This window comes from Pituophis catenifer, unplaced genomic scaffold (assembly GCF_029215685.1).
Source record: "Pituophis catenifer annectens isolate HBS135680 unplaced genomic scaffold, rPitCat1.0.hap2 SCAF_7, whole genome shotgun sequence".
NCBI classification, from domain to species: domain Eukaryota; kingdom Metazoa; phylum Chordata; class Lepidosauria; order Squamata; family Colubridae; genus Pituophis; species Pituophis catenifer.
In genome coordinates this window covers 9,662,587-9,729,219 of record NW_027256887.1, presented here as the reverse complement: position 1 = coordinate 9,729,219, position 66,633 = coordinate 9,662,587, and the positions used below count along the sequence as shown (strand labels likewise).

The 66,633-nt window shown below is 43.5% G+C and overlaps 3 protein-coding genes across 4 annotated transcripts; 1 reads left to right on the top strand and 2 right to left on the bottom strand.

Annotated features, from left to right (window-relative positions):
• Window positions 1-7,546: 7,546 nt before the first annotated feature.
• On the top strand, window positions 7,547-18,424 carry CREBL2 (cAMP responsive element binding protein like 2). The gene is made up of 4 exons (XM_070947430.1): window positions 7,547-7,649; window positions 9,240-9,437; window positions 12,841-12,988; window positions 16,226-18,424. The coding sequence occupies exons 1-4, from the start codon at window positions 7,635-7,637 to the stop codon at window positions 16,228-16,230; spliced, it is 366 nt and encodes a 121-aa protein (XP_070803531.1). The 5' UTR covers window positions 7,547-7,634; the 3' UTR covers window positions 16,231-18,424.
• Window positions 18,425-20,953: 2,529 nt separating this feature from the next.
• GPR19 (G protein-coupled receptor 19) lies at window positions 20,954-30,022 on the bottom strand. The gene is made up of 2 exons (XM_070947589.1): window positions 29,982-30,022; window positions 20,954-22,223 (listed from the first exon to the last, which is right to left on the bottom strand). Exons 1-2 carry the CDS (start codon window positions 30,020-30,022, stop codon window positions 20,954-20,956), a joined length of 1,311 nt encoding a protein of 436 aa, XP_070803690.1.
• A 21,052-nt stretch (window positions 30,023-51,074) lies between these two features.
• Window positions 51,075-65,805, bottom strand: LOC139319505 (cyclin-dependent kinase inhibitor 1-like). Of its 2 annotated transcripts, XM_070947392.1 has the most exons (3): window positions 65,572-65,805; window positions 53,087-53,508; window positions 51,075-51,193 (listed from the first exon to the last, which is right to left on the bottom strand). In XM_070947392.1, exons 2-3 carry the CDS (start codon window positions 53,457-53,459, stop codon window positions 51,126-51,128), a joined length of 441 nt encoding a protein of 146 aa, XP_070803493.1. In that variant the 5' UTR covers window positions 53,460-53,508; window positions 65,572-65,805; the 3' UTR covers window positions 51,075-51,125. The 2 variants fall into 2 exon arrangements, with proteins under 2 accessions (XP_070803493.1, XP_070803494.1); XM_070947393.1 differs by lacking the exon at window positions 65,572-65,805 and having other exon boundaries at window positions 53,087-53,602.
• Window positions 65,806-66,633: the final 828 nt, after the last annotated feature.

Sequence of the window (66,633 nt, the reverse complement as noted above, 5' to 3'; positions counted from 1 at the left end):
CACTCTCTCACAGTCTCTCTCTCACAGTCTCTCTCTCACTCACACACACACACTCTCTCACTCTCTCACACACACAAACACACACTCTCCCACACAAACACACACACTCTCTCTCACACACACATTCTCAAACTCTCACTCTCTCTCTCACACACACTCTCTCTCACACACTCACACACTCACACCCCTAATGGGAGAAGATTTGGAGATGGTGCTCCTTTCCTGGACCTTCTGAACGACTCTGTAAACTGCTTAGAGAGGGCTGTAAAAGCACTGTGAAGAAGCAGTATATAAATCTAAGTGCTATCGCTATTGCTACATGCAGCAGAGGAATCGTCTGTCTCACCAGAGTTAAAATAAAACCAGGCCATGGGCTTCCATTAGTTTCTCCATGAAATTTCCCTTTGTTTAAGGTGGTAAATCATCTAAGGCCAACCTAAACCTTCATCCGTTTGACTTAGACTGCATTGACACACGATTGCTTAATCAAGGCTTGTTGAGCTAATCCACAATCTAAACAAGGCAAACTGTATTTTGCTTTTGTGGTATGGAACAGAAGCATTTTTGTCCCCAGAAATTGTGGGTGCTCCATCACTGAAGGGTTTTTAAGAAGATATTGGACAGCCAGTTGTCGGGAATAGCATAGGGCAGGAGTCAGCAACCTGCAGCTCTGGAGCCGCCTGTGGCTCTTTCATCCCTCGGCTGTGGCTCCCTGTTGCTGGTCGGCTCCACAATTGATAGGGCTCTTGGTTAGGACAGGTCGAGGGAAAAGGATGCCGCGATAGGAGGAGACTCTATGGTGGGGAGCGAACCAGACTTCCAATCAGCATAGGAAAAAGGGTGCCGCACTAGGAGGAGACTATGATGTGGGAACCGGACTTCCGGTTGGCTCCAGAATTGAACGGGGGCTTCCGGTTAGGACCTTTGTGGCTCTTTGAGTGTTTAAGGTTGCCGACCCCTGGCATAGGGTCTCATGCTTGAGCAGGACTAGAAGACCTCTAAGGTCTCCAAACTCTGTTATTCTGTAATTTTCCCTTAATCAGCCCACAAATCCACTTGTTGATAGAAAACAAAGAAATCCAGTTCTCTAATTACTAGTAATAGACCTTTACAATCACTGTCTTTGCATTTTACAGCTTGCTTACGAAGCTCATCAAAGGATCAAAGTATTTTAACAATGGGTAGCTCAACTACATCACAGCACCCTTTGTAATGCATAACAAAGATGTACATTTTGCGTTGGTTGCCCACCTGGGGGAAAAAAAAACTGCAACACAGGAGGCCACAGAGACAAGAATATGACATCACAACCATCAACGTTCAACTTTCCATTAGTAAAGAGTTCTGGAACAGCAGTCAATTCACCAGCCATACAATATATATACTACTTAATTGATTTCTACTCCTCTCCCTTTCTATTCCTGTGCCTCCACTTTTACTGGCTAGAAGAAAATAGTTCCAGCCAAAATATTTGCAGAGGAAATTATTATAAAACCTTTTCTTTGAGCTGTCGTTCAACAGCAATTATCGCCAAACTGCAACGATCTTCTTGTGCAATGCATTTTATTTTCTGCATTTGGATGGGTTTCTAAAAATCATCACCTGACTAGGTGGCAGAGATGGGATGGAGATGCTACCCCGAAGGTCTTCCTAATTAGGCTGTTGGTTTGAGCTCCGAGCTTGGCATTTTGGTTGCAAACATTTCGTCACCATTCGAGGAGACATCGTCAGTGCACTTTGAATTGTGCTCGTCGGTGAGAGCACTGGCCTTTAAATACCTTTTTATGGGGTGCCGATTTTGTGGCTTAAACTGGGGAACAGAGAGCATGGCAGAAGCAGTAGGATTTGTAAGGCATTTTAGGCCACCTGCAAAGTCTGAGACACCCCCTAGAGAAGTTTTTCTCAGCCTTGGCAACTTGAAGATGTATAGATTTCAATTGAAAGAAGAGCCACTCTGTGTTGGCACAACAGACAGACAACCATTATCTGCCACACTGTTCCATCTGAAAGGTCAAAAGCCGGTGATGTAGTCCACCAGTTTCAATGGTTAATGTTTATATCCCAGATATTGTAACAACAAGATCTTTGGTTAATGAGTAGCTTTGCTCCAGGAAGAGAGATGTGCCAGAAAAACCTTTATCTCTTCTCTGGATGCGTTACACAGAAGCGGAAACACAATTTTGTTGGTCTTTAACAGCTTGTGTTGGACATCTAAACTTGGATTTAGGATTTAGCATCTCTGCTTTCAAGAGATGGAAAATCCTGGGAGAATGAAAGGTAGTTCAGTGTGGAATTGTTGCTCAATTCCTCTGAATACTCATGTTTGGTTTTGACCTTATTTGCAAATATACCCAGGCCATCAGTGGTTGATTCTTGGCTTTTTTTAAATATAGGCTATAGCTAACACTGTTAATATATGGGTAGTTTTTTTCAAATATTCTGACTACTGCCCATGCAAAGAAACTTGCAATATTTTCTTAGGTAAAGGTAAAGGTTCCCCAGCACATGTGTGCTAGTCGTTCCCGGCTCTAGGGGGCAGTGCTCATCTCAGTTTCAAAGCTGAAGAGCCAGCGCTGTCCGAAGACGCCTCCGTGGTGATGCGACCAGCATGCCTAAACAGCGAAGGCACACGGAACGCTGTTACCTTCCCACCAATGGTGGTCCCTATTTTTCTACTTGCATTTTTTACGTGCTTTCGAACTGCTAGGTTGGCAGAAATTGGGAGAAGTATTGGGAGCTCACTCCGTTATGCGGCACTAGGGATTTGAACCGCTGAACTACCAACCTTCTGATTGACAAACTCAGCATCTTAGCCATTGAGCCACCACATCCCTTATAATATTTTCTTACTGGTATTTAAATACTTGATCTTAACCATGTTTCAGTTTGTTATGGGTGATCAGAATCCATTGCTCTACAATGTAGAGTCTACATGGTATACAGTCAGGTTTTGCTGATGGTGCTAAGCAGGGCTGAAATCCAGCAGGTTCTGGAGAACACGTAGCGGAAAATTTGAGTAGTTTGGAACAGGGGTGAAATCCAGCAGGTTCTAACAAGTTCTGGAGAACCGGTAGCGGAAATTTTGAGTAGTTCGGAGAGCCGGCAAATACCACCTCTGGCTGGCCCCAGAGTGGGGTGGGGATGGAGATTTTGCAGTATCATTCCCTCAGGAGTGGGGTGGGAATGGAGATTTTGCAATATCCTTCCCCTGCCACGCCCACCAAGCCATGCCCACAGAACCGGTAGGGAAAAATTTTGGATTTCAACCCTGGTTTGGAGAAGCGGCAAATACCACCTCTGGCTGGCCCCAGAGTGGGGTGGGAATGGAGATTTTGCAATATCCTTCCCCCTGGAGTGGGGAGGGAATGGGGATTTTTCAATATCCTTCCCCTGCCACGCCCACCAAGCCACACCCACAGAACCTGTAGTAAAAAAATTTGAATTTCACCACTGGTGCTAAGCCAGACAACAGAATTCAAGCAAGGAGACATCAGTTATTCAGGACTCAATTATTCTTTCCAAATCCTGGAGAAACAGAGAAGATTCCGTGATAGTGGACTTCCAATACTTGAGGGAAGAGAAGAGAGGGGTCTGTTTATTCTCCAAAACACCTGAGGCCGGACAAGAAATAAAGGGTGGGACAATCATTTGAGATCCAACCTAAAAATAAGGCGAAATTTCCTGACAGTGAGAACAATTCATCAGTGGAACAGCTTGCCTTCAGAAGTTGTGGGTGCTTCTCCATCACTGGAGGTTTTTAAAAAGAGCTTGGACAGACATTTGTTTAGAATAGTAGAGGGTCTCCTGCTTGGCCAGATAGTTGGAGGCAAAAGACCTCCCCAAAATCTGTTCCAACTCTTTTATTCTATGTTATTCTTGTGAATTGTCCCCTACAGTACCTGTGCTAACATATCCGACCACTCCCTCCCTTTCTTTTTTTAAAAAAAAAGGACAAAAAAAATAATAATAACAAAAAGTGTAGAATGATTGGCAGGTTGGTCTCCATCCACGACGTTCTCCAAAAAGTAAGCCAGGTTGGAACAGGTTCATAGTGGTACGGGAGACCACAAGGAGATCCCAAGGCCAAAGGCTAAATCCTTTTTAAACTAATGCTTAGAAAGTTGCATAGATGTGGCCAGAGTCAAGCCCAGGTCAGGGTTAATTATTCTTTCACTGTATGCAGAAAACTGCATAGCCTGTAAGAAATTTCAAGAGTAATAAAACTCTGCTGGACTGTTTGCGGATCTCAAGGAAAACTAAAAACAGGGCATAAGTTGCGAAGCACTTGTGCTTTTTTTTTTTTTTTTAAATCTCATTTTCTGACTTTCAGACACACACACACACACACACACACACACACACACAGATCCCAAGTCCTGAGTCTGAAAGGACCATTCATAAATCACAAAAGTGTTTACTGGTTGTTGTAGGTATGCATATCCAGGCATACTTCTCTGCGTAGGCCAAAGCAGAGGGAATTTTCTCTAGAACACAGGAAAGCAGAGACAATCCAACAGCTTTGACTTACAGCCTGCCTGCCTGCAGAACGAACAATGCCCTAGCAGAAATCCAGCACATAAAGGACAGTCATCTTCTCGTGTCTGATTTAAGCTCAAAGCATTTAATGAATTTCTCATGACGCGCCCACTTTTTCTTCTTCTCCGCACCTCTGTGATTGCCATAATTGTTGGGCAATCATTCCGTGTGGTTTTTGCGGTCTATTGCCGCTACAGGACTATGAAAGCTATAAATTAGTTCAGGGCTCAGTTTTACTTTTCAATTCTGGCCATAGCACTGAGGTTTTTTTATCCATTGTACAGCCAGATCCTTCATGCTTCCTTAGAGCCAGCATTCAGCTCCTAGCTTCTTCAAGAGCCATAGTGGCGCAGTGGTTAGAATGCAGCACTGCGCTCACTGCTCACTCCAGGAGTTCAATTCTGAGTGGCTCTGCCTTCCGTCCTTCCGAGGTCGGTAAAATGAGGACCCAGATTGTTGGGGGGCTCTGTAAACTGCTTAGAAAGGGCTGTAAAAGCACTGTGAAGCGGTATTTAAGTCTAAGTGCTAGTGCTATTGTCCTGAAGTTATCTTTGGAAAGAGTTCAGGTTTCTCCCAGGTGAAAATATTTGATGCATCGAGATAAAGTCATAACTTCCCTCCCTCTCCCGACAGGCTGTGGCTGTGTGTCCTTGCATTAAAGCAGTGATGTCCTAGCTGCGGTTTTTAAAAGTGATTTAAGATCATAGCCATCAATTGGGTGCTTTCTCTCTCTCTCTCTCCCCCCATCCTCTCTCTCTCTCAAATAAGGTTTAAAACACAATTTGTCCCCAGTAACATACAAAAAAAGAGATTGACAATGTTGGCTGTACCAACATGTTATTGAACATGGTTTCTATGTACCACTCAGAAGACCTTAAGCTTTTATTATATATATATATTTAAAATTAACAATGAACTAATTATTATGAAATAATAATGTCCACCAAAACTGCCTGCCTTTTTGTTAAGGTGAGCAGGGGTTTAAAGTTTAAAGTCATGTTAAGATGAGAGAAACTACAGTGGTTACTGTTGGGAAGAATCATTGTTATAAAATTTAAAGGACTGCCTAGAATTCATGTTGTTTTCATTTCAAACAACATCTATTTTAACAACCACTGCAGCGTTTAAGGGGTCTCCAAACATGGCCACTTTAAGACTTCTGGACTTCAGCTCCCAGAATTCCCCAGCCAACATGGCTGCCTGGGGAATTCTGGGAGTTGAAGTCCACTAGTCTTAAAATGGCCAAGTTTGGAGACCGGGGGAATGGCAGAAAGATATATCTAGGTGTTTGCATGGCAAGGGGAAAAGCCAAGGGGAAAAGCCAAGGGTTAAATATAAAGTCCTCCAAGATGCGACGGAATGAGGAAGATTGGGACTTTGGCCATACCTGACATCAATGCAGAATCTTCAGGAAAAAGCCCTGGTTAACACTCTTAAATTAATATGACTCTGGAGATCTATGGAAATTCTTAATCATCCAGGTGATGGTTGTGCCAAAGGTGCTTTTTCAGGAGGCAACTGGACTTCCTTGGTTTTTTTTGGAAGATGTTTCACTTCTCATCTAAGAAGCTTCTTCAGCTCTGACTGGATGGTGGGGAATAGAAGGATTTGTATTCCTTGCAGACAGCTGGTCATTTGCATTCTTTTAGAGAATCTTTGAGGCCACTTGGAGGTTTATCGATAGGAACCATTTGTACCACTCAGATGACCCTGGGGACACAGATAAACCCCGAAGTGGCCTCAACGACTCTCGACAACAGGGCTGTCAAACTTGCGGCCCGCGGGCCAGATGTGTCACGCACTGGCCACGCCCGCGCCCGGTTTAGCAAAGGGGAAAAAAGTCACGATATGCCAGTTGACGCCGCCATGACGACGCGAGTTTGACACCCCCTGCTCGAAAAGAATGCAAATGACCAGCTGTCTGCAAGGAATATAAATCCTTCCATTCCCCACCATCCAGTCAGAGCAGGGGTGAAATCCAGCAGGTTCTGGAGAACCGGTAGCAGAAATTTTGAGCACTTTGGAGAACCAGCAAATACCACCTCTGGCTGGCCCCACAGTGGGGTGGGAATGGAGATTTTGCAATATCCTTCCCCCAGGCGTGGGGAGGGAATGGAGATTTTGCAGTATCTTTCCCTTGCCACGCCCAATAAAGTCACACCATGCCCATCAAGCCACGCCCACAGAACCGGTAGTAAAAAAAAAATTGGATTTCACCACTGAGTCAGAGCTGAAGAAGTTTCTTGGATGAGAAGTGAAACATCTTCAAATAAAAAACAAGGAAGTCCAGTTGCCTCTGGGAAAAGCACCTTTGGGTCGACTCTGAGAGGGTTTGGCTCTAGAATTGGCTCCAAAACATCCAGGTGGCACTTCTCTGATCCAAGCCCTGTTCCTTCTAAATCTCTCCTGCAACACACATAATAACAGATTAACAAAGTTGGGAGGGACCTTATAGGTCATCCAGTCCAACCCCTTGCTCAAGCACGAAACCCTACACCAATAAGAATTGGAGCCCCAAGCTGGACCTTTTTTTTTTGGGACATTCCTCAAGGATTTGAAGACTCGGACTCCATGCTGCAATAGGTTGACACTCTCCGAGCTGCAACCATCCCGACCTCCACTAGAGGGCGGCACGAAGAACATCTTTTGGCTGCCCTCTAGTGGCCGTCTGATGGTTGCAGCTCTATAGTGATGTAACAGTAACAGAGTTGGAAGGGGCCTTAGAGGTCTTGCATCATTCTATCCCAACCTAGATCTATGGCCTTATATTCGTGAGTCTATGGTTCTTGCGTCGCTCCTTTCGTCGGGAAGCTCTCCGGGGGCCCCCAACTTCTACGTCATTCACGCGTCTGCTTGCTGATGCTTTCTGGGAGCTGTAGTCCGTTTGCGGAAGCGGCCTTCTCTTTCTGGCCGAAGAGGGGAGGGGGAGGAACTACACTTCCCGAGATGCTCCGGGGATACCCCCGCCGTGTCCTGGAGACGGGAAGCAGCCGGCGGCCTGCCATGGAGGGAGCGCCTGGCTCTCCTCGGAGCCCGGATCCAGATTAGCGGGCGGCAGCGGCGACGACGACGGCGGAGGAGACCCTCCCAGCGGCCTAATGGACGAAAGCAAAGTGAGTAGGTTGGGAGGGGCTCCCGGGGGGGCGGGGCTTTCAGAGGTTGGCCGCCTTCTTCCGGGGTGCTTTGGACCTGGGATTTCTTCGTGGTCTCCCATCCAAAAATCCAAATCGTCCCCAAGCGCCTCCCGGGCCTCAGTTTTGACCCGCCTTGGGCCTTCATACAGAGATTTATGATCTAAATTTTCCAAAATAAATAAAGTCAAGAAAAAGGGCCGGTTCTCTGCCTCCTCTTGGTCAGCCCTGGGATTTCTTGGTGGTGCCTTGTCCAAGGATGAAATGGGCCGCTGGTCCCGCCTTGGGAACTGCTATAATGGGCTCTTCTCCCAACCACCCCTGGGAATTTTTTTTCCCCCATGAAAGGAGTGGTTTTGTGTGCTAAGAAGATGCATTTTGGCCCTTTTCCTGTGACTTTTCCCCCCCTTGGATTACAATTTTTCCCCCCTGGGAAAAAAAATTAATTAATTCCCTACTTTTAAAATGGATAAATATTTCCTCCAGGCGAGTCAGAAGATAACTGTGCAGCTTCCTTGGCCCCAAGTAAAGGCCCTTTTGGCCCTTCCTTTCTCCCAAGATGTATCTTTGATTTCCTGGTGGTCCCCCATCCAGGGATTATAGCAGGGGTGAAATCCAGCAAGTTCTGGAGAACCAGTAGTGGGAATTTTGAGTAGTTCGGAGAACCGGCAAATAACACCTCTGGTTGGCCCCAGGAGTGGGGTGGGAATGGAGATTTTGCAATATCCTTCCCCCAGGAGTGGGGTGGGAATGGGGATTTTGCAGTATCCTTCCTCCAGGAGTGGGGAGGGAATGGGGATTTTGCAGTATCCTTCCCCCAGGAGTGGGGAGGGAATGGGGATTTTGCAGTATCCTTCCTCCAGGAGTGGGGAGGGAATGGGGATTTTGCAGTATCCTTCCCCTGGAGTGGGGAGGGAATGGGGATTTTGCAGTATCCTTCCCCCAGGAGTGGGGAGGGAATGGGGATTTTGCAGTATCCTTCCCCCAGGAGTGGGGAGGGTATGGGGATTTTGCAGCATCCTTCCCTTGGAGTGGGGAGGGAATGGGAATTTTGTAGCATCCTTTCCGTGGAGTGGGGAGGGAATGGAGATTTTGCAGTATCCTTCCCCTGCCATGCCCAAGCCACGCCCACCAAGCCATACCATGCCCACCAAGCCACGCCCACAGAACCGGTAGTAAAAGAAAATTGAATTCTATTGTGCTGCTTGCCATCATACTTGTGAGGATCAATCATTTTATTCAAGATTATCAAGATGCCACATGTAATGCTCTTGTGCTCAAACTCAGCAACTTCCTCAGTCAGCTAGCTAGGGAATTCTGGGAATTCAAATTGACATAGCTTCAAAAGTTGCTAAGATTAAGAAATACCGGCCTAGATTAAACTGGAATAAAAGGTTCGTGGTTTCAGGCAAGGCTGGCTTATTTCTAGGATTCTCAAATCTGTCTCCCTCACAGTTGGTTTCTAATGCTCAGGGTTTGTTTGTTTTTCATAGCGGTCGTTCCAGAGAAACACATCTGCGTATATCCTTCACAATAGATTTTCTTACCTTCTTCTTCTTTTTTTTACCCCAGGTAGCTGGTGGCAAAGTGAAGAAACCAGGTAAACGGGGCCGTAAACCAGCTAAAATAGATTTGAAAGCCAAACTCGAGAGGAGCCGGCAGAGCGCGAGGGAATGCAGAGCGAGGAAGAAACTGAGGTACCAATATTTGGAAGAGCTGGTTTCAAGCCGGGAAAGAGCCATCTGTGCTCTTAGAGAAGAACTGGAAATGGTAATCGTCTCTTCCCTTTTTCCTTTTCCCTCTTTTCTGTTTTCCCTTTTGCTTTTCCCATTCCCCAAAGTTTTTTTTTTTTTAAAAAAGTTCCTGAGTTTTCTGACTGAGGTGCAATTGATCGCTAGTGAGTTTGATTCCTAGCTGATGTTGGGGTAGTTGAAATTTCCCATTATTCCCGCCGTGTCTTCCTGCATAGCTTGGCTCCCTGGTTATCCACAATCCACCCCCATTTGATTGCGCCACAGTGGTGCAGTGGTTAGAGGGCAGTACTGCAGGCTTCTTCTGCTGACTGCCGGCTGCCTACAATTCGGCAATTTGAATCTCACCAGGCTCAAGGTTGACTCAGCTTCCATCCTTCCGAGGTGGGTAAAACGAGGACGCAGATTGTTGGGGGCAATAGGCTGTCTCTGTAAACCACATAGAGAGGCCTATAAAGCACTGTGAAGCGGTATATAAGTCTAAGTGCTATTGCTATTTCCCTAAACCAGGAGTCAGCAACCCACAGCTCTGGAGCCGCATGTGGCTCTTTTGTCTCTCTGCTGCAGCTCCCTGTTGTTGGTCAGCTCCACAATTGATAGGGCTTTTGGTTAGGACAGGTAGAGGAAAAAGGACGCCACGCTAGGAGGAGATTCTATGGTGGGGGAACTGGACTTCCGGTCGGCTCCAGAATTGAACGGGAGGCTTCCAGTTAGGATCTTTTTGGCTCTTTGAGTTGCCGACCTCTGCCCTAAACTAAGATCTTGCCAGGTGTCACATTAGCAAACTTTCAATGCATGTAATCCTAGGTAACAATCCGATGGGCCCCCTAGCATTGTGGGCTCAAGGTTCATGCAGATGGAGTCTTAATAAGGATTAGCCCTTCCTCGTTGTACCGTGGGCCTGGAGCTCAACAGCTCAACTCACAGTACATCAGGTGTGCCCAGTGGCAAAGAGTTCCAACAACCGTTATTGGTGGGACATCTTGAAAGTGGGAAGCTGCCGAGAACCATTTTTGTCACCGAGGCTTTCATGACGGAAGAAGCCTGCTCAAGGAAGAACACGTGAGAAATAGGGCAGACATTTTCATTTGTCGTCCTCATCTATTTTTACTCCGTGAGTGGCTTTGAGAACTGTTTCTCAAAAAGCTGTGTGGAATTTCTTGAAAATGAAAGACAAATCGACAAAGGCGACTTGCCAATTGTGCCGGCTTTGACCTTTAAAGGTCCTGAATGATGGCAGCTCATGCTCGGTGTCAGAAAAAGCAGAATTTAAGATATTGGGCAAAAATGTGTATGTGGCTGGAGAAGAGGACGCAACAGCATATCGATTTAAAACCTGAGCTATTCCTGTTGGGGATCTTACTGGGAACTTATAGTAAAGAAACTGTATATCTGATTATCCATGTAATAACAGCAGCTAGAATCGTATTTGCACAAAATTGGAAAGGCGAAGACATCCCTATAGATGAAAATGTGGTTAAGAAAATACTAGAATGTGCATAGATTAACACTTGCAATTCAAGGAATCAGATTATTATAACATATGGGAGTTATTTTATCAATGGTTAGAGAATAAATATGAAAGCAATATATTGTAAAGTTAGATAAGTTAAGAAGAAAAATGCTAGGTTTATGTTATTTTATTAGTATTATTATTATTTAGTGTTAATATAAAAATGAATGTAAGAAATGAATATGGTGGTAAGTTTAATTGTTAAGACACGAAGAGCTTTATACCAAGATGACACACTGTTTAATGAGAGATGTAATGTTTGTATCAAAAGAAAATAAAAAAAATATATACCAAAAAAAGAAAAAGCAGAATGTAAGGTTATGTAGGCGCTATGCAGATTTGCATACATTTTTACATATGTACCTTTTCAACATTTCACGTCTGTTTCCTTGTCCTTCCTATTTGCTTGAAAGAAGAGCACATAACTTTGCAGGATACGGGCAGTCCTCCACTTTCAATAAATCATTTAGTGACCACTCAAAGTTACAACTGAAAAAAAGCGACTTACGACCATTTTTAGCATCCCTATGATCACGTGGTCAAAATTCAGATGCTTGGCAGCTGGTTCATACTTATGACCGTTGTGGTGTCCCAAGGTCATGGGATCCCATTTTGCAGCTTTTGACAAAGTCAAAAGTCAATCGGGAAGGCAGATTCACTTAACAACTATATTGTATTAGTATTAGTATTACTAATTTATCAACTGCAGTGATGTCTATGTAGATTCTCAGTCATCCAGGTCATAGTTGTCCCAAAGGTGCTTTTTTAAAAGGCAACTGGATTTTCTTGTTTTTCTTCGAAGACCTTTCACTTCTCTTACCAAGAAGCTTCTTCAGCTCTGAGTGGATGGTAGGGAATGGAAGGATTTATACTCCTTGCAGACAGTTGGTCATTTGCATCCTTTTAGAGAGTCTTTGAGGCCTCCTGGCGGTGTATGGTATATCTGTCTTGTCAAGGTCACCTGAGTTTGCATCACTCAGGTGCAAATGACCAGCTGTCTGCAAGGAGTATAAATCAGGGGTGAAATGCTCCCGGTCCGGACCAGATCGCCCAATCGGGTAGCGATGGAAGCAGAAAACAGGTAGCAAAAATCCCTGCCCCCCCCCCCCAATTGCCCAGCTGAGCCGCACAATCATCAGAGGCTTTTTTTTTTTATTTTTAAAAGCATTTTTTCTACAACCTCTTCGGCCGAAGAGGTTATAGAAAAAATGCTTTTAAAAGTAAAAACAAAGCCTCTGCTGATCAGACAAGTCAGCTGGGATCGTCAGAGGCTTAAAAAAAAAAAAAGAAAAAGCCTCTGCAGCCGAAGAAGTTGTAGAAAAATGGTTTTAAAAGTAAAAAAAAAAAAAAAAAAAAAAAGTTGGCCACACCAACTCAGTCATATTACCCCCACCACCACCAAGCCACGCCGACAGAACCGGTAGTAACAAAATTTACATTTCACCACTGGTATAAATCCTTCCATCCCCCACCATCCAGTTAGAGCTGAAGAAGCTTCTTGGATGAGAAGCGAAACGTCTTCAAAGAAAAACCAGAAAGTCCCAATTGCCTCTTGAAAAAGCACCTTAGGGACAACTGCAGCGATTCACTCTACAACCGCGGCAGGAAAGTTCCTAAAATGGGGCAAAACTCACTTAACAAATGTCTCACTTCACAACAGACATTTTGGGCTCAGTTGTGGTTGTAAGTCGAGGACTACCTATATTGAATCCTTGCTGGAGTCTTGCTCTTACGGCTCAGGGAAGTTGTGCGAAATGCCGAAACCCGGATTTATTTAGGCAGATTTATAATTTATTCCAAAGCTTATATAACACAGGAGCAATAAGTGTCGGGAACCTCCCAAGTTCTAAAAACTTGGAATACGATTTAACGTCTCTTTTTTTTTTTGCGTTGCGTCTTTCTCTTTCAGTACAAGCAGTGGTGCATGGCAATGGACCAAGGAAAAATCCCCTCTGAAATTAAAGCTCTCCTGAGCGGAGAAGAGCAAAGCAAGCCTCAGCAGAACGTCGGCAAGATGGCCAGAGCCGTAAAGAGCGACGCCAACAGCCACAGTTCCAGTAAGCTCCAGTTTACGCCATTCTTCACTTCGTTATGGCCGTGGGCAGAGGCAGGCAGGGTGCCAAAAAAATAAAAAAAATAAACCTGTCATAATCTGGTTCCCAGGAGATAGGTTTTTTTTTTGTTTTGTTTTTTTTAAATTTGATTTATATGCCGCCCTTCTCCGGAGACTCAGGGCGGCTTACAATGCGCTAAGCAATAGCCTTCATACTTTTTGTATATTTATACAAAGTCAGCTTATTGCCCCCACAAACTGGGTCCTCATTTCACCTACCTTAGAAAGGATGGAAAGCTGAGTCAACCTTGAGCCTTGGAGAGATTTGAACCTGCAGTAATTGCAGACAGCTGGTCTTAATAACCAGCTTAATAACAGGGTGCCTTAGACCACTGTACTATCAAGGCTCCGTGGCTGCCATCTGTTCTGACCTAGGCTTCCCCAGCAGCAGGAAGCTGAGTCCTCGTCCCGATAAACCCCTTTTATTTAATTTACAGTGAATTCCTCTCCAGCTAAGTCTTTCCTCTCCCGCAGTCTTTCAAGATAGTTCACAATCCCCGACCTTTATCAGGCTTGGAGAGCGGCCAGGCCGATATCTTTCAGATGCCGCAATACTTGGCAAGAATGCAGGAATGAACTAATCGTCTCCTGCAAACTCCATTCCCCTTTTGTTCCCCTGGGAGGGGCCATTCATCGTCCACCTGTGGCCTTACTCCCAAGTCGACCCTTGTTCTTTAGCTGTTCCCTTCGTCTGGCAACTCTGCGCATGTGCACACTGGGAGAATGCTGGACTGAACTAATTGTCTCCTGCAATCTCCACTCCCCTTTTGCTCCCCAGGGAGGGGCCATTCATCGTCCACCTGCGGCCTTACTCCCAAGTCGACCCTTGTTCTTTAGCTGTTCCCTTCGTCTGGCAACTCTGTGCATGCGCACACTGGGAGAATGCAGGAATGAACTAATTGTCTCCTGCAAACTCCACTCCCCTTTCGCTCCTCTTTTATTCCCTCTGGGAGGGGCCATTCATTGTCCACCTTATTCCAGGGATGAAATCTACTTACCTTCCTTACCGGTTCGGAAGCCCGCGCGCATCATGTGCGCATGCAGACCTGAGCATGCGCAAAACCCACGCATGCGCAGAAGGTAAAAAACGAATGACACACGGGTGGGTGGGTGGAGCTTCACTCCGCCATCACTACCGGATCGCTGAACCAACGGCCAAGATCACTACTGGTACCGGGAGATCCAGTCCGATCCGGGAGCATTTCACCCCTGCCTTACTCCCAAGTCGACCCTTGTTCTTTAGCTTTTCCCTTCGTCTGGCAACTCTGCGCATGCGCACACTGGGAACAGGCTCCAGCTATTCATCTGCCTCACTGATGTCCGACTCCAAAGGCAGCTGATAACTGGCATACGGTCCTGGCCCCCTCTCTGCCTCCGACGCAGAGCCCTCATCAGAGCCTCCCCCAGACTCCAGGACTGGCCCATGTTCCTCCCCAACCTCCTCACTGTTCGAATCTGCTGCCAGATCCACTTGCCGCTGGCAGGCCACACCTCCATCCATCTGTGGTCAAAGGAGAAAGGCTGTTTAGATCAGGGGTCTGGCTGAGGTTGAATTTCTTCCCAGACCTCCTTGGCAGTCTTGAGTACGAGTAGTTCTTGCTACTGGTAGGAACCCATCCCCCGCAAATAGATACTTATGACCCAGTTCTGGAAATCGGCACTCTCCACCCTCCCCAGAAACATGATCATATTTTGAGTGCTTGGCTGGCTGGCTCACTTTTCAGCTGGTTGCAGATTTCCACAGTCATGTTGTGGCCACGATCTACGACAGTTTTTGCCGGTTTCCAGCCTTTTCGATCGATTTCCAGGAAAGAAAGAAAAATAACCCCACCCATAAGAATTGGCGCTCTACGACCATCATGTTTGCTTTACGGTGGCTGCAAAAAAGGCGGGATGCCTCGGCTTATGACTCTCGTGGCTTACAAATGAAAATACTGGGAGTGGAGCTTCACTCCAGACACCCCTGTTGCTGCTTCCTTCTAGTGTAGCATTCAGCTGGATCTGGATCTGAGCAAAAGTCAACATGCCATCATGTTTGTGCTGTGCTCCTTCTCTTGCCTTTAACTTCCACCCCATGTGAGGATCCTCAGGCAAGGATTGCGTCCAGTACAAGGGTGAAATGCTACCAGTTTGGGCAAACTGGTAGTAATAAAAGCTACCTGTTCAGGTGAACCGGTAGTAAAAAAAAGTTACCGGGTTGTCCAAACCGGTATTTCCGATGATCAGCTGTGTCGCGCGATTTAAATTCGCTAGAAAGCAGGAAATCCTGATTTCTAGCAAATCTAAATCGCGCGGCACAGCTGTTTCCCCCCTCACTGTTCTACTTACCTTCAAACGGCTCCTTTTCCCGCAAGAAGCATGCGTTTGGCACGCACTGCGCGTGCAGCATGCATTTTGTGCGCACTGCATAGACGCATGCACAGCAGGGGTGAAATGCTCCCGGTTCAGACCGGATCGCCCAATCCGGTAGAGATGGCGGTGGGGGGTTCGGAGAACCGGTAGCAAACATCCCTGCCCCCCCTCCCATGCCCAGCTGAGCCGTGGAATCATCAGAGGCTTTTTTTTTTAACTTCTAAAAGCATTTTTTCTACAACCTCTTTGGCCAAAAAAATGCTTTTAAAAGTTTTTAAATAAAAGCCTCTGATGATCGCGCGGCTCAGCTGGGATCATCAGAGGCTTCTAAAAGCATTTTTTTCTGCAACCTCTTTGGCCGTAGAGGTTGTAGAAAAAAAAAATGCCTTTAAAAGCCTCTGGCGATCCCAGCCGAGATGCCTGAGCGTCAGAGGCTTCTAAAAGCATTATTTTCTGCAACCTCTTAAGGTTGTAGAAAAAATGCTTTTAAAAGTAAAAAAAAAAAAAAAGTTGGCCACGCCCACCCACTCACATTACCCTCCGCCCCACCAAGCCACGCCCACAGAACCGGTAGTAACAAATTTTACATTTCCCCACTGACGCACAGCGTGCGTTTGGCATGCAGTGCGCATGCGTGCACACAGCATGCGTTTGGTGCGCAGCGCGCATGCGCGGCCAGCAAACCGGTCGCAACCCGCAGAGGATTTCACCACTTCTCCGGTACATATTTTAGTTGGCTGTAAATAAATTAAATAAAAACACCCGCTTGCAGAATTGAGGTCTGACCACATAAAACTCTAATGTAAAACACGTTTCTTTTCTCTTCCAGGGTGAAGGTCAGTCCAAGCAGACTGAAGCCCATATTTTAAACAACAACAACGAAGATGTTTAAAAAAAAAAAAAAAAGCAGTAATCTACGGATTTCGTGTGCTCATCCTTGGCCATATCATCTGTTCAGCTGTACTGCAGTTGGAAGTTTGAGCTGACTTTCCAAATGAGCCTGACAGCAAGAGGGCAGAAGTAAAATCCTTTCGATCCATTTGATCTAATTAAACAACATCCCGGTGTCTGCAGGAATAGCTGCTTGAAGCAGAGAAGGAAAGGCCCGAGATTACGTCAACCCCAAGTTTATTCCAAAATGTATTAGAAACTCGGGTACATTTTGTGGGTAGAAGTGGCTGAGAAAAAGGGGAGACACCTGTTTTTCCTAGGGATTGGGCCACCAAACTCTCCTTTGTTGCGTTCAGGCCTATAATTATGCTTTTGATTTCGTTTTTTATTATTTACTGTATTTAGTGTTTATTTAAGGAAAATACTATATATAGAGAGAAGTAGAGTTTATTATTCACGGGATAGCCCGTTTTGCATTGGACATATATATATATATATATATATATATCAGAGTGTTTTTCAAACGGGACCATTTTAAGACGCTCGGACTTCAATTCCCAGAATTCCCTAACCTTCATGGCCATTGATGAGAATTCTGGTAGTTGAAGTCCACGGACCTTAAGCGGTCAAGTTTGAAAAAATACCGGTATAGCACATGCTGATAATATCTTGCTGTAGATGGCCAATATGTCGCCGCCTTCTTTTCCTTCGGATGTCTCTGAACTAGTGGAGTTAAGGCTGTACTTGTGGAATTGTGAAGTCTTTGACTCCCGTGTCATCTCGGTCGTAAGATGATGTACATAAAGCGAGGGTGCCCTGCCTGCAGTATGGGGTGAAGATATTGGTTCAGATTGTTAGGATGTGAGAGATTCGTGGGACTCTTCGGCCAAGCAACCCCTCTTTTCGTTGCCGTTGCATGCACAGATCATCGTGTTCTTGGTGTGTCGTGTCGCGGGTGCCTGGTGTGATGCTGCTGCCGCTGTCTTAGCACACAACCAGCCCTTTGTGGATTGAGTTGACTGTTTAAGTTCAGTGCTAAATTCAAGACTTCATTAATTACCCTGTTTCCCCCAAAAATAAGACCCAACTGGAAAATAAATCCTAGCATGATTTTTCAGGATGCTGGTAATATAAGCCCTACTCCCAAAATAAGCCCCAGTTAAGACTGTCAGCCAGATGGGTCCATTTAGTATCGCATTTCCCCCCAAATAAGCCCTAAGCCCTAATGCGTCTTTTGGAGCAAAAATTAATATAAGATCAGGTCTTATTTTCGGGGAAACACGGTAGGCGAATGAGTCATTTGAGCAGCAGCGGAGTAACTCTTCAGCAGCGAAGTGTCGTGGGGTTAGTTTATATTTTCTAAACTTGCATGATTGCGTCTTCGCTTAGGCTGCTTATTAATAGGAGTTGATGAGTCAAAATCATTGCAGTCTTTTTTTTCTTCTTCCGCTCAATGCAGTCGTGGAGAGGTTTTATAAGGAAGATACCCCACCTAGCTGGCTAGAGAAAGGGGGGAACAGAAGCAGCTTGCCCCTTCCCTTCCCCTTGCCTTTTCTCTCTTGGTTGCAAGACCATATTGTCTGCTTTTGACATAAAAAGGGTAAGAAGGGCCTGCGAATTTATGGAGAAAGGCTAGCCAATGAATGCAGCATACAGGATGTTTTGTATTTTCCGTTCCATGGGATCGGTGCGTCTGTAGTTTTGAGTGTTGGGAAGGGAATAATATTGGCAATTTACAACCTAACACTGCGTGTATTTTTGCTGCAGGGGACAAAACAGTTGAGTTATCGTAAGACCAAAAGTCTGCCCTTTTGTATTAAAATGAATGTAACAAAGCCTTCGCCGTCCTTTATTGAAAAGGGTTACCGACAGAGGGCAGGGGGTTGAAACATCATGTCAGAAACACCCAAACCCAGCAGCTCAGAAAACAAAACAACAACAACGAACGTACTTTGTTTATATGTATTAAAACAAAACTGTTTTAATGAAAGCTTCCTTTTTCTGTATGGAAGATTGTGATTTTTCAGTCGTCTTATGGCAATTGGGTAAAACTGTGCAACCTCTATGACGCCAAGCTGCTATCCAGCTGCTAAAAGGAATAAACAATAAATTGCAGTATTTGTAAAACCTCAAAGAAGCAGTGAATTTTTTTTCCTTTGCAAATGGAATCCGAGGCTCTGATACGCTGGCCTTAACTTTCCAAAGCCAGGGTTTAATTCCCCGATCTCAATGTTTCTTAGCCTTAGAGACTTTAAGGTACATGGACTTCAACTCCCAGACAACCCCAGCCAGCATTTTATTGGCTGGGGCTTTCTGGGATTTGAAGTCCAAACACCTTAAAATTGCTGAGGTTAAAAAACCGTGCTCTAGTATTTCCAGATGGTCTGAGAGAGATTTTTGTCTTTTTTTTTTTTTTAATTTGATTTATATGCCGCCCTTCTCCGGAGACTCAGGGCGGCTTACAATGTGCTCAGCAATAGCCTTCATCCTTTTGTATATTTATACAAAGTCAGCTTATTGCCCCCACAACTGGGTCCTCAATTTACCTACCTTAGAAAGGATGGAAGGCTGAGTCAACCTTGAGCCTTGGCGAGATTCGAACCTGCAGTAATTGCAGACATCTGGTCTTAATAACCAGCTTAATAACAGGGTGCCTTAGACCACTGTACTACCAAGGCTCACCGGGGCCTGTGGGGTAGGCATGTGGATAAAAATCGATGATTGCTTTTAAAAAATGAAAAAAAATTGGATTTTTTTAAAATTTAAATTGGATTTTTTTTTATTTTTATCAAATTTATTTGAATAAAATGCTTTTGGAGTAAAAATGTATCTAAGGATAGTTTTCTATTTAAGATAACACTAATAATTTAGTTTATTCAGCATGCAATGGAGCTTAGTTATGTAGCACGAGGCTGTATATTCTGCAATATTGGGACTGTCGGTGAGCCAACGGCAGGTCAAAGAAGGAGCCGCTGCGGGACAGAGATGACAGTCGCTCTTTATAAATTATGATTTAAATCGAGTTGATTTAAATCAAGCCTTTTTATTCGTGATTTAAATCTTGATTTAAATCGAAGTGATTTAAATTGACGTGAATACACTCTCACAGAGAGGGCCTCCTCAGGGTGCCGTCGGTCAAGCAATGTCGGCTGGCGGCCCACAGGGGGAGGGCCTTCTCTGTGGGAGCACCCGCCCTCTGGAACGAGCTACCTCCCGGAATACGGCTGATTCCGGATCTCCGCACTTTCCGTAAGGCCCTGAAGACGTTTTTATTTCAGCAAGCCGGCCTGGCCTGAATAGGTTTTAGGGTTTTTTAATTGTATTGCTAGGGGTTTTAAATTGGGGTGGCCATTTAATTTAATTTATTCTTAATTATTTTAACTTTTATATTGCATGTTATTTTAATTCTCGGCTGTTCACCGCCCTGAGTCCCTTCGGGGAGAAGGGCGGGATATAAATTTAATAAATAAATAAATAAATAAATCAAATCCACCCTGCATGTGGGGCTGACAGTTACACAAGAGGAGAAGTCGATGGAGATTCTCGGTCATCCAGGTCCCGGTTGCCCCAAAGAGGCTTTTTCAAGCGGCCAACTGGACTTTTCTTGTTTTTCTTTGAAGGCATTTCACTTCTCATCCAAGAAGTTTCTTTAGCTCATCCTTGGATGAGAAGCGAAACGTCTTCAAAGAAAAACAAGAAAAGTCCAGTTGCCTCTTGAAAAAGCCCCTTTGGGACACTAGAGGAGAAGATTGAGGACTGACTGGTTTTGAACCTAAGCCAGCCTGCAGCACCAAGAACATACAGCAGCCTAGAATTTTACAAATATTTTGTGTTACACTGCAGGTCTCTGATTCACACTCTGCAGTCTCTTATGGTAATGGGAGTTTTGATGACGACGTGGAGCTTTTCCTTCAATCGGAGACTGACTCCCGGAGACTCCAGAAGCCAGATCTGGGGCCTGTGTTAAAGGAAAATAAATGCTTCTTAATTGCCTTGACTCCCCTTTAAAAATCTTGGGAATGTGGCAAAAATACTGACTCTTCTGGCCAAGCATGTTTCATCGAGTGACGTTACATTTGCAATAATACAGCTGTTTACTGATTTCAAATAGTATTCGGTGGTGGTTCAGATTTGGGTTGCCAAGTAGAGTAAGGAGGCCTGAAAATAAATCCAAAGTAAATTTGAGCTGTTGTTGTTTTTTTAATTCTCCAATCTGACCCTGAACGTAAATCTTCCGATTGGAGCGCACCCCAAATTGGTACGTATCGCTGAAGGTACTTGATATTGTCTTCCGTGGAGATGTATAGACTGGATGTGTGCGATATCACCCATATTGCGATCTTGCTGCACAAAATGACACGAGTACCGTATTTTTCGGAGTATAAGACGCACCGGAGTATAAGACACACCTTAGTTTTTGGGGAGGAAAATAAGAAAAAATCTGATAGCTAGAGGTTGTCCTGAACCCCTGCGAACCCCCAGCAGCCCCCACCCACCCCTGGGTTATTCTAAAGAAGTCTGCAGCTTTAAAACAACGTGCCGTAGGATAAAATAAATGGACTCAATAAAACAAAGCATTTATTTTCCCTGCTCAGTTGTATGGAAATCCTTCATGTAGATGGCATCTGTTCAAAGGAAGAGCCTTTGAAAGGACCGGCAGCATTAATTATACAAATGTGTTTGGTGGGTTTGAATTAATAGGCCAGGCAAGTTTTTTCTCTTTTGCTTCTCTGTTGAAAGAATCGTATATGGTGTCTTTGGAAACAGTTTTTGGCACAACGGGGAATTCTGAGATCCCCACGTAATTTTTCTTGGCCATCTTGGAGCTGGTTGTGATGGTGTAGGCATTACTCCGGTAACATTTCATGGAGGACATGCAGAAAGTCTCTCTTATCCCCCTCCTGAAGTTGGCATTGTATGCCGAATACAACATAGGTTTCAAGGCCGAGGAACTAAACGATATCCAAGTCACCATCAAAAAGACCAAGGCGCTTTTCCTACGATCGGTCTCAAGCGGGTGCCACAGTTGGACCACGTAAAATGGGAGCCACGAGAGCAGAAAGAGAGCATTTAACATCAGGAACATTTTGATTGTTTTCACCTTTGTCCTAGGGACCACGTTCATCGTCCTCCGGACTGTTCTGCCCTCGCTCCCGATTTTCCAAATGTGCTTGATGACTTTTTGGTAAAAGAAAATGATGAGAACCGACGGAATCAGGAAAGCTACTAATACATGGATGATGCTATAAACGGCGCCATCCCAAGAATAAGGAGGGAAAAACCGGCAGTGATGGTCTCTGTCCAAGCCCCCAAAAATGAAAACCGGAGACATCAAGGCTGAATTGAAGATCCAAGACGCCGCAATCATTTTTTTGGCTTTTTCCCTCGTCACCTTGAAACTTAGCGGGTAGACGATAGTGTAGAACCTGTCAACGCAGATGGAAAGCAAGACATAAATTTGAATCCCGGGGGTGAGATACTGAAAATACCTGATTGTCTTGCACATCATGCTCCCCAGTGTCCATCCGTCAGACGCTAACTGGAACAGGACAAGCGGTGTGCACCCAACACTAATCAGCAAGTCTGCACAGGCCATGGAGACCACGAAATAATTGGTGGTCGATTGAGTCCTCCTGCTCCTGTAGATGACGAGGCAAACCAGGGAGTTTCCGAAGATGGAGAATAACCATAACAACCCCCAAAGCAAGCTGGCAATGATGATTTCTTCAGGCATCAACTCATACTGTGAAGCTGTGCTGTTTTTCTCTAACCCAGGCTCCTTGGACAAGGTAGTGGCCTCGTGGCTTCCCAAAGGGTTCGAGGTTTCTGCCTGAGGGTGGTTTTGTTGCAGGAGACCTGAGGTTGGGGTGAGAAGAGGCGTGGTGTGGTGATCCATGTCTTGGGAGAGCAGCATAGTCAGTCTTTCCCTTAGAGGACTGTATGGGGAGAAAGATCCATCAGTTGTTTTAGGAGTAAAGGAATAGTAACAATCATCACTTTGTCTTCGTGACAGAATAAGAGTTGGAAGGACCCTTGGAGGTTGTCTTGTGCAAACCCTTGCACAAGCAGGAGATCTATACCATCCCAGACAAATAGCTTTCTGACCCCTTCTTCAATGGTGGGATTCAGCCGGTTCGGGTCGATTCGGGCGAACCGGTAGTTAAATTGCTGGCTGGCTTCACTCCTTCTCATCCCGTCCCTTCCAGGAGTCCCCACACACCCCATTTTAATTGCCAGGTAAGTGCAGGGAGGCTTCCTAGGGCCAAAACGGGGCATGGGGTGTGTGCGGTGTGCCCTCCTGTGGCACGTTTTTGCTCCCAGGGGGAGTGCAGGAGGCCAAGTGCTACCTATCACGCCCCCTGGCCATGCCCACCATGGCCACGCCCACCCAGCCGGTCATTAGGGCTGAGAACCGGTTTTTAAATTATTTGAATCCCACCACTGCCCTTCTTAACAACCTCCATGTCAGCACTTCAACCTGCATTTACTCTAGTGCTGACATAAGAAGGAGAAGAGGGGGCAGCCGGCAAGAGGACGCTTGACATTTCACCTACTTATTTTCCCTGAAGATAATATCCCCTAGGAGATGAGATGGGAGGGGGGACATTCCTGGGAGCTTAAGTAGTAGATGTGGGGAGAGTGATTTGGAAGAAGGCCAATGAGACGCAGAGCTTTGGGGAACGGAAAGGGAGGGTTTGGGGTCAGGAAGTCAGAGTTGGCTACGCCACGATCGGGGGCAGATTGTCGTGCTTAATAAAATGAAAGATTTCTTCAAAGACTATCTGTTTGGAAATGCAATTTATTTTATTTGAGACGATATCGAAACCTGACACTCCAGTGATGGAGCATCCACAACTTCTGAAGGCAAACTGTTCCAATAGTTAATTGTTCTCAGTGTCAGGACATTTATCCTTACAGTGAGAACAATATACCAGTGGTACAGCTTGCCTTCAGACGTTACATGCTACATGTTACATGCTGTATTAACTGATGGCACTGCGGTGGGGGGCATCTAGGGCAGGGGTCTGCAACCTTGGCAACTTTACGACTTGTGGACTTCAACTTCCAGAATTCCTCAGCCAGCATGATCTGGGGGAGCAGCATGCGATGCAATCAGCACCAGGCTGGAGGAAAGAGATAGATCAGCGTTGGTGTAACCTTCTCAGCCAACTTCCAATAAAGTCAATCGGGAAAGCCAGATCCACTTAACCATCATGGGAGTCACTTAGCAACTTCAGTGATTCACTTAACAACCATGCCAAAAAAAAAAAAGATTGTAAAATCGGGCGTGACACACACTTAACAATAGCCTTGCTTAGCCTTCTACTTCTGTTGGGAAATTCTGCTTCCAGCTGTGATTTTAAGTCAACGATTAACTGTAATGTAATTTCAAGTTTGCCGTCGAACTTTGTTTTAGCCTAAGATTAAGGAAGTGGCGACCCTTAGAAAACTCTTAGGGAGAACGAGGTTGGTTTGTTTGTTTGTTTATTTATTTATTTATTTATTTATTTATTTATTTAATTAATTAATTAATTTATTGGTTCGATTTATATGCCGCCCTTCTCCGGAGACTCAGGGCGGCTTACAATGCGTTAAGCAATAGCCTTCATACTTTTGTATATACCTGCTTAGTAGGGCTTTCGGGGGCCCCTAAGCGGTGTTCTTTTTTTTTTTATACAAAGTCAGCTTATTGCCCCCACAATCCGGGTCCTCATTTTACCTACCTCGAAAGGATGGAAGGCTGAGTCAACCTTGAGCCTGGTGAGATTTGAACTTGCAGTAATTGCAGGCAGCTGGTGTTACTTAACAGCACTTTAGTCTGCTGCGCCACCAAGGCTCCGAGGTTGCAAATCAATGTGATCCTAAGCTCCACTCTTTATAGAATTTATAAAGAGCAACATTTAGAAAGAATAGCAAATGCATATTGTGCTGAGAGTCTGCATGGGAAGATCAGGGGAGAAACCAATGGAAACATATAACTCTGCTAGCAATAATTGTACACAAACAGTACAGGATGAGTACCTCACTTAGCACTTATGTTTCCAACATTTTTTGATAGGGGTATTTCAGGGCAGATGAATGTATTGCCACAATTACTTACGTTTTAAAAATTAAGCACTGATCCAAAGGATTTGGTCCAACTAACAGTTTCCAAGAAAATAGCATAATATAAATTGTAGACTCTTCATATTTATAAACTACAGGCATATAGATGTCACATTCCAGGTTTTTTATTTCTTGCACTTCTATGTTTTCCAGTGGAATATTTGCATAGGGGTCCAAGTTTTTTTTTGCTGGATTTCACAATAGGTATTATCTCAATAACTTGAAATATTATAACATATAACTGATCTAATCTGTTGGCAGATGAAATTCTATATATGGCCCTTACAATTTGGCATCCTCCAGAGAGACAGCTTTTGCTACTCTCTGTTGTTTACTACTAGCATTCATTGAGTTGCCAAGGTTAAAGAGCTCCCACTTGAGTTGACATGAAAAATTATTATTATTGTCATTAACGTTCATAGGATGCCAAACTCTGAGGATGCTTAGCAATTTACAAGCTAAAACACGCAAGAAGTACCGTAATATCAGGAAAAGTGCACACATGGAAGATTCATTAATTGTTAAGCTACAAAACTGACTTAACAACCAAATTGAGGTGCAATCAAGGCTCCAAAGCCTCCAGAATTGCTCAGTTTTGAGTAGCTTTTAAACAGACTATGGACCTTGGAAGTTTCCTAGTCCAGCCCTCTGCTCAAGCAGGAAACCATTTTCAAGCAGGAAGCCCATTTCAGACAAATGGCTGTCCTGTCTCTTCTTAAAAATCTCCAGTGTTGGAGCATTCACAACTTCTGCAGGCAAGTTGTTCCACTGATTAATCGTTCTAACTGTCAGGAAATTTCTCCTTAGTTCTAGGTTGCTTCTCTCCTTGATTACTTTCCATCCATTGCTTCTTGTCCTGCCTTCAGGTGCTTCGGAGAATAGGTTGACCCCTTCTTTTTCGTATCAGCCCCTTAGATATTGGAACACTGCTATCATATCACCCCTGATCCCCCTTTTCATTAAACTAGACATGCCCAGTTCCTGCAACCATTGTTCATATGTATTTAGCCTCCAGAGAAAAAGGCAAGTGTCAACTTGCAAAGCTTTCAAGTTGCCATGAGCAGGAGGGAGGGAGAACTGATAGAGCTGATTGATTTCCCTAACTGAAGTGCATTCCATACATTCTTCCTGACCGCAATCAGAAGGAGGGTGTTGGATTTCACAGCCAGCCAAAGTGGTTAATCGGAGAATGTGATTTATGACATGGCCAGAGAGGAGGGGAGAGACCGAGTCATAGGGGAATGTAAATCTACGTGGGATTAGTTCTAACTGCATCTGAATATTTCTGAAATGGTGCTCCTAATAAATGACTGTATTTCTTTTGAAGTTCGGCTCATGGCTCATGAATTAATTAGGGCATCTTTCGGAAACTTCACAGCAAGATGGAGCCTACCAAATGTTTGTGGGAAAGCTGTTCCAAAGGACCAACCCAGATAGCAAAAGGCAGTGTCTCTGAGCCTCATCTTCACTTTTCTCAAATGGGGCATCAACAGATTGAACTGGTTGGACTGAATCCAACAGGAAAATAACATGCACAATTTTAAATTAGCAATATGGGTTGCTAATTTCTATTGTAATGCGAATTGAATACAAGTTTACATACTGATTCCTCAAAATTGTGTAATATAGTTAGCAATGTTTTATTTCGTTTTAGTGATGGACATAAATCGTCTTTCTTTAGAACCATATCCTTATCAGCCTTATCATAATTGGTTATTGGATTTAATTGAATGACTCTTTGATTATTAGATTTGTCTTCAATACATTGATTTAGGCGTATGACTCCTGATTCCTAGCATTTGGCTTTATTTTTCATTAATAGGACATGAATTGTTAAAAGAAAATGTAAAATAGCTTCTTTAAAGCATTATTTTGGCATGAAGAATTGCTTTCTTTTGCTAATTTCTGAAAGGGCTTCACAACTGCCTTTTGTGAGGAGGCTTTCGAACTGAGTCTCAGCATGTGTCATATAATAAGAAGCTAAAAATGCATGATTCAGTTCTAACACAAATGAACAGACAGCAGAATGGAACAAGACGTTTTGTCCAAAGTATGTACTTTTTCATGCTTGCTATATTTCAATGCATTTAACATTCAGAACCAAAGCAGTGATATCTTTTGGGGAGGGGGGAATAAGAAGAGGGTTTAAAAAAAACCCCCTCTATTGTGAACTTTCCGAAAGATGCCCTAATTAATTCATGAGCCACAAGCCAAACTTCAAAAGAAATACAGTCATTTGACCATTTCCGTACATGATTCACATACACCAAAGCTCTGGAAGTTTTAAAGAAGAGATTGGACAACTATTTGTCTGAAATGGTATAGGGTTTCCTGCTTAAGCAGGGGGTTGGACTAGAAGACCTCCAAGGTCCCTTCCAACTCTGTTATTCTATTCTATTCTATTCTATTCTATTCTATTCTATTCTATTCTATTCTATTCTATTCTATTCTATTCTACTCTACTCTACTCTACTCTACTCTACTCTACTCTACTCTACTCCACTCTCTATTCTATTCCAAGGCCCCTTCCAATTCTGTTATTCTATTCTATTCTATTCTATTCTATTCTATTCTATTCTATTCTATTCTATTCTATTCTACTCTACTCTACTCTACTCTACTCTACTCTACTCTACTCTACTCTATTTTCTATTCTATTCCAAGGCCCCTTCCAACTCTGTTATTCTATTCTATTCTATTCTATTCTATTCTATTCTATTCTATTCTATTCTATTCTATTCTATTCTATTCTATTCTATTCTCTACACTCTACTCTCAACTCTACTCTCTACTCTATTCTATTCTCTAGACTCTAGACTCTAGACTCTAGACTCTACTCTACTCTACTCTACTCTACTCTACTCTACTCTACTCTACTCTATTCCTAGGGAGCCTTCAAAAAGATACCAGGTTATTGATAGAAGAGAATATCTGTAACTCAGAGTTGAACTGTGGGGCCCTTGATGCTCTCTGAGCTTGGTTATTTTCTTGCAGATGTTTCATTACCCAACTAGGTAACATCATCATAGAACATCAAGGACCCCATAGATACCAAGTTAATGCTTTTTTTTCTGCGAATGATCCTCTGCTCTGGATGTGAAGGGTTCATTTTGCTTCTGTGAACTACAATCAAGGCAGCTGCAGCCCCATTCTAGAGCAGACCAAAGCCCCATTCCTGCACACAAGACCAGTCAAAGGCCAGCAAGAAAGTCATGAGTGGGATATTGGCAAACTGTACCTTCTCCCTCATGTATTAACCACTGACAGTCTTTTTCTTCATTAATTTGTTTCTGAGCACCTTTTAAAAATCAACTAACTCAATGAACGTCTTACAGCTGCTTACCCCATATATTAAATATGTATAGTATCAAAGAATTCTTCACTGGGTATTTTCTAGGCATTGAGTCCCTATAAAGGAATTTGCTTTGCTTTAATTGTATTTTTCCCAAAACATAGTAAAGGTAAAGGTTCCCCTTGCACATATGTGCTAGTCGTTCCCGACTCTAGGGGGTGGTGCTCATCTCCATTTCAAAGCCAAAGAGCCAGCGCTGTCCGAAGACGTCTCCATGGTCATGTGGCCGGCATGACTCAATGCCAAAGGTGCACGGAACGCTGTTACCTTCCCACCAAAGGTGGTCCCTATTTTTCTACTTGCATTTTTTACGTGCTTTCGAACTGCTACTTCCCCAAACATACTGTGAATTAAATGTTATCAATGATGTACTAAACAAATTTAAGAACAGAAATTTCAGCACATATCGGTGCATCCTTGAAGTTGAATCACGTCACACAAATAATATCATATTAAATCAGATTTGATATGGTCATTTTGGGTAGTGAGATGGACAGCATATTAAACCAGCCAACCAAGAAATAAATAAATGAATATATAAATTTGGTTCCATGAAATTTAAATGGAGAATGAATTAAATTAGATTGAAATATCCCCATGTCTAAAGTACTCTGGTATACAAACATTCTGAAGAAATGTTTGAAGAAATCGGTTTTGGCAAGAGTAAAGAGGAAAATTGCCTGAGTTTCTCAGGGCAGGGATGTCAGTCATGCCAATAGACATGACAAGAGTTGTCCTGCTTCAAAGCTGAGTAGGGCATGGCAAAAAGATGATGAAGCATGGAGAAGCTGAGAAGGCTAAGCAGGAAACACTGGAACACTCAAATGGACAGAAGGCAATCAGCTACTACATAAGGTAAAAATAAAGGTCCCCCTTGCATATATGTGCTAGTTGTTCCCGGCTCTAGGAGATGGTGCTCATCTCCATTTCAAAGCTGAAGAGCCAGCGCTGTCCAAAGACATCATGTGGCCGGCATAACTAAACGCCAAAGGCACAGGGAGTGCTGTTACCTTCCCACCACAGGTGGTCCCCATTTTTCTACTTGCATTTTTTACCTGCTTTCGAACTGCTAGGTTGGCAAAAGCTGGGACAAGTAAGGAGAGCTCACCCCGTTATGCGGCACTAGGGATTCGAACCGCTGAACTGCCGACCTTTCGATCGACAAGCTCAGCGTCTTAGCCACTGAGCCACCACGTCACTAGCTACTACATAGTGGCTTCTTTTCAGCCCCCCAAAACAGGTTTTTTTATCTGACCATGCAGTGTTATGTGTTGAAGAGTGGAAAGCATGGATGACTGTCCAGAAAGATCTGATGAGATTTTACTAAACAGAGAGACCTTTGACCCGGCTGAATTTTAGCTCTGGCTTAGCCAGTCTTTTTTAGGAGATCCGGCTTATCGTTGCCACAACGGAGACTCCATCTGCAGAGTTGAGGTTTCACAAGAGAATGTGACTGGATTCTAGGCCAGTTTGGAACTGCTTCTGTCCTTTTAATTCTACTTTTAAGGGATCTGTCCCAGTGAAACCAGCAAAGATCTCTGAGCTGTACATCTTTGAGAGTCCATTTTTTGGGTTTGTATATTTTTAATTCCTCAACAGTAGAAAATCTAATCTAGATCTGATTTCTTTCACCCGCTGTCTTTTGAGATCTGTGGCATTATTCTTTCCACTTTCTCCTGATCCCAATTCATTGGGCATACTGCTTTAAAAGATATTCCTCGTTTATTTTTCTTTCTGCTTTTACATTTAGGAATAATTCCCTGTTGAGCGTTCAGTGTAAACCATTAATCCTACAGATCTCCATGCCATCATGTTCAGTGGCATTCAGTCACAGTACTGAAAAAACAGCACGAATTCAAACTATCGGTCCATTAACACCAATATTGTGGGTTTTTTGGCTAGCGCCCACCCTTTTACATCAATCTCCTTTCCAGACTTGCCACAAGAGATACCCGATGTGCCAGTTTTAATCCTGTGCTTGCAAACTACATATCCCCAAACCTATAGAGCCTCACTTTCCATGCAATCCTGAAGGAATCTGCACCACCGGCTGTTCTAATGGCAGGAATAACTGGTATTTAAAAGGATGTGAGATAGCTGAACTGATTTCATTTTTTATTCATTCATTTTATTCAGCAAGGTCCAAAGAAAAAGAACATTAACATTAAAATTTCAATGTTTCTCCCCTGATCCAATCCCCTACTTCCCAGAAGGAAGAATGCAGAACGAATCCTACCTGTTTCCAAGCACAATTCCCAATTCAGCAATGTTCCCCATGGAGAATTTTGGTTGCAAGGGCCAGCAGCTTCATTTTGGAAGCCAGTTTCAATATTCACCATGGCTCTACGTCTGGATGTTGGTCCGCCGAGGGTTAAATGAAAGTCAAACATGTTGCACTTCCTCCTTTCCCTGGAAAAAGAAATAGTGATGTTGCTTGGAACTCAGTGCTGATACTGCTTGCAAGGTCCTAACGTGGATCGCATGGAAAATGAGTCAGGTGGGTGGCCCCCTCCCCAGGAGCTAAACTAAAACTCCCCCATATCTTTTCTTTAAAAAAAAGAAAGAAAAGGATTTGCTATTCAAGAACAATCCCGTTGCGCTAACCAACAGCCCTCAAATTTATCTGCATACGTTAGTAACTGTTAGGGGGAACTTGCCTGTAATGTGTGAGGTGTGGGTGGGAATTGACACACTCCCACCCCCGCCTTGTTGAAAGTCATTTATACTGTAAGTAAATAAGGCATTTGCAGCACCATGGACAGCGGAAGAGTCTCTGAAGGACGGCCATTCCTAAGTGGCTCAAACTGTTGCTTCTCTTGGGAGATTTCGTTAGCCCCCTTCCCCCGGCAGACATGAGATTCACAGAATCATAGACTCACAGGCCTGGAAAGGACCTTGGAGGTCTTCTAGTCCAGTGATCACCATCTGGTGGTCCCGGTCCACGAGAAAATTTTGGCGGTCCGCAGAAAAATTATTTGCGTTTTTTACATTGCATTAAATACTGTTTTATCTTTTTCAAAAATTCCTCTTAGTGGTCCGTGGGATTTAAAATTATGAATTTAGTGGTCCCTGAGGTCCGAAAGGTTGGTGACCCCTGTTCTAGTAAATCTCCCTGCCCAAGCGCAGGAGACCTTATTGCATCCCAGACCAATGACCGTCCAATCTTTTCTTGAAAGTCTCCACTAATGGAGCACTCACACCTCCCGGAGACAAGCTGTTCTATTGATTAATTGGTTTTATTGCCAGGAAATTTCTCCTTGGTTCCAGATTGGATCTCTCTTTTTTTTTTTAACGAGCTTCCGCCCACTGCTTCTTGTCCTGCCCTCGTGCGCCAAGAATGACACCCCCCATCCAACTGTTCACCTGAACACCCCATCCCACACTTACCTTTGCCGTCCCCCCCAAGGGGAAACGCTCCCCCCTGACCGTGCTTCTGCATCTCATCTCCCCACGCTGCCCTGCTCCATCTCTCTTCACCTCAAATGCTTCCGATCCCAAGGAAGGAGAAATTCAGATGGCATCCAGCTGCCGTCTCATGCTGACGTCCTGGTTGCCATGGCGCCACCGAGTGATTGTTGAAGAGGATGGTTTTCTTTCGCAACAGTCACCCTGGGCCCCCTGACAATCATTAGAGTGGAAGAGGAAAGAAGGAAGAAAACCAGGAATGGCAAAGGAGACGGCATTTCTCTAGATTCAGTAAAACAATCAGGTTTTCAGGTTAAACTCTTATTTTTCGGCCTCTTAGAATTTCAGTCTATGCTCAATTCAGCCTCTTCCTGTGTTTTCTGAGAAGTCTGGCTTCATCTTCACTAAACTCATCTTTAAAGGATCAAAGCCGTTTTAGAACCCTTCTGTGGCCAAATGTCTATGAAATTCTCAGTCATCCAGGTCATAGTTGTATCAAAAGTGGTTTTTATTTTTTTTTGAAAAGGCAACAACTGGACTGATTTTTTTTTTTTTGAGGAAGACAACAACGTTTTTTGAGGAAGCGAAACGTCCTTCCTCAAAAAAAAAAAAAATAATTCCACCCACTTGCCTTTTCGAAAATAAAAATCACTTTTGATACGATCCTTTTATGGCTTCCCACAGTTACCAAGCACCAGGGCTGGACTTCAAAAATTTTAGCAAGGGGTTCTCTGGCTGGCTGCTGGGTGGACGTGGCCATGGTGGGGGTGGCCTAGTCAGCCTCCTGCATCATGGCTCCGGAGGCTTTCCTCAAGCCTCCAGAAGGGCAAAAACGGCCTCCCCAGGCTCCGGAGGCCCTCTGGAGGCTGGAAACAAGCCCATTTCCGGCCTTCCTGAAGTTCCAGTAGGCCCGTTTTTTGACCTCTTAGAGCCTCCATACGCGCCCTGCACTGGCCTGCATCCAAAACAGGCCACGTGGTGACTCCTAGGAGGGGAGGGGAGGGATGGGCGGAGCAAGCCAGGAGTGGGATTTGGGAGTTCTCTGAATTGCACAGAATCTTAGCTAGAGGTTCTGCCGAACCCCTGCAAACTTCCAGCAGCCCACCCCTGCCAAGCACATATATCTGGCTGACATTGTAGGTATATTCTTTTTGCTTGGTCTTGAGAAATCTTCCTTTTGCCTTAGTCATGTATGACTGGTAAAAGTTGGGCATACCGAAGCAATCAGATCGATGGATAAGACTTGAGGGATGCACCAGGGAATGGTTTCCACTTCTATTTGACCAACATGAAGGTTCTGGAATAGGACGACAACGCCTTTCTGCCCAGTTCCTCAAACCCAATCAAGTGTTTTTTCAGAGGTAACTCCACATCAAGATGCCATTACCTGGGATAATGCATTAAATATAGCAGTGATGATTATTAGAGTCCTTCACTTTGAATTAACAAACAGCATTATCCCACTGAGGTTGTTGGATGGGAAAAATAATTAAATAATGCATGCTCCACTTTATTTTCTTTGTCAGAAGGGGTTATTCTGCCCCAAACCTGATTATAAATAAAAGTTACCAGATCAAATTATGTTCTACTGAATTCTGTGGCCCACTACCAGGATATGAGCCATTGTTCTGTCCCCAACCCCACGCACACACACCAACAGACGTTCAGGAGTTAAAGACCAAACCAGCTGGCAAAATCCTTTTCCTTATGATAACGGAACTTGGCAACAACCTAGTGGCTGCCTGCCCAGAGTTTATTATTTACAAAGAGGAGAGATAATTTCTCCCCACTTCTGATACATCAAAGGAAAGCAGCTCAATAATTACAATCAAGTCCAGAGATAATCCAGTCTTAAAGCAAAAGTCCGGCAATGCAGAATGGCGTGGAAGCTTTCAGCTTTGTTCGTCACAAGGTTTGACTGGCCACCACGCTCCCTTTTATATTCTGTGGGGTGTGGTCCAGTGACTCAGCCTAATCTCGGGCACGCCCTTTCTTCTGTTGCGCGCGCTTATCTCTGCGATGCTGGCATGGGTCCAGCCAAGACTCATTACCCTCATCACTGTCCATCTGTGGCTGCGTGGACGTGCTTGGCCCTGGCCCTATCTCTTGCCCTTTGGCGGACACCGAAGGCATTGCCAGAGAGGAGGGTCCTGGAGAGGGAGGCCTTGCCAACTCCTCCCCTTCACTCTCGGAGTCCTCTCCTGACGATGACACAGGCTCCGGTAATGGAGCCACAACAGCCATTCAGAACCGGGCTGTGGGAGTGTTGGCTGAGCATGTGCACGGGTGAGCATCTCCACTTGTGCAAGCAGTGGGAAAGCGTGTGCATACATGCTCCATTTGCATGAGCAGTGAGCACAGTTGCCCACCGGACACACAAATAGAGCTGCACATGCATATGCACATGCCTGCCACTCACACAGAACCAGGGGTGGGCTGCTGGGGGTTTGCAGGGGTTCAGGAGAACCTCTAGCTAAGATTCTGTGCAGTTCGGAGAACCCCCAAATCCCACTCCTGGCTGGCCCTGCCCGCCCCTGCCCTCCCCTCCCAAGAGTTCCCACGTGGCCCGTTTTGGATGCAGGTAAGTGCAGGGCACGCGTGAAATCTCAGGGAGGGCGAAAAATGGGCCTACCGGAAGTTCAGGAAGGCTGGAAACAGGCCCTTCGGAGGGCCTCCAGAGCCTGGGGAGGCCGTTTTCGCCCTCCCGGAGGCTCGAGGAAAGCCTCTGGAGCCTGGGGAGGGCAAAAACGCCCCCCCCACCATGGTGCAGGAGGCCGACTAGGCCACGCCCACCATGGCCATGCCCACCCAGCAACTGGGCAGAGAACCTCTTGCTAAAAAATTTGAAGCCCACCCCTGCGCAGAATCCTCTCCCCTGCACCAGTCTGCAAAAATGGAAGGGTTGGAGAACCCTGGAGATTTTCAAGGCCCCTTCCAACTCTATTGTTGTACTCTATAATGGGAGGTTGATCATAGTTGTTCCCAGACTCCACATCTATGGAGATTCTCCACCATCCATGTCATGGTTGTCCCAAAGGTGCTTTTCCAAAGGGCAACTGGATTTCCTTGATTTTTTTTTACTTTGAAAACTGAATGAACCGAAGAAGCTTCTTCGATGAGCAGGCAAATGTTTTCAAAGGAAATTATAAGAAAGTCTAGTTGCCTTTTGAAAAAGCATCTCCCAGACTCCATACGCAAAAAACAATTGGTGAGGCATCTGGAGGACATCCATTCTGATATATTTGGTCTCTGGAGACACAGTCTTGCCAACAAATACCGAGGATGGAGCGGAGACCATGCATGAGAAATTTCTCTAATGGTTTGATGTGCCTTTATCACAGAGTCCAGCATTCACATCATATATGAGAGAAGGAATCACTACAGCTCCGTAGACTTTCAACTTTGTGGAAATACAGATGTTGTCTTGACTGAGCATTCTAGTATGCAGCTGTCCAGAGGTGGTATTCAGCCACTTTGGACTGGTTCGGGCGAATTGGTAGTGACGACCTGCGGATGGGCCCGCCCACTTGCCGGGCGCAATCCTGTTCTATATCAATGTGTTTTTAATGCTGCCGCATGCGCAGACAGTGCGTGTAAGCAAACTGCCATGTTTTGTGATGCCACATGCATGCACAGATGGTGCGCGCATGCATTTCCGGTGCTGGGCGGTGCTGGTTGCCCACCTCTGTGCGTGAAGCCCACCTCTGTAGTATAAAATACTATATATAAAATATATAAAATACTATACTAATACTAATACTAATACTATATATAAAATATATAAAAAGTATAAAATACTTTTCCAACCCTAAATTATCACATTGATAGCATTTGCGTTCCAGGTTAATTCTCAATTTGAATCAATCTAATTTCAATGGGTTAACCTATGACCACAATGTTTCTTGACACTATTATTGTCAGGGAATTGCACAGCCAGTGTTCAAATGGAGTCAGAAACGCTGACACGAACTTGTAGTTTTATATAAATGAATATATTTTATATTTAAATTTACAGCAGACGAGATAGTCAGGAACATCATGAGGTAAATCACAAAATGGCATTCAGAGCACCCAGAAGAAGAAAAAGGCGGGAAAAAGGGAAACTCCCCCTTTCCCCTACAGCAACCAATCATAGCGTAGATTGCCTCATGCAGAAGCACATTATTACATCATGAGATAAATTGTCAGGTAAATCACAGAATGTAGCGCATATACGAAAAGAAAAAGACGGGAAAAAGGGAAACTCCCCCTTTCTCCTACAGCAACCAATCATAGTGTAGATTGCCCCATGCGCCCATCACTACATCATGAGATAAATCATTAGGTAAATCACAGAAGATAGAACACATACAAAAAAAAAAAAAAGGTGGGAAAAAGGGAAACTCCCCCTTTCACCTATACCAACCAATAATAACATAGATTACCTCATGCAAGATCCTGCACTCTCCAACCAATCAACTACAACTCTGTGTTCTGGCCCAATATACCTTTTACTGTTCCAGCTATTAAATATCTTAGCAATTCTTGCCAAGAAAGAGTTTTAATAAATATTTCATCCGATGTTTGTGGGTAAACATCCTTTGAACGGAAATGATATCTGACATGAATTCACCACCTCTTTCCATGAATTTTTTGTTTGGAATGCAGGTCTTTTGTCACCCAGCCGAACCCACAAGATCACTCACAAGATCCCCGAACTCCAATTTTTCCCTCTGCTGCCGGTACAAAAAAAGGCAGGGTCATTGTCGGAGCAAATGTCCAAGAAATTGTAAACTGAGCCCTGGTTTTCTCACATGCCACATTTGTGATGGCAATAAAAACTACCAAGTCACCACCTCAAAGCTTGAGGAGCAATCTGAGTCAATCAGATTTGCACATTAAGGTGGACCACTATAGTCATTCGTGATAATTTTAAAAAATGGTGGAATGTCACCAAGAGTATAAAATTCCAGTTTTGTTGCAATATTAAAGAGGAGAAGCTGACAAATGTTGGGGTTCCTGAATAGAATATATCTAGTAACAGATTAACAGACTTGGAAGGGACCTTGTAGGTCATCTAGTCCAACCCCCACCCAAGCAGGTGGCCTACACCATTTCTGACAAATGACAGTCCAATCTCTTCTTGAAAGCCTCCAGGGATGAAGCTCCCGCAACTTCTGAAGGCAACTCCTCTTCCATTTGTTGATTGTTCTCACTGTCAGAAAATTTATCCTTATTTCTAGGTTGAATCTCTCCTTGTTCAGTTTCCATCCATTATTCCTTGTCTGGCCTTCAGGTGCTTTGGAAAATAGCTTGACCCCTTCCTCTCTGTGGCAGCCCTTCAAATATTGGAACACTGCTATTATGTCTTCCATAGTCTTTCTCTTCACTAGACTAGCCATGCCCAGTTCCTGCAATTGTTCATTGTTTGTTTTAGCCTCTAGTCCCATAATCATCCTGGTTCCTCTTCTCTGCACTCTTTCTAGAGTCTCAGCATCTTTTTTATAATGTGATGACCAAAACTGGATGCAGCATTCTAGGTATACTGTATATACTACTGTATACATAGTATATACCACTAAGACTAGTAATGACTGATTGTAGATATTCCCCCCTCCTTTTTTTCCTCCGTTCCCCACCAAGCTTGCTGAATCTTTCCTACAACCTGGCTGAGAACATACTGTTCCATGCAGTGAATTTATTATATCTTCACAACAGTTCTTGCAACCGGTCCTGTAAACAGTCCCAGTTTCACCCTCCATGAGCAACTTTAAGGAGTTTAAGCATGCACATCCAAGCAGAGATTCATCACCAAAACTGGAAGGAGAAGAAGAAAATGAATCATAAAACAAAACTACAAATGTGGCCAAAAAAAACAAATAAACCCCTAATGGAAAAGTATTGCATTGCACAATTATATGTAGATCCACCAGGTGAAGCTGTAGGACTGTTCATTAAATCCAACGGATGACAGGAACTCAGTTACGTTTGCTGGCTTACAGGAAATACCCCCCCCCCTTTTTTTTTTTTAAAAAAAAATCTGTTTATGGAATATTTTGTTGCTCGATTTTGTTATTTCACTGTAAAACAACCTGAGTTGCAAACACAGAGTTATAAAAGGAGCTTCTTATATGTAGTATAAGATATATAAAAGACATTAATGGTGAGCCAGCAAAAATGATAAAAGGACACTCAAAAATCAACGAGGAAAATATTGCCTAAAGAGACTCTTACGAACATAGCAATCAAAATCAGATACATTTTTTTTCAGGTATTGATTCCTGATATGCAAAACTTTGCACCTTTAACATAAGTTTTCCTGCATGAGTTTTCCTGCATCAAAAACGTCATCAAAAAAGCACAACAAAGAATGTTCTTTCTGTGCCAACTCAGAAAGCTCAAACTGCCGAAAGAGCTGCTGATCCAGTTCTACAGAGGAATTATGGAGTCTGTCATCTGCACCTCCGTAACTGTCTGGTTTGGCTCTGCAACCCAACAAGACAGACACGGACTTCAGAGGATAATTAGAACTGCAGAAAAAACAATGGCTACCAACCTGCCTTCTATTGAGGACCTGCATAGTGCATGAGTCAAAAAGAGGGCTGTGAAAATATTTACAGACCCCTTGCATCCTGGACATAAATTGTTTTAACTCCTACCCTCAAAAAGGACGCTATAGAGCACTGCACACCAGAACAACTAGACACAAGAACAGATTTTTCCCGAACGCCATCACTCTGCTAAACAAATAATTCCCTCAACACTGTCAAACTATTTACTAAGTCTGCACTACTATTAATCTTCTCATCGTTCCTATCACCCATCTCCTCCCACTTATGACTGCATGACTGTAACCTTGTTGCTGGTATCCTTAAGATTTATATTGACTGTTTACCTATGACTATCATTAAGTGTTGTACCTTATGATTCTTGATGAACGTATCTTTTCTTTTTATGTACACTTTATGTGCACCAAGACAAATTCCTTGTGTGTCTAGTCATACTTGGCCAATAAAAAATTCTATTCTATTCTATTCTATTCTATTCTATGAGAAAAGCTCAAATTCATTAAACAGCACGTGTACAGGTAGTCCTTGACTTACAGCCAATAATTCAGCAACCATTCAAAGTTACAAGACACTAAAAAAAAGTGAAAAAGTTTTTCACATGACCGTTGCAGCCTCCGCCATGGTCACATGATCAAAATTTGGCTGTTTGGCAAACTGGCATGTATTTATGACAGTTGTACTATCCCGGGATCATAGGATCACCATTTGTGTGACTTTCCCAGCCAGCTTCCCACAAGCAAAGTCAGTGGTCATTAAGCAAATCCACATTTGCTTAATGTGAGAGAAAAGTTATTTCTTAATTGCTGTGCCTATTAATGGCTTTTGGAATGGACAAGTAAATAAGTCAATCAGAAAGCAGCTAATGGGTTTGAATCTCCTGGGCTCTTATGTTCCCTCCCCTAACTGTCACCGTTGACAGTATAAAAGGAGATTCTTGACAGAAAACCGTTGGCAGTTCAGCTCTTCTGTTAGAAAACTGTGGGCAGTTTGGAAGTCAGAAGAGCAGTTCTGATGCAGTTTTGATGGTTTACAAGACTCTTTCTTCTGAGGAAGAATAGACAGAACTAACATCGCTTAGAGCGATTACATTATATATATAATATAGCTGACAGGATATTTATTGTTATATTAATAAAAACATTTATTGTTAACTGCTTCAGAGGCTCATTTGTTAAAGTAGATCGTAATAGAGAGAAAGGTTTACGGTACATTGATTTATTTCCTCCATGACACTTAATGACCATAAGTTTCACTTAACAACGGTGGCAAAAAAAGATTGTAGAAAGGGACAAAACTCGTTTAACAACTGCCTTGCTTAGCAATGGAAATTTTGGGCTCAGTTGTAGTCGTAAGTCAAGGATTATCAGTAATAATGAAGGAAAGATGAAGTTATTTTGTTTGTCATTATACAGTGGTGGCCAAGATTGTGGAAGCCTTTTGGGAAAAGTGTATTTTCTAAAACTAGTTAATAACACCACTTTTTTTTGGAGTAGTACCATAAAATTATATATCAATGAAAAGATAATTTAATCAAGAATAGAATGCAATAATTTTTATGGAGGATTTGCTATTAGAATAGCAGTTACAGTATAAAGAAGAAAAGTGAAACATGTAGAAAAAACAAAATATACAAAAATGATCACCATAGAAAAAACGAGATATACAAACATTATCACGTCAGTTAATAGTTAGTTGGGTAACCTTCAGTATGAATCATGGCCTTACAACATCTTCCCATGGAGTGAACCAAGTCTTTTAGTTCTGCGTGAATGTGAAACCAAGATTGAATGATTGCTTCTATTAACTGGGTTTTATTGCTGGGTTTTATTAACTAACAAGTTTCTTTAGTCGGCTCCATAGATTTTCAATTGGGTTAAGGTCATTCCAGCAGTGGAATATGATTATCTTGAATCTTTTCCTTCCCCCCCCAAAAAAGTGGTGTTATTAGCCATCAAACCTCAAAAATACACTTTCCCCAAAAGGTTTCCACAATTTTGGCCACTACTGTATAAGGATCAAGCAGGACATTGTGTGAGAGAGAGCACCCCCAACAGACAAGATAATGGTCATGACTGCAGAAAGACATCCCCCTTATTTAATGAGTCAAACAACCTTAAAGAATGTTGTGATACAATGGTAAAGAGCAACATTCTGCGGTGCATTTGTGCAAATGGGCGTGCATGAAATCTGGAATACGTGAGACTGCACTGATGTATAAAGCAGTAGAGATTTAATTGTGCTGTCTTTTTAAAATTCCAAACCAGCACCAGACACCACTGGCAGTCCTCACAGCCAGAAAGATTTGCTCCAAAAGATTTCAGCTTAGGCAGTGTGTGTAAAATAAAAGAATGTGAAGAAGACAAAAGATGCCTATACAAACAATCCATAGCCCTTAGTGAACAGGGTGAAGAAAAGTGTCTGGAGATAGGACAAAAGTGTTAACTCCAACTAGCCAAGCTTGAGTAGACTAATTAAGCCTTTTACAGGTAGTCTGTAACTTACAACTGTTTAGTGACTGTTTGAAATTACAACAGCATTAAAAAAAGTGACTTACTGTTGTGGTCCACTAGCGGCCTGTGCGGATTGTGGCTGATCCCCGACGATGAGGAGGCTGGTGTGGGGTTGCGCCAGCAGCCTGCGCAGCTGGCGTTCGCGTCGGACAGCGAGGAGGCTGAAGAGGATGTGGTGCCAGAGGCAGAGACTCAGCCAGGGTCTTCAGAACCTCCAGAGGCTCCTTCAAGTGGAGAGAGCGAAGTGGAGGAGCCTCTCCTCAATGCTCGAGCACACAGGGCTGCCAAAAGGCAGGAGTGGCTACTCAGGAGGAGGAGGTCTCCTCGAGAGTAAGGCTTGAGGATAATTGGCCACTCCCTTAGCCTATTTAAGTCGCACACAGTTAGGAATTTCTTGCTGGAAACAACGTGTAATTATTACAAAGCATTTTGGAGAGTGAGTGTCTTATCTTGTTTTCTGGGCTGGTTGCCAACCTTTGCCGGACTTTGTTTATTCTTGGTACGTTATAACTTTGATAAGGACCGTTGATGTGTGTCACAATCCTTGGGAATCCGGAACTGGGGCAGAACACTTACAACTGTTGATCATAGGGATTCTGCAATAGTCATAAGTGTGGAAAAAACAGTCGTAAGTCAAAACTTACGACTGTTGCAGCATCCCTATAGTCATGTGATCAAAGTGCAGATGGTTGGCAACTGACATGTACTTATGACGGTTGGGGTGTCCACCTTTTGTGACCTTCTGACAAGCAAAGTCAACAGAGAAGTCAGATTCACTTAACAACCGTATTACTAACTTAATAATTGCAGTGCATCAATACTTACCGATAGATTTGAAAATAATATATAAAATTAATGAGTGTACGGAATCAGATAGATTAACTAGATTGATCAATAGTAAAAAAGATTCAGAATTTTATAACAGTTGGAAAGTATGGTATGATTGGGTCCAGAAAAGGTGGGATAGAATAGATATATGATGATGTATATATATGATGGCAAATATGTATGTATAAAGGAATGATTTTATATTTATGGACAATGTAATCACATTATACCAGGGTGGCAGGATTGTATATTTTATTTGTGTATTGGTGTATAGAATATATTAATAAAAATTTATAAAAAATAATAATAATTGCAGTGCATCACTTAACAACTGTGGCAAGAGAAGTTGTAAAACAGGGATGGGTTCCACTTACCTTTACTACCAGTTTGCAATGGGAGCGCACGCTCTAACCATTCACTAAAATGAATATTTGTAACTCAAGGACTACTTATATAAGGCTTGGATTGCTGCATTCTGCCGAAGGCAGATCTGGGCATCCAGAGTTTTTATCTTGTCAGCAGTACGGCAATTTCTTTAGTTGTATGTTTCCTATCAATTCCTGTTGCTCCTTCTGCACGTGGGCGATGAGTATCAGAAGAGGTGAGGTTTATTGCTGTGCCTGTCAGAAGGCTGACAATCATTAATCTTGCCAGATACTACCAAAAAAAAAAAAAAAAAATTGATTGGTTAGGCTAGCCAGGGACAAAGACAGAACAGACTGTTCAATGATGTTACACCAAGATAGTACATTAGAGACATTTATGTTCCCAGCAGGAAATTGCTTGCTATTCTACAAAAAACCTTGATAGCTCTTTTTCGCAAATGCCTACTCCTTCCCCTTAAAAGCTATTCAGGTTTTTTTAATCGTTATTATACCTTGGTAGGAATTTCCACAGTCTCTTCCATGAGTCTCTTCCATGGTGAAGCACTAATTCTTTTTATTTATCTTTCCTTTCCTAGTATGATAAGAATTGGAGAAAATACCATATCCTTTCCCCTGAAATCAGGGTCAAATTATTATTATTATTATTATTATTATTATTATTATTATTATTATTATTATTATTAATTAAATTTATATACCGCCCTACTCCAGAAGGACTCAGGGTGGTGAACAGCCAAGATAAAATACACATAGTACAAATTATTAAAAACCATTTAAAATATATGAAATACCATGGCCCGAAAACAAATTTAGCAGGTTCTGACAGGTTCTGGAGAACTGGTAGCGGAAATTATGAGTAGTTCGGAGAACCGACAAATACCATCTCTGGCTGGCCCCAGAGTGGGGTGGGAATGGGGATTTTGCAGTATCCTTCCCCTGGAGTGGGGTGGGAATGGGGATTTTGCAGTATCCTTCCCCTGGAGTGGGGTGGAAATGGGGATTTTGCAGTATCCTTCCCCTGGAGTGGGGTGGAAATGGAGATTTTGCAGTATACTTCCCCTGGAGTGAGGTGGAAATGGAGATTTTGCAGTATCCTTCCCCTGCCACACCAAGCCACGCCCACCAACCACACCACACCCACAGAACCGGTAGTAAAAAAATTTGAATCCCACCACTGCCTGAAATCCATAATTTTATAATCCTCTATGTCAGCACTTTTCAGTGTTAGTAACTTTGAAATACAGATTTAACTGATTAACAGAGTTGGACGGGACCTTATAGGTCATCTAGTCCAACCCCCCACTCAAGCAGGAGACCCTACACCATTTCTGACAAATGGGAAACATGTGCACTTAACTCCCAGAATTCCCCACCGAGCATGCTTTTAAGATGTATAGACTTCAATTTCCAGAATTTCCCGGGTAGCATGCTGGCTAGAGAATTCTGGAAATTGAAATCCACATATCATAAACTTACTGAAGTTGGGAAACGCTGCTCTAAGTTATGTAATATTTATTTTATTTTTTACTGTTGTTTGATCCTATTATAAGACATAAGAAATAACATGCTGTTTAGATCAAGTTAATTTATACTGCATTCTCTAGCAATTATTAACGCACTGATATTTAGATAACTTAAAACGTTTAAACAGAGGTAGGTGTGACATAATGTAACAACTAGTTCACCCAGCACAGAAAATGTGAGCGTGCGTGTGCCTTCTGCGGCTTCAAAAACATGGCGATATAGGTCAGGATAGCGCTGGGACGGGTGGGCAGTAGGCCACCCGCTGGTCGGAACTACCGGTTCGCCTGAATCCATCCGAACTGGCAGAAGCCCACCTCTGCGTTTAAAGATAGAGAAAAAGATGCTTACCAATAGTCCCTGCTTTAATGACTGGTCGCTTATTAACCGTTCCCAGTTACCACGGAACTCCAAAAGCAGGGGTGAAATCCAGCAGGTTCTCACAGGTTCTGGAGAACCGGTAGCGGAAATTTTGAGTAGTTTGGAGAACCGGCAAATACCACCTCTGGCTGGCCCCAGAGTGGGGAGGGAATGGGGATTTTGCAGTATCCTTCCTGTGGAGTGGGGAGGGAATGGGGATTTTGCAGTATCCTTCCCCTGGAGTGGGGTGGGAATGGGGATTTGGCAGTATCCTTCCCGTGGAGTAGGGTGGGAATGGAGATTTTGCAGTATCTTTCCCCTGCCACGCCCACCAAGCCACACCATGCCCATCAAGCCACACCCACAGAACCGGTAGCAAAAAAAAATTTGGATTTCACCACTGCCCAAAAGATACTTATGACTCAGGTCTGGGGTTACGATGGCAGTACCCACCCCCATGTGGTCATGTGACTGCCTTTTGAGCACTTTGACAGCCAGTTGCAATATTCTGTAGTCGCGTGATGAAATCTACATTTTATTTTTTTTTGCAGGAAACTTCCCAGCGAGAAAACCACCATTGACTTAACTTAATGCCAGTGGTGGGATTCAGCCGGTTCGCACCACTTCGGGAGAACCGGTTGTTAACTTTCTGAGCAGTTTGGCAAACTGGTTGTTGGAAGAAATCATTAGGGCAGAGAACCGGTTGTTAAATTACTTGAATCCCACCACTGCTTAATGCAAACTACCAAAACGATTATAAAATCAGGTCAGTCACATAGTTGTCTCAGCGTAAGACTTTCTGACTTATGACAGAAATTCTGGACTCCGTTAGTGTCGTAAATTGAGAGCTGCCTGTATGTCAGTGTTAACTACAATCTTGAAATGTCAATATCAATAAGCATATGGTTGTTTCGATTTTGCATCCACAATTAAATACAACATTGATAAAACAATTGTAAATTACATCAAAATATTTGATGTACAATAGAGGTTTTTGTCTTAAGCTGAAAATGTAATATGCCGTCTTCTCTTTTTGCTGCTGATTGTTGTTTGTGCATGTAAAAGAAAAAAATAGAAAAACAAGCAAAAAAGTTTTTTAAACAGAAATTTTAAAAAAGACTATTTGATTTTTAATTTCCCCCTTTATGTGCTTCTACTAATTTGTGGTTTTTATAAACATTTAGGCCCCCTTAGAAAGCAAGCTTTAATATATTTGCTGCGCTGCATAATAAATTGTATGGAGAGGAACCGTTCTTCCTTAAATGATTTGTTATTTTCTTATAACACTTTCCTCCTCTTCATTTATTTGTAATTTTCTTCTCTTACTTATTTTCTAAATTTAAATGCTGTCTCCTTTCCCAGGAGAGCATTCCTCTCCACTCCACTCTCCACTCCCTTGTTCCCTCTCTGCAATTTCCTCCTTGAAATGAGATGTCACTATTGATTAACATTTTTAAAAAGGGATTTATTTTTGAATCTGTGCTCCAAAATTGGAGGCAAATAGGCATAATTATGAACAGATTTCTAAAGCTAGGGAAGAAATTTGTTCTTTTCCATTTGAAAACTCTTTACACTACTGAGGTACCTTCTGATTTTTCTGGAGCTCTGGACCATGGGGGGAAAATGCTTCACTGTTTGTATAAAATGTAAGTCTGGGTGAACAGACCTGCCCTCACATCAGAGTGGCTCATACAATCAAGCCATCAGTGGTTGCCCAGTCCAATTTTGAGTGATCCTGCAGAGAAATCCTTAGTTGTATCATTCGTTCGAACTGTGTGTTGCTGAATCTCTCCTCATGATGAGGAACATTGTAATGTTTTATCTAGCTGGCTTATCAACATCATATAGAAATCATCCTCTTTTAACAACCCCATAATTCCTTGCGGGGTGGAGTCCGGGCAACTGAATGGAGCTGAGAGTGTTTACTGGCCGGATGCCTTTCCTGTTGCCAACGTGGAGGTTTTTTTCTCCCCAGCAAATATATTCTCACTGAACTCACAGCCTTCTGATTGTGCGGTGAGAGCTCCACCTCTAGGCCACCACACCACTCATCAACATCATGTAGAACTGATGAGAGCTTAATCTTTTAGCCATCTGATTCAAGCACAGCAAATTTATTCCACTGAATTTAGGAAGTGCCTTTTCCCTTCCCTTCCCTTCCCTTCCCTTCCCTTCCCATCTCTTCCAGCTACAATTCCAAGAGAACTCTAATAATTACTGCTATGGCCAACATTTGAAAATTGTGTGAGGCCCCAGACCAAAGATTAGAAAGACAAACAACACCCTGGGAAGCATTGTTATTTTGCAGAAATCTAATTCTGGTAAGTTCCTGGCAGAGAAGGTGTGGAATTTCATATTTTGCGAGGAACATATTAACAGGGCAGTCAGTTCTGAACTTCCTCATCTCTCTGCCACATCTACAGACAAAACAATCCGTTGGCATCCATCGCTGCGGATGTCTGAAGCTTTTGCCAGGATATCTGAACACCTGCCAAGAACTTGGGTGGAGTCAGAAACGAATAGGTCAACTGGGGTTACAAATGTTTACAACTGCCAGGCTAATTTTCTAAACTTTTCAGTTAGCGGACCTACGGAAGAGCATTTAATTCATAACCCCCATCAGAAAGCAAGTGGAACGCATCGAACAAATATTCAGAGCAACGGCCTCTCGTATTTAAATCTTAAAATTAAATATGTGGACTAGCTTACACTGAGGAACCTTTCTGTTGAGGTTCACAGTTAAAGAGGGGATGACTTTGGAACCTATCTGGATGGTATGATTAGTGTCGGTCACCTGGATTTGTAGCTGGGATATGTAGTTGAAACTGCTTTGGTTACCTGAGTGAAGGAGGAAGTCTTTCTTGTTGGTAGTACAATAATAATCTCTTCAAACATTAGGAGAAGCTTTAGTAGTTCCTCAGGATGTGATTCACAATGGAAATTGAGTGGTGAACTTTGTTAAACAACAAAGCTGGATGGACAAATGAAGCCGTCTCCTTCCCACGGGTTCATCTCAAGTCACACACTTTGTATACTGGATAATTTAGGCCTCCCCTAGCTATTAGAATTGCTTAAGAAAGTTACAGATGTGTGGACTGCAACTCCCAGAATTCCCCATGCTGGCTGGGGAATTCTGGGAGTTGAAGTCCACACATCTTAAAGTTGCCAAGGCTGAGAAACACTGGATTACAGTAAATGGAATAATCCCATCTATTTCTAAAAGGTTAGAACACATAACTATATCAGTGGTGAGTTCCTCCCGGTTCAGCCCGGTTCGGCCGAGCCGGTAGTGGTGCCAATATGACATCACCGAACCGGTTCTCTTTGTCCGGGAGCTGGGCCCTCCCGCCCGCGCGTTATTCTTACCTTTTATTTCTTCTTTTTTAGGCCAGCTGGTAGGTGTGGCAGAGTGGATTGCCGCACCTCAGCTGGGCAGATTCCCAATGCGCTTGCATGGAGCGCAAGTTTGGCACGCATGCGAGCGAAGCGAAGCGCGCACACGAAGAGAACCGGTAGTAAAGCCGGTTAGAACCCACCACTGAACTATATGTAGCTATCAGGTTGTAAACAGTGTCTCTAAAAATGCCAAGCATAATCCAAATCCGCGTTAAAAAAAAATTAAAAGACTTGGTACAAGCCATAAATGCTACTTGAACAACTCTGCTTCCAGCCTCCCTGGACAGCAGTTGCTTTCAACAGGTTTCATGTTTCTTAACTAAACAAGACCCAAGGAACTTAAAAAATATTTGGGTCCATCTCCTAACCCTGTCTTAGGTGTGTAAAGGAAAGCTACGTGGATCATGAGAAGGAAGTCCTTCACAAAGCATGTTAGTCAGAGGTGGGATTGAAAAATGTAACAACCGGTGCCTTGCCTGGTTGTTGGGTGGGCTTGGTCATGGGGGGCATGGCCTATTTGGCCTCCTGCACCATGGGGTGGGGGTGGAGGGTTGCCCTCCCGAGGCTCCGGAGGCTTTCCTTGAGCCTCCAGGAGGGTGAAAGCAGCCTCCCCCGGCCTCTGGAGGCCCTCCGGAGGCCGGAAAAGGGTCTGTTTCCGGATTCACGGTACTTCCGGTAGGCCTGTTTTTCACCCTCCCAGAGCCTCCGTGCGGTACCTGCACTTACCTTGCATCCAAAACGGGCCAATGTGGAGACTCCTGGGAGGGAAGGGGCGGGGTGGGCAGGGTCAGCCAGTCCTTGTAACTACCGGTTCTGTGAACCAAATTAAAATTAACATCTGGTTTTCCCGAATCGATCCGAACCGGTTGAATCCCACCCCTGATGTTAGTGCAAGAGAAGCCTCTCTCTGGGGAGCATTAAAGCAGCTGCATCAGTGGTGAAATGTAAAATTTGTTACTACCGGTTCTGTGGGCGTGACTTGGTGGGGGGTGGTAATATGACTGAGTGGGCGTGGCCAACTTTTTTTTTTAACTTTTAAAACCATTTTTTCTACAACCTCTTCGGCCAAAGAGGTTGTAAAAAATGCTTTTAAAAGCCTCTGACGATCCCAGCTGACTCGCCTGATTGGCAGAGGCTTTTCTTTTTTTAAAAAAAGGCCTCTGATGAGCCCAGCTGACTTGCCTGATTGGCAGAGGCTTTTCTTTTTTTAAAAAAAAGCCTCTGATGACCCCAGCTGACTTGCCTGATCGGCAGAGGCTATTTTTTTTATTTTTAAAAGCATTTTTTCGGCCGAAGACGACGTAGGAAAAATGCTTTTAAAAATAAAATAAAAAGCCTCTGATGATTGCGTGGCTCAGCTGGGCATGGGGGTGGGGAGGGATTTTTGCTACCAGTTCCCCGAACCACCCGCCGCCATCGCTATTGGATCAGGCGATCTGGTCCAAACCGGGAGCATTTCACCCCTGAGCTGCATCCACTGGGAAAGTTCACATAGCTGTTTCAAAATTGGCCTGAAGTTGTCCCCACCTGCAAACCTTCCTGTTGGGATCAGGAATGAAGCAAAGAAGCCGCAATTGCATTATTTTCTGGCCACAGGTGAGTCTGGGGACGACTGTCATTTCCATGTGGACCAATCACCATCGTGCGTTCCCGATGGCTGTCTACAAGCTGCTTCTGGGTGGCACCAGCCATGAGATCACAACTGGATTTTTTGATCACTCCAAAACTATCGTACAGTTGATTGTTCCCTTCTGCTTCATCCTGTCCTCCCCGGGTCTGTTTATCTGTCACAAGCCATGGTGGCGCAGTGGTTAGAGTGCAGTACTACAGGGCTACTTCTGCTGACTGCCAGCTGCCTGCAATTTGGCAGTTCGAATCTCACCAGGCTCAAGGTTGACTCAGCCTTCCGTCCTTCCGAGGTGGGTAAAAATGAGGACCCAGATTGTTGGGGGCAATAGGCTGACTCTGTAAACCGCTTAGAGAGGGGTGTAAAGCACTGTGAAGCGGTATATAAGTCTAAGTGCTATTGCTATTGCTATTTGGGCTTTTTCCAAAAAGGCTGTACTTGGTTTTTTTTTCTTTGCTTCTCATCCAACAAGCTTCTTCATGAAGAAGTTTTTTTTAGATGAGAAGCGAAACGTTGTCGAAGAAAAAAAAAATCAAGAAAGTCCAGTTGCCTTTTGGGAAAAAAGCACCTTTGGGACAACCATGACTGGGATGATTGAATAATCTCCATAATCTGAGCTGTTTCAGAACATGGGTTTGGCGCGCTTTTAGAAAAGCCCCAGACCGGAATTCAAAAATAGCCTGCGTGATGCACATCCCTCCTGCTTCAACCTCTGGCGCTTGCTATTTGTGGTTTGCGTCACTGAAGAAAGTGGCTAAACTGGCTCATTCTTTAGCACCCTTCCAGGCTTCCATCCTTGCCCAGCTTAATTTAAGAAGAGTGACGGATTTCCTGCCAGCGAATGACGCTCAAGAGGGAAGAGAAATAAAGGCAGGAAATCCACCAATAATTTTCCTTGACTTGTTTTGAAATAAATAAGGACAGTACCACCACTGGCTTTGATTTTTTGGGGGCACAAGAGAGATTTGGGGAGGTGGGATACAGTAACTGCGCTGCTTTAATTTTCACTCAGCCATTTTAGAGAGCCCATTTTGTCCCTACATGACATTTTAAGAATTTTTTTAAAAAAACAAAACCTCTGAAATAACACAGGACAGATGAATGACATCCATTCTAAGAGTAACAGCATTACTTACCAATTTTTATTTTCATTTGATTTGCTTTCATACAATATTCTATTCGAGAGTGTCAAAGATTTTGATAAGACTAGAGCAGGGGTCAGCAACCCGTCGCTCTGGAGCTGCATGTGGCTCTTTCATCCCTCTGCTGTGGCTCCCTGTCACTGGTCGGCGCCACAATTTTGAGAGGAGCTTCCAGTTAGGGGGGGAAACCATGCCGTGCTAGGAGGAGACTCTATGGCAAGGGGTGGGTTTTCCAGTCAGCTCAATTGATAGGACATTCAGTTAGGACAGGTAGAGGAAAAAGGACACCGCACTAGGAGGAGACTCTATGGTGGGGGAACCGGACTTCCGGTCGGCTCCAGAATTGAACGGGGGGCTTCCGGTTAGGACCTTTGTGGCTCTTTGAGGGTTTAAGGTTGCCGACCTCTGGACTAGAAGGACTGGAGCTGAATAAGCAGGAGATGGCAGCAAAAAGTTCAAGATTTCTGGCTCTGGGTTGATATCTAGTGGTCGCTCAGATTTTCGTAGAAGAATGCCTGAAGCCTTCTCAATATAAGATCCAACCTTCCATGCGGGTTATACATCGAATAGCCCAAAAGCAGACATATTACATCATACCATCATGCTTAATCTTCCAAAACCAGGGATTTCATGACAAAATGTAACGTAGAATACATGATGTAGGATTTACGGTTTAATCTGAGGGACATGTGCCGTTTTTCGCGAATGCATCTGAATAAAGCCAATTCATAGTTGACATAAATTTAGCAAAATATGGCCGGGCTTGTATTATCCCACCTTCGTCTGCTTTTAAACCCAGCTTTACTAAATCTAAAGCACACAACACACATACAGTATATGATTAAACACATTCTCCAGGAATATTTAAAACAACCATCTATTGCAATCAAGACATATTGTTATGAAAAGAATTCTGATCAGAAGGACAGAGGACTTCCAAAAGCAGGCTGCAAAACCCATTTTTCTATGTTTTTCCAGCTGCAAGATACAGCATTTTGTGTAAAAAAAAAAAAAAAAAAATTCAAGGTGTGCTAGCAATTGTGAGATCAAACTCCACCCTTTTTGTGTGTGTCAGGCACCTGCACTAAATAGTAAAATTTAGTAACATCTGAATGGAAACCGAAGGGGCTGAAATGTGCTCCTTAAAAAGAGTTGGGTGCAAATAGAGAAACAGATATTCTGATTCCGTTTCCAAAACTTAAAATTCACGAAGCCGGTAAACATTTCTGCTTTTCGCGCTGAGATGAAAACCTTATATATATGAAACAAGTAAAAAAATAAAATAAAAAACACAACACGGAAAGTGGTAGAATGCTGCTCCCCGTTTGTTCATACGCAGTATTTTAAACGCTTCTGACAATAATACGATAAGCAATTTGTTTTGAAATGAGATTGTTGCTGCAATCGGTCTTTTTCATACTTGACAATCAGTTTTTTTTTTTAAAAAAAAAGTTTCCTGAGCTATTCAGTTTTTATTTGGCTGGACTGCCGTTTCATAAGAGTTTGTTGTTCTTTTAATAACTGTTCTCATTTTCACCTCCTTCTACGCGCAGCTACAAAGGGTTTGTTATCAGTAGAGATCATTCTGAAGTGTTGTATAAGCTTGGAAGTTCTTTTAAGAGGGGAAAAAAAAATATCTGGGAAGCGATCCATCAGTTTAGGAGGCCAATTTCTTTACAGGTGTTTGCATATCTGTCGTGATCTGCTTCTTTGTTGTATAATAATCTGCAATAAAGAAATAAAGAAATAAAAATCCACACTGACAAGTAATGACAAGAAAGGATCCATGGAAAGATTTCTCCAGAGTGAGCAGGATGGAAATCTTATGAAAAAGGAGATGGTAGATTTTTTTTTGGAAAGGGAACAAGTCAAGATGTGCATTCTCATATTTCTGGACCAGAGGTGAAATCCAGCAGGTTCTGGAGAACCGGTAGTGGAAATTTTGAGTAGTTCGGAGAACCGGCAAGTACCACCTATGGCTGGCCCCAGAATGGGGTGGGAATGGAGATTTTCCAGTATCCTTCCTCTGCCACGCCCACCAAGCCACGCCCACAGAACCGGTAGTAAAAAAAATTGAATTTCACACCACTGTTCTGGACCCCCCAATAAAACCAATCCCCAGTTACATTCCTGCAATTAAAAAAATCAGCCTGAGAAATGATAGGCTTCCATCAAGGGCTCTGCAGGGACAGAACCGAGGTCAAAAAAGTCAAGATGGCAGTTGACACTGTGCAGTTAATACCCTTTCTGCATATGCATCACACATGCATATAAAAAAGGGATTTATAAAACTTATAAGTTTTTTTAATAAACAACAACATTTTTTATAAAAAAATTTTTTTAAAAACAACAACAACAGTTCAGGTAAAAAAAAGGGAGTGGAGTGGAACATTCAGTGTGCTCCCATCTTGACTTTTTTGACTTCCCCAGGGTCATCTGTTGTTTACATTGTATATGTCTTCTTTAATAAAGCATCCAGGAAGCATATCTGCATTTTGCTATCTGGCTTTTTTTTTTAATCTGTCCAATTTAATAAGATCACTTGAATTTTTTTGAAGACGAATCTTACTCAAAGGATATCGAAAGATCCAGAGTAGTAGATCAGTAGTCCTTGACTTATGACCACAATTGAGCCTGGAATTATGGCCATAAGTCATGCCGATCATTAAAGGGGTCATCATGTGACTGAACCCAATTCGCAACTTTTTTTGGGGGGGGGGGCAATTATTAAGCAAGCGTAGCAGTCATTAAAAAAATGCCACAGCCGTTAAACGAACCTATTTTTCACAATGGGCATTTTTTCCCCCTGAAAACTGAAAATAAGGACCAGCTTCTGTCAAAAAAAATATACTGTAAATCACAGTCACATGACCAGGGAGGGAGACAGTTCTTGGAACTTCAAATCTGGGTTGTAAGTATCTTGAGTGACTTTGAATGGTTGCTAAGCAACCAGTTGTAAGTCGAGGACCATCTCAGGTAGTCTTTGACTTACAATCTTTCACTTAGTGACGGTTTAAAGTTACAACAGCCCTGTAAAAGTCACATATGATCCTTTTTCACACTTTGCTGCAACATCCCAATGAGTCACATGATCAAAACTAAGATGCTTGGCAACTGGCATGTACTTATGACAGTTGCAGTATCCCGGGGGTCATGTGATCCCCTGTTGCAATCTTCTGATAATCAAAGTCAAAGGGGAAGACAGATTCATTTCAGGGGTGAAATCCAGCAGGTTCTGACAGGTTCTGGAGAACCGGTAGCGGAAATTTTGAGTAGTTTGGAGAACCGGCAAATACCACATCTGGCTGGCCCCAGAGTGGGGTGGGAATGGGGGTTTTGCAATATCCTTCCCCTGGAGTGGGGAGGGAATGGAGATTTTGCAGTATCCTTCCCCTGGAGTGGGGAGGGAACAGGCTCCAGCTGATCGTATCGTATCGTATCGTATGCTGATAACTGGCATACGGCCCTGGCCCTCTCTCTGCCTCCGATGCAGAGCCCTCATCAGAGCCTTCCCCAGACTCCAGGACTGGCCCATGTTCCTCCCCAACCTCCTCACTGTCCGAATCTGTTGCCAGATCCGCTGGCGAGCCACACCAAACACCGCCCTGACATACATACCTGTCAAATACGTCTGTCTTCGCTTCTTCCGTAGCGTCGCTGTTTTGACCGGTCTGCCTCTTTCCGCCTCTCTACCCAGGAGGTGAACTTTCCCTTCCCTGTCCACAGTCCTGCTCACGGGCTGCAGAGGCGGGCGAGACTCCCTGACGACGTGCGTGTGGTAGAAGGCGGGAACCTCGTGGCCCTGCAGCTCTTCCCACTGGAGAAGTCCCGCGACGGGCATATCCTGGAAGAAGTCGAAGTTCCACCGTTGCTTCGCCTGTTCCATGCTGGATCTCATCATGCTCTGGAACTCCTGCAGCAAATGGTCATGGTCCACTGGGCCGAAAAGATTCCTCCTGGTGGGAGCTGCTTTGGCCGAAATCAGGTCCATCTTCTCTCCTTGCTGCCTGTTGTTGAAAAGAGCGTCAAATACCAAGGACCTGTTGAGAAGAAATAAGACAAAAACAAACTCTGTGTTGGTTTCTTTGAATCACAAAGGGGCAGTGAGAATTAAGTACGGAGGCTCTGTCTCTGAGACGTTCCCCTCCTTGTAATAGGGGCAATAGCTTAAAGCAGTGTTTTTCAACCTGCTGGCTGGGGAATTCTGGGAGTTGAAGTCCACACTTCTTAAAGTTGTCAAAGATGAGAAACACTGCCTTAGACTGAGGATTCCTTTCCTTCTTTCCTTTCCTTTCCTTTCCTTTCCTTTCCTTTCCTTTCCTTTCCTTTCCTTTCCTTTCTCTTCCTTTCCTTTCCTTCCCCTCCCCCTTTCATTTCCCTTTCCTTGCTCTTTCCTTCTTCCCTCGCTCCACATTCTAATATTCTTCTCTTTTTTCTTTCCTCCCTTCCTTCCTCCCATTCCATTCCATTCCATTCCATTCCATTCCATTCCATTCCATTCCATTCCATTCCCTTATCTTTTCTTTTATTCCCTTCCTTGGTTCTCCTTCCTTCCTCCCTCTCTCCCTCCCTCCCCATGCCCCTGTCTTCTCTTCTGTCAGAAATGGTGTAGGGTCTATTTCTATTTCTATTTCTATTTCTATTTCTATTTCTATTTCTATTTCTATTTCTATTCTGTTCTGTTCTGTTCTGTTCTGTTCTGTTCTGTTCTACTCTTATTCCTATTAATTCCCACTCCATCCAAATTTCAATCACACTACCAAAACTACTACTTCCACACCTTTGGCCATAACCTGAGGATTTTCCCCCATCCCCCAACGGAACATTCCTGGTGCCTTCATTTCCGTCCCCTGCTCACCTCTGCCATCCTTCCCCTCCCCCCTTCCCACCGGATCAGGCAAGCCTGCCCTGGTCCCAGAGACCATCCGTGTTGGAAAAATGTCTTGAGAGACCCAGGGAGCCGGCCAAACCCAAGTCTGCCGCAAAGCCACTCGATCTCCCTTTGAAGCCCTCTTCCATTCCAGGACAGCCCCAGCCTTTCCCAAATCTTTCCCCAGATTTCTGCGGCCGAAGGCCAACCTGGCTCTTGCCACTCCTGATCCACCCTCGGGGATCCTCCAGATGAAAACGGCTCTGGTTGAATCCGCTGGGATGTGCCTTCAAAAATCCTTCCCGGCTTCCCAGCCTAGCTTCCCTCTGGCATTTCCCGGTGGTCTCCCATCCAAGGACCAAAAATCCAGAGTCCAGGCAAGCTCAGCCAGGGCTGCCTGCCTCCCACCCAGCCGGGCCACCGAAGGTGCTTCCAGCAGCACACGAAGCTCTCTGCGCGGCCGGGGCTGCCGCTAAGAAAGGGAAATTCTATTCTATTCTATTCTATTCTATTCTATTCTATTCTATTCTATTCTATTCTATTCTATTCTATTCCATGTATTCTATTCTATTCTATTCTATTCCATTCCATTCCATTCCATATTTTCCATTCCATCTATTCTATTCTATTCTATTCTATTCTATTCTATTCTATTCTATTCCATATTTTCCATTCCATTCCATTCCATCTATTCTATTCTATTCTATTCTATTCTATTCTATTCTATTCTATTCTATTCTATTCTATTCTATATTTTCCATTCCATTCCATTCCATGTATTCTATTCTATTCCATTCCATATTTTCTATTCTATTCTATTCTATTCTATTCTATTCTATTCTATTCTATTCTATTCTATTCTATTCTTCTTATTGTGTTCTATTCTAAATTCTATTCTATTCTAATTTTATTCTATTTTATTCCATTCTGTTCTACTCTTATTCTGTTCTATTCTACATTCTATTCTATTCTATTCCATATTTTCCATTCCATTCCATTCCATCTATTCTATTCTATTCTATTCTATTCTATTCTATTCTATTCTATTCTATTCTATTCTATTCTATATTTTCCATTCCATTCCATTCCATGTATTCTATTCTATTCCATTCCATATTTTCTATTCTATTCTATTCTATTCTATTCTATTCTATTCTATTCTATTCTATTCTATTCTATTCTATTCTATTCTTCTTATTGTGTTCTATTCTAAATTCTATTCTATTCTAATTTTATTCTATTTTATTCCATTCTGTTCTACTCTTATTCTGTTCTATTCTACGTTCTATTCTATTCTATTCTATTCTATTCTATTCTATTCTATTCTATTCTATTCTATTCTATTCTATTCTATTCCATATTTTCCATTCCATTCCATTCTGTTCCATATTTTCCATTCCATTCCATGTTTTCTATTCTATTCTATTCTGTTCTGTTCTGTTCTGTTCTGTTCTGTTCTGTTCTACTCTTATTCCTATTAATTCCCACTCCATCCAAATTTCAATCACACTATCACAACTACTACTTCCACACCTTTGGCCATAACCTGAGGATTTTCCCCCATCCCCCAACGGAACATTCCTGGTGCCTTCATTTCCGTCCCCTGCTCACCTCTGCCATCCTTCCCCTCCCCCCTTCCCACCGGATCAGGCAAGCCTGCCCTGGTCCCAGAGACCATCCGTGTTGGAAAAATGTCTTGAGAGACCCAGGGAGCCGGCCAAACCCAAGTCTGCCGCAAAGCCACTCGATCTCCCTTTGAAGCCCTCTTCCATTCCAGGACAGCCCCAGCCTTTCCCAAATCTTTCCCCAGATTTCTGCGGCCGAAGGCCAACCTGGCTCTTGCCACTCCTGATCCACCCTCGGGGATCCTCCAGATGAAAACGGCTCTGGTTGAATCCGCTGGGATGTGCCTTCAAAAATCCTTCCCGGCTTCCCAGCCTAGCTTCCCTCTGGCATTTCCCGGTGGTCTCCCATCCAAGGACCAAAAATCCAGAGTCCAGGCAAGCTCAGCCAGGGCTGCCTGCCTCCCACCCAGCCGGGCCACCGAAGGTGCTTCCAGCAGCACACGAAGCTCTCTGCGCGGCCGGGGCTGCCGCTAAGAAAGGGAAATTCTATTCTATTCTATTCTATTCTATTCTATTCTATTCTATTCTATTCTATTCTATTCTATTCTATTCCATGTATTCTATTCTATTCTATTCCATTCTATTCCATTCCATATTTTCCATTCCATCTATTCTATTCTATTCTATTCCATATTTTCCATTCCATTCCATCTATTCTATTCTATTCTATTCTATTCTATTCTATTCTATTCTATTCTATTCTATTCTATATTTTCCATTCCATTCCATTCCATGTATTCTATTCTATTCCATTCCATATTTTCTATTCTATTCTATTCTATTCTATTCTATTCTATTCTATTCTATTCTATTCTATTCTTCTTATTGTGTTCTATTCTAAATTCTATTCTAATCTAATTTTATTCTATTTTATTCCATTCTGTTCTACTCTTATTCTGTTCTATTCTACATTCTATTCTATTCTATTCCATATTTTCCATTCCATTCCATTCCATCTATTCTATTCTATTTTATTCTATTCTATTCTATATTTTCCATTCCATTCCATTCCATGTACTCTATTCTACTCCATTCCATATTTTCTATTCTATTCTATTCTATTCTATTCTATTCTATTCTATTCTTCTTATTGTGTTCTATTCTAAATTCTATTCTATTCTAATTTTATTCTATTTTATTCCATTCTGTTCTACTCTTATTCTGTTCTATTCTACATTCTATTCCATTCTGTTCTACTCTTATTCTGTTCTATTCTACATTCTATTCTATTCTATTCTATTCTATTCTATTCTATTCCATATTTTCCATTCCATTCCATTCTGTTCCATGTTTTCTATTCTATTCTATTCTATTCTATTCTATTCTATTCTATTCTATTCTATTCTATTCTATTCTACTCTACTCCACTCCATATTTTCCATTTTATTCCATAGTTTCCATTCCATTCCATTCCATTCCATTCTATTCCACTCGGGGCTGAAACGAACCTCTCTGCGCGGCCGGGGCTGTCGCTAAGGAAGGGAAGGGAGCGAGCGGCTGCGCAGCCAGCCAGCCAGCGGCGCTTCCGAGGGCCGGGCTCGGCAGTTGCCGAAGCGGGCAATCTTTTTTCTTCGCGGTTCCCCCGGCGGGAAAACTCCCGGCCTTCTGGAAGCCCCGGGCGGACGAGAAGCGCTGCAGAGCCGCCCAAAGCGCGCTCAGCCCGCGAAAGCCGGGATCCCCATCCCCGCGGGAGCCAAGAGAGCGCAGCCCCGGCTTTGGATCCCGAGCGCCTGGTTTTAATGAGGGAGGGTCGGTGGTTCTGGAGGAAAGCAGCGGGATTTGGGATCCGGGTGGGTGGGGAGGTAAAGGGGACCTATTGCTTTCTGGCACCCCTTCTTGGCAGCTTGAGCAATAGGATCAGAGGTTTGCCAGGGCCTTTTGCAACTTGCAAGAAGAGTTTTTCTTCCCCGGACGCTAAACAAATAACTCCCTCAACACTGTCAAACTATTCTCTAAGTCTGCACTACTATTATTCTTCTCATCATTCCTATCACCCATCTCCTCCCACTTATGACTGTATTGACTGCAACCTTGTTGGCTGGTATCCTTAAGATTTATATTGACTGGTTTTTAATATGATTTGATTGCTTATTTGTACCCTGTGACTATCATTAAGTTTTATACCTTATAATTCTTGACGAATGTATCTTTTCTTTTATGGACACCGAGAGTGTATGCACCAAGACAAATTCCTTGTGTGTCCAAGCACACTTGGCCAACAAAATTCTATTCTATTCTATTCTATTCTATTCTATTCTATTCTATTCTATTCTATTCTATTCTATTCTATTCTATTCTATATTTCTATTTCTATTCTTATTTGTACCCTGTGACTATCATTAAGTTTTATACCTTATAATTCTTGACGAATGTATCTTTTCTTTTATGGACACCGAGAGTGTATGCACCAAGACAAATTCCTTGTGTGTCCAAGCACACTTGGCCAACAAAATTCTATTCTATTCTATTCTATTCTATTCTATTCTATTCTATTCTATTCTATTCTATTCTATTCTATTCTATTCTATATTTCTATTTCTATTCTTATTTGTACCCTATGACTATCCTTAAGTTTTGTACCTTATGTTTCTTGACAAATGTATCTTTTCTTTTATGGACACCGAGAGCATATGCACCAAGACAAATTCCTTGTGTGTCCAATCACACTTGGCCAATAAAATTCAATTCAATTCAATTCAATTCAATCCAATTCCTTCCTAAGGAGCCTGAGTAGCGTAGGAGGCTAATGCCTCCTACTAAGGCAGCATTTAACATCCAGCTGCCTGCAATTACTGCGAGTTAAATCTCACCAGGCTCAAGGTCGACTCAGCCTTCCATCCTTTCTAAGGTGGGTAAAATGAGGACCCGGTTTGTGGGGGCAATAAGCTGACTGTATAAAATATACAAAAGTATGAAGGCTATTGCTTAACGCATTGTAAGCCTCCCTGAGTCTCCGGAGAAGGGCGGCATATAAAAATAAATAAAAATAAAAATAAAAAATATTCCTATTCCTATCCTGTCCTATTTCTATTTCTATTTCTATTTCTATTTCTATTTCTATTCTATTCTATTCTATTCTATTCTATTCTATTCTATTCTAACTTGCCAGTCCTGGTGGTCTCCCATCCACTCAGGCATCTGGAGCAGACATCTGAGTGCCATCCATTCAGTCATCTGGAACAAAACTGAGTCCTGCAAGGACGGCTGCCACTCTACGCAGAGCCTCCAGTCTACAGCAAGTGTGTCTGCCTCTCGCAGACATTTCCAAGAGGATCCCCCTGAAACCAACAGGCACCCTTTTGTGACTTGTATGGGGTATTCACCTGAAAACAGTTGCCCTCCATTGGCATAAAACAGGGGCGACCAACCTTGTCAAACTTTCATTATTTGTGGACTTCAACTCCCAGAATTCCTCAGCCAGCATGGCTGGTTGGGAGAATTCTGGGAGTTGAACCAAAGGTGCTTTTTCCAAGAGGCAATTGGACTGTCTTGTTTTTCTTTGAAGACGTTTTGCTTTTTATCCAGCTCTTTAGAGCTGAAGAAGCTTCTTGGATGAGAACCGAAACGTCTTCAAAGAAAAACCAGGAGGTCCAGTTGCCTCTTGGAAAAAGCACCTTTTGGATAACCATGACCCGGATGGCTGAGAATCTCCATAGACCTCTGGGAGTTGACGTCCACCAGTCTTAAAATTGACAACGTTGGACACCCCTAGCATAAAGTGTGGCATTAAGAAGGATGGTGCATCCAGGTGGGTTTGAGATTTCAGGGGGTTGTCCCATTTTACGTGGGGCCTATCTAAAACCTATTTATTTATTTATTTATTTATTTATTTATTTATTTATTTATTTTATTTTATTTTATTTTATTTTATTTTATTATTTTATTTTATTTTATTTTATTTTATTTTATTTTATTTTATTTTATTTTATTTTATTATTTTATTTTATTTTATTTTATTTTATTTTATTTTATTTTATTTTATTTTTATATGTCGCCTTTCTCCGGAGACTCAGGGCGGCTTACAATGCGTTAAGCAATAGCCTTCATACTTTTGTATATTTTATACAAAGTCAGGTTATTGCCCCCACAAACCGGGTCCTCATTTTACCCACCTTAGAAAGGATGGAAGGCTAAATTGACCTGGAGCCTGGTGAGAATTGAACTTGCAGTAACTGCAGGCAGCTGGATGTTAAATGCTGCCTTAGTAGGAGGCATTAGCTTCCTACGCCACCAGTCTAATCAAGGATCCAATGAACGATGACACCGCCAGGGCACAAAACAATTTTTGTTCTATTTTGGTGTCCAAAGCCATCAGAAGTACAATTGCTACTGACATCCGCCACTGAATCCTTCTCCGATACCTTCCCAGGTCTTTCCTAGATATAAGTCCTGTCAACAGCCACAGGGTTTTTCAAAGACAAGTGGGTGCAATATTTAAGCAGGTGTTTTTCTCAACCTTGGCAACTCTTAAGATGTGTGGTAGACATGCTGGCTAGGGAATTCTGGGAGTTGAAGTCCACGCATCTTAGAGGTGCAAAGGTTGAGAAATACTGCAGGCTCTGTAATACTGTTTTTCAAAATGTAATCCTGCAAAAAAAAAGAAAAAGAAAAAAAGAACCAAAACAGGATACCCATCTCCTAGCCAAATCCAACCATATTATCTCAGAACTAGAAAGACTCACATTTCCACCCCAACATTTTCTGGACAAAATCTACCTTGGACATCTCTGTCAGGGCTACTACCTGTCCAATTCACTCCTCATGGACTATTTGATGAAACTGAGATTTCCAGGGCCACATATTTTCTCATGTATTCCAAGCCAAGTCGTGAACTAACTTCTCTGGCTGTGTTTACTGGCTAAGCTAGCCCAGGGTTTGAGTTCTTGGCCTTCAATGGGTCAAGCAAACAGATTGCATTTTCAAGGATTGTGTATAGAAAGGAAGTACGTTGTGGAAGAAGATGTAGTTTTGCCTTTTTCCGTCTTCTGCTGTGGAGCTTGTCTACCCAGCAGAGAAGCCCTGCCGGATTTAGCAAGATGCTGCAACCTTCCTTTTCTTGCTTTGGGGTTGCCATGACAACAAGCATAGGAATAATACTTGAGTAGCAACAGTAATTGAAACTGCTGCTCGCCACCTTCTTCTGGCCTACAGAAGAAGCTCCCAAGAGCAGGTAAATTGCCTGACTCCCAAAGTGACAAACCTTGACTTTTTCATTCAATGAGTTAGTGCTAGGCTCAACTTCATTACTCCTTTCAGGTCAAAAATGTTTCTATGTTCCTTCCTTCCTTCCTTCCTTCCTTCCTTCCTTCCTTCCTTCCTTCCTTCCTTCCTTCCTTCCCTCCCTCCCTCCCTCCCTTTAAATCCCATCTTTATTATTTGTACAAATAACTCAAACATACATTTATTTATTTATTTATTTATTTATTTATTTATTTATTTATTTATTTATTTATTTATTTATTTATTTATTTATTTATTTATTTATTTATTAGTTCGATTTATATGCCGCCCTTCTCCGGAGACTCAGGGCGGCTTACAATCCTTTAAGCAATAGCCTTCATACTTTTGTATATACCTGCTTAGTAGGGCTTTTTGGCCCCCTCTAAGCGGTGTTCTATTTTATACAAAGTCATCTTATTGCCCCCACAACCGGGTCCTCATTTTACCTACCTCGGAAGGATGGAAGGCTGAGTCAACCTTGAGCCTGGTGAGAATTGAACTCATAGTAATTGCAGGCAGCTGGCAACTAAGTGCTACTTTAACAGCAGTTTTAGTCCGCTGCACCACCAACTACCCTGTGATGTTGGGCTGAGAGAGAGTGATTGGACAAAACTCACCCAACTAGCTTTCATGCTAAACTGGGACTTGAACTCACAATCTCTCACTTTTTAACCTGGTTCCATCCCCACGAGACCAAGCTGGCTTCCCTGCATCACATGCTGGCTTTCTTCTGGTTACAGATAAGAATTTACTTCCCTGAGAGCTGAACAAGCTTCTTGGATGAGAATCGAAACATATTCGAAGCAAAACCAGAAAGTCTAGCTGCCCCTTGGGAAAAAAAAAAATCTTTGGGACAATCATCACCTGGATGACTAAGAATCTCCATAGCCACCTTCAGCTGCTTCTTCTCCATTGTCTGGAAACCTATGCAAATCAGGAAGTGGTGAAATCATTTGGAAAGCCCCAGAACAGGTCATCCAAGGCACTGATAGGTCAATCTGGGTTTCTCCTTCTGGAAGAACACCGCCTCCCTAAAAAAATCCCTACTGCAAATCCCTGTGGGAAAATCCCTAAAGCTGCATTTACACCTGGCAGGAAATCTCCAGGTGAGGATAACCCAAGTCTGAAAATCCAGGAAAAAAGGGAATGAATTATGAAATCAGATCTATTTTAATCTCTGGGTTGTTTTATGTGGAAAAGGAGCTAACCGCTTTTGGACATCTCTTTTTTAAAGAAGGGCACTGAGCTGAAATTGGAGTTGGTTTGGTCTTTTGATCTAGCCTGAGAAAGGATCCTACACTTGAATTCCCTGCATTCCGGGGAGGTTATGAGAAGCCACAATGACATCATACCCATCTTGATGTCATGGGGTGCAGGACTCCACTTGTCTTTCCTGGCTCCCTTCTCCCGAAGTGCAGCTGCCTGAAGAATATTTATTTGGGCTCTGAACCGCCTTCTCCAACAGGTGCCCTCCAGGTCTGTTGCCTTTCCATTCCTACAATTCCCAGTTATTATTAACTGCAGCACTTGAGAAGCAAGATCCACATGTCAAGTGTCAAGGAATGATCTCTTCAAGATCACTTGGTTGTCCTAAATTGCCCTTCTCAAAGAGAGAGATCATGTGGTCTCACCAATTGACACTAGCCAAGCTCAACTGATCTTGAAGAAGATAAAAAGAATCAGGCATGGTTAGTCCTTTTGGGAGATGACCAAGGAATCTTGGAGTGGGTACCTCGATTAGATTTTTAATTTTTTTTTACATTTTTTAAAGTCTTAGTGGACAACCAGTTAAATATGAGCCAGCAACGTGCAGCAGCAGCCAAAAAAGCCAATGCAATCCTAAATTGCATTAACAGAGGGATACAATCAAGATCAAGTGAGGTACTAATGCCACTCTATAAAGCCTTAGTAAGACCACACCTAGAATACTGCATCCAGTTTTGGTCACCACACTATAAAAAAAATGTTGAGACTTCAGGAAAAAGTGGAGAGAAGAGCAACCAACATGATTAGGGGACTGGAGACTAAAACATACAATGAACGGTTGCAGGAACTGGGATGGCTAGTGAAGAGAAGGACCAGGGGAGACATGATAGCAGACTTCCAATATTTGAGGGGCTGCCACAGAGAGGAAGGGGGTCGAGCTATTTTCCAAAGCACCAGAAGGCCAGGCAAGGAATAATGGATGGAAATAGAACAAGGAGAGATTCAATCTGGAAATAAGGAGAAATTTCCTGACAGTGAGAGTAATCCACAAATGGGACAGAAGTTGCCTTCAGAAGTTGTGGGAGCTTCATCACTGGAAGCTTTCAAGAAGAGACTGGACAGCCACTTGTCAGAAATGGTGTAGGGTCTCCTGCTTAGGCAGGGGGTTGGACTAGATGACCTACAAGGTCCCTTCCATCTCTGTTAATCTGCCTGCCTGTCTGTTAAAAAATACCCAACGCTCAGAGGAAGACAGTGGCAAATGGTTGCATACTATTGCTAAGATCAAGGTGAGACTGGGGTCTACGCAAGGTTGAGGGGAGACCTTTTCTATGTTTTGGTGAAAAATTTGGGAGAAATAAATTAGAAAAGGGCCCCCCAAGCCCTAGTCCATGAACTGACACGAGTCTGCGGCATGCCAGCAAACCTGTGTTACAACCCGAGAGCTATAAAGCACTATGAAGCGGTATATAAGTCTAAGAGCTGTTGCGAAGGAAGGAAGGAAGGAAGGAGGGAGGGAGGTAAGGAAGGGAGGAAGGAAAGAAGCAAGGAATGGAGCAAGGAAGGAAGGAAAGGTGGGAGGGAGGGAGGAAAGGAGGAAAAAAGAGAGAGGGGGAGGGAAGCCTTGGTGGCGCAGTGGACTAAACTGCTGCTGTTAAAGTAGCACTTAGCTGCCAGCTGCCTGCAATTACTGCGAGTTCAATTCTCACCAGGCTCAAGATTGACTCAGCCTTCCATCCTTTCGAGGTAGGTAAAATGAGGACCCGGTTTGTGAGGGCAATAAGCTGACTTTGTATAAAATAGAACACCGCTCAGGGGGGCCCAAAAAGCCCTACTAAGCAGGTATATACAAAAGAATGAAGGCTATTGCTTAATGCATTGTAAGCTGCCCTGAGTCTCCGGAGAAGGGCGGGAAATATATGAATTGAACTAATAAAATAATAATAATAATAAGGAAGGAAGGAAGGAGGAAGGAAGGAAGGAAGGAAGGAAGGAAAGAAGGAAGAAAGAAAAAAAGAAAGAAAGAAAGAAAGAAAGAAAGAAAGAAAGAAAGAAAGAAAGAAAGAAAGAAAGAAAGAAAGGAGGAAGGGAGGGAGGGAGGGAGGAAGGAAGGAAGGGAGGCAGGCAGGCAGGCAGGCAGGCAGGAAGGAGAGTATTCCAGTACTTGAGGAGCTGCCACAAAGAAGAGTGGGGTCAAATTATTCTGCAAAGCACCAGAAAGCAGGACAAGAAGCAATGGGTGGAAACTAATCAAGGAGAGAAGCAACTTAGAACTAAGGAGAAATTTCCTGATGGTTAGAACAATTAACCAGTGGAACAACTTGCCTCCAGAAGTTGTAAATGCTCCAACACTGGGAAGTTTTTAATAAGAGACTGAACGACCACTTGTCTGAAATGGTATAGGTTCTCCTCCTTGAGCTGGGGACTGGACTAGAAGACCTCCAAGGTCCCTTCCAGCTCATATCCAATCCCATCCTATCCATCTCCTCCAACCTCTATCCTGTCCTATCCTATCTATTTATTGCATGAGCATTCGAAGTCCGCAGCTGGCTTTATCCTGGCCAAGAGCAGAAGGCTGAACTCGATGGGGGTGGGTGGGTTCCCCTGGCCCTGGGATCCAGGCTTATTCTCTCACTCCCACCGTTCCCCACCCCACCCCCGCCCCCAGCAAACTGTCCCCCTAAGACAGTGGTTCTCAACCTTCCTAATGCTGGGACCCTTTAATACAGTTCCTCATGTTGTGGCGACCCCCAACCATAAAATTATTCCTGAAACCATTGAAAATATGTGTTTTCCGATGGTCTTAGGCGACCCCTGTGAAAGGGTCGTTCGAACCCCAAAGGGGTCCCGACCCACAGGTTGAGAACCACTGCCCTAAGACCACCGTGGCCCCCAGACCCGCCTTGGTGCCTGACCACCCAGATCAGTGGTTCTCAACCTGTGGGTCGGGACCCCTTTGGGGGGGGGTCAAATGACCCTTTCACAGGGGTCGCCTAAGACCATCGGAAAACACATATTTTCAATGGTTTCAGGAATAATTTTATGGTTGGGGGTCACCACAACATGAGGAACTGTATTAAAGGGTCCCAGCATTAGGAAGGTTGAGAACCACTGACCCAGATCGTCTTTCCTTCCCCCAGCGGGACCGTGCCAAAAAAGAAAAAGGGGGCTCGGTTGCTCACCTCCAAGCAACCCTCTGTCACCACCACCTCCTCCTCCTCTTCCTCCTCCTGGAACGACGGGATCCGGAGCCGCTTGGGATCCGCCGCAAGGCGGATTTCACTTTCAAATTTCGCGGGGCGCCGCCGAGCACCTTCCCCTCCGCGGTCCTTCAAGGCGGCGGGCGGAGAAGAAGAAGAAGAGCGGGGCTCGCTGCCTCTTTCGTTGTCCCGTCCTCCTCCTCCAATTCCTCGCTCGGCCACCACCCCCGCTCCCAGTATATCCCCCACGCCACCAACCACCCCGCCTGGAGTTTGCAAGAGATTTGCAAATCTCTTGCTTTTGCTCCGCGCTTGATTAAAACTTTCCCATTCCGGGCTGCTGGCCAAGCCCCCGGTGGCACGTGGATTTGCAACGTGACTCGTTCCCACCCCACGCCCCACCCCCCCACATCTCCACCCTTCCCCTCCCCCTCTCCCCCCCTTCCCAGCCTGGGAAACTTTTGCCAAATAAAGCAAACCAAGGGAGCCAAAAACATACAGCAACGCACTCGCTGGAGAGAGGGGGAGGGAGGGGCGCAGGGGTTGGGTGGTCGTTTTGCAAAGCGTTGCACAAGCGGAGGAGTAACTGAACAAGGTGGGGCGAAGATAGGGAGCTCGGAGTAGGTTGGGAACATCCACATCCCGATTTGGAGCCGTTGTTGTTGCCAGTGTAAATTGACACCGCAGGATCCCGAGTGGGAAAACAAAACAACCCCCAGGAGGCGAAAAGGAATTCGTGCACTCACAGTTCAGATCAGGACTGCTGACGACTTGGCCTAGGATTTTCACATAGCAGAGGTTTGGCGATCAAACAAACGAACAAAATAAAATAACGAATTCTCCTTCCAGAACAAAAATAGCTAAAGACAGGTAGTCCTCGACTTAAAACAGTTAGTGACCGTTCAACCCCCCGGGGTGAAATCCAGCAGGTTCTGACAGGTTCTGGAGAACCGGTAGCAGAAATTTTGAGCAATTCGGAGAACCAGCAAATACCACCTCTGGCTGGCCGCCAGAGTGGGTTGGGAATGGAGATTTTGCAATATC

Coding starts and splice junctions, on each gene's coding strand:
- LOC139319505 (XM_070947392.1), bottom strand. CDS start 53,459: ATGGACCTGATTTCGGCCAAAGCAGCTCCCACCAGGAGGAATCTTTTC. Junction 51,194..53,086: donor AAGACAGACGTATTTGACAG/GTATGTATGTCA, acceptor TCTTTATTGCAG/ATTATTATACAACAAAGAAG.
- CREBL2 (XM_070947430.1), top strand. Junction 9,438..12,840: donor TTAGAGAAGAACTGGAAATG/GTAATCGTCTCT, acceptor TTTCTCTTTCAG/TACAAGCAGTGGTGCATGGC.
- GPR19 (XM_070947589.1), bottom strand. CDS start 30,022: ATGGGGAACATTGCTGAATTGGGAATTGTGCTTGGAAACAG. Junction 22,224..29,981: donor GGAATTGTGCTTGGAAACAG/GTAGGATTCGTT, acceptor CTCCCCATACAG/TCCTCTAAGGGAAAGACTGA.